The sequence below is a fragment of the Pongo pygmaeus genome, chromosome 9 (genome assembly GCF_028885625.2).
Source record: "Pongo pygmaeus isolate AG05252 chromosome 9, NHGRI_mPonPyg2-v2.0_pri, whole genome shotgun sequence".
NCBI classification, from domain to species: Eukaryota; Metazoa; Chordata; class Mammalia; order Primates; family Hominidae; genus Pongo; species Pongo pygmaeus.
In genome coordinates, this window is record NC_072382.2 from 15,747,112 (window position 1) to 15,819,200 (window position 72,089).

At 38.7% G+C, this 72,089-nt stretch overlaps 5 protein-coding genes across 5 annotated transcripts; 1 reads left to right on the forward strand and 4 right to left on the reverse strand.

Annotated features, from left to right (window-relative positions):
- Nucleotides 1-641: 641 nt before the first annotated feature.
- On the reverse strand, nucleotides 642-1,559 carry LOC129007798 (olfactory receptor 4D10). The gene has a single exon (XM_054439070.1). The coding sequence runs from the start codon at nucleotides 1,557-1,559 to the stop codon at nucleotides 642-644; it is 918 nt and encodes a 305-aa protein (XP_054295045.1).
- A 13,405-nt stretch (nucleotides 1,560-14,964) lies between these two features.
- LOC129007800 (olfactory receptor 4D10-like) lies at nucleotides 14,965-15,900 on the reverse strand. The gene has a single exon (XM_054439071.1). The coding sequence runs from the start codon at nucleotides 15,898-15,900 to the stop codon at nucleotides 14,965-14,967; it is 936 nt and encodes a 311-aa protein (XP_054295046.1).
- A 20,161-nt stretch (nucleotides 15,901-36,061) lies between these two features.
- LOC129007801 (olfactory receptor 4D6) lies at nucleotides 36,062-37,006 on the reverse strand. The gene has a single exon (XM_054439072.1). The coding sequence runs from the start codon at nucleotides 37,004-37,006 to the stop codon at nucleotides 36,062-36,064; it is 945 nt and encodes a 314-aa protein (XP_054295047.1).
- Nucleotides 37,007-49,894: 12,888 nt separating this feature from the next.
- LOC129007802 (olfactory receptor 5A1) lies at nucleotides 49,895-50,840 on the reverse strand. Its single transcript, XM_054439073.2, is given in 3 exon segments — nucleotides 49,895-50,532; nucleotides 50,535-50,702; nucleotides 50,705-50,840. Coding segments are annotated over 3 exon segments (942 nt in total).
- Nucleotides 50,841-70,938: 20,098 nt separating this feature from the next.
- Nucleotides 70,939-71,913, forward strand: LOC129007803 (olfactory receptor 5A2). The gene has a single exon (XM_054439075.2). It carries the CDS (start codon nucleotides 70,939-70,941, stop codon nucleotides 71,911-71,913), a length of 975 nt encoding a protein of 324 aa, XP_054295050.2.
- The last annotated feature ends 176 nt before the right edge of the window (nucleotides 71,914-72,089 follow it).

A 72,089-nucleotide genomic window follows, 5' to 3' on the forward strand; every position in this document is an offset into this window, starting at 1 on the left:
CTGGGGGGGGCCAGCAGACCTGGGGTTCAGAGGAAGATCAGGTTAGAACTGTGTTCAAGGTCACAGAGGTCACAATATGTGAGGTTATGTTCTAACTCAAGCTGTGCTGATCCAAGCACCTGCTCTCAGCTATCGGTAGGTGGGCCTTAGATTAAAAAATCGAACAGTGATATTTATTTGGTTCATATTATAGGATTGGAGGAGGAAATTAACCTGGATGTGGTTTCTTTAATTAAGATATGATGACTCCGTGAAAGATCTTATGGAATCCTAATGCCCAAGCTACATCATATTTCTAATATGTGTCTCAGCTCCCTTCCTGGCAGCAGTACAGGATTGTAGTGGAAATGTCTGAGTGTATTTTGATTTCATTTCCTTTAGTTTTTCCAAGGCTGTATTGCAAAAACAATATACACCTCTCCTGCTAACAATTTTATATCTGTACTTTCTCCTGTGACACAGAACCCATCTTTTTTACATTATTATGATCTGCTAATCAGAATGTTTGAAAGTCATGTGTTTTTTATTAGTAGACTAAAAAATAATTAGAAATCAATTAGTGAGTAGAATGTATTTGCTGGGCAAGCATTTTCAAAAGTGGTGATAAGGAGGGAAGTACTGGTCTATTTCCTATAAGAAGGTCAGAGTCTTCTCTTCAGTCTCCTCATGGCTGACTTCATCTCCTGGTTCCTCAGAGTGTAGATCAAGGGGTTGAGCAGAGGGGAGATGACAGTGAAGGTGACAGAGATGGCCTTATCTGTGGGGAGGGCAGTGAAGGGCCGGGCATAGACATAGATGCAGGGCACGAAATGCAGGGTCACCACAGTGATGTGGGAGGTGCAGGTGGAGATGGCTTTCCTCCTGCCCTCTCCTGCCTGAGACTTGAGTAATGATAATATGACTATGTAGGACACCAGGAGCAGGAAAAACCACAGTGTGGTGAGCAGTCCATTGTTGGAAATCATTAGTAGTTCAAGTATGAAAATGTCTGTATGGGCCAGTTTGAGCACCTGGGGGACATCACAGTAGAAAGTGTCAAGAACATTGGGTCCACAGAAAGGGAGTGGGAGCAACAGGGAAATCTGCACGATGGAGTGGACAAAGCCCCCCAACCAGGCTGCCACTGTGAGCCCAATGCAACGGTCTCTACTCATGATAGTCGCATAGTGCAGCGGCTTGGAGATGGCCACATATCGATCCAATGCCATCACTGACAGAGAAAATACATCCACCCCTCCAATAAGGTGGAAGAGAAACATCTGAGTGAAGCAATGATTGAAGGAGATGGTCTTTCTCTCAGACAGAAGGTCCACCAGAACCTTGGGCGCTGTGATGGAGGAGAAGCAGATATCGGCAATAGATAAATTACGGAGCAAAAAATACATGGGCGTGTGAAGGCGAGATTCACAGGTGACAGTGACCATGATGAGGAGGTTTCCCAGCAGAGTTGTCACATACACCAAGAGTAGGAAAAGAAATAGGATCAAGCTTGCATCCCCATTCTGGGTCAGGCCAAGGAAAATAAATTCTTTTACCCTGGTACAGTTTTTCATCTCCATTGAATCATCCTCTTTATTCTCTTTTGTTTCAAGCTATGTCATACAACAGCACAGGGATGTTTATTTGATTGTCCTCCCAAGCACACTAGAATGCAATTCAGAAACTTCCCTCGTGATTGCAGTGTTCACTATTTGCTGCATTGTCCACATTTTTAAGGCAGCAATCAGTTTGGTGATCAAATTATCACATGCAGAGTCATTCAATAATTATTTTCCTATGAAATTATTTTGGGAAAGAATAGACATATCATGTTTAATAGTGACATTTACATAGTATATTTAATAAATTGATTATTTTTATTATATTTATTATTTATTTTTATATCCATGCAAACTTATTGGTTGCCAGGAACTGTGAAGTGTTATATACAAAGATAAGTTAGACGTAGTTCCAGCCATTAGGAAACTTATAGTCTACACACTTAATAGTCATATTAGCTAATATTCTGTTGACTTCAAGAGAGTCTTATCTTGCTGTTCTATTTCTTATTGCAATGTTGCATGTCACGGATCAATTTCCTAGCTCTTGGTTGTATTCTGTCAGATTTCTTAAAATTGCAGCCTATGATTTCATTTAGTCAACTTGTCCTTGTCACTACTTTACACTAACCAGATTTTTTGCTTAATATTTATTTGAAAGCATGTTAAATTTGCTATTAGGAAACAGATTTGAAACAACGTGTAAAAACAAATCTCAAGGAATATAATTAATGTTTTTGATTATGGTAAAAACAGTTAACACGAAATCTATTCTTTTAACAAATTTTTAAGTGTACCAGTAGAGGACTATTTACTATAGGTACAATGTTGTACAGCAATTCCCTAGGACTTACACATCTTGTATATGTATAACTGAAACTTTGTGCCCATTGACCAACAACTCCTCTCTTCCCTCTCCCATCAGCCCCTGGCAATTACTATTCTACTTTCAGTTTCAATGAATTTGACTATTTTAGAAGTGGAACCATGCAGTATTTGTCCTTTTGAGAGTGAATAGCATTAAAATATGCTATTGTAATAATTTTGTTTTCTGTTTGTTTTAAGCAAATATTTTCATCTCATCTTGTTACTTATGCTGCTATGGAGGTCAAAAGGTTCTGATTTTTCTAGATGTAAGAAGTGAAAGGACCATCAGCCGGTTCTTATTTTTGTTTTAGCTGCTGCTGTATTATTAATACTATTATTATTATCAGTTTTCTACACTGTGCAGGAACACATTTTGATAAGAACCTTCAGTGATTTTGGAAATCTGAAAGGTGATTAGTTTTTTCCCAAAAGGAAGAATTTTCCTGCTGAGAGAGGCAGTGAGATGTAGTGAAGAGAGCTCCGGATTGGGGAGATTGGAGCATTGGTTCCATCTAGTCCTTATTCTGCCGTCAACTAGCTGAATGACTGGGGCTCTGACTCCTCATCTCTGGACTGTATCAAATGGATTCAGTGTGGACATTATCAGTTTGAACCAGCAGGGAGGAGGAGGGATACGAGCTAAGGAGGAGATTCATTTAAGAGGTTACAAGGCTGACTCTGGGGTCTTATTGTTGATCCCCAATTTCAGGCTGTGTCGAAAGGCGGGAACCAACTGGTAATCTACTTTTTTCTCCTGTCCCGTTCTTCCTCCTTTCCTGTCTCCACCATCAGTAGGTGCATTTGAAGGTGGTTGGGAGAAAACCAGTTGGAGAGTCATGATCCCCCTCTAATCTTCGTACCCCAAGAGTTAAAATGTCCTGTGAAAGGTTGTCTTATTTATTCTTATGAAGAAGAGTTTTTTATTTCTTCCCTACAGATAAAGAAATGATGCTCAGAAAGGTGAGTTCATTTTCCCAAACTCACAACAGTAGTAAGTGATGGAACTGAACTTCCAATGTGATTCTTTTAGCTCCAAAGCCAACATTCCATCTGCTACAACATACAATCTTTGTTTAAGCATTCAGTTGACCAGAATTATGTCTTTGCATTAGGGTAAAGGTGGCAGAAAAACTGTCCCAGATGAGATATTTATAAAAAAAAATAAAATTCCAAGATAAGTTTGAGGTTAGCACGAGTTTAACCCAGCCAATCTCTCACCCCTTCTGTAACAATCTCAGTAAGATTGTGCAGCAAGAATTGATGCCATTAAAATGGAACCTGATTCCCTAAAGTTGGACTCGATTACATTCTTGAGCCTGCATTTATCAGGGCAAGTGAGAAGGCATTTATTTAGCCAATGAGCCCTTTAATCCTTCAACACACATTTTGTGATCTTCATGGGGTGATTGGAATACTACCTATACATGTGAGCACAGCAAGGTTCTTACTCAGGGGAATTTTTCACTCTAACGGAAAATACAAAAATATAAGTTTATAATCACACATGAGAGATGATGCTGGTACCGATATAGTGCTGTGGGAGCACAGCAGAGCTCTAGCTGGGAATAGTGCAGGAAGGTTTTCTAGAGGAGGTGAGGTTTTCCCCTCAGTCATGATCAGTTTCCAAGAAATGGAAGCAGGATACATCATGCAAAGGAAACAGCCTATAAAAAGCCAGTCAGTCGTGAAGATGACATACTTATACAGAAGAATATTGGAAAATGCAGTGTGGTTGGCACATAGTGGGAGAGTGTGGAATGAAAGGAGGTTTTTATTAGTACCAAGGATTTCTTACTCTACTAATAAAGAGCTTATTATTATTATTATTATTTGAGATGGAGTTTGCTGTGTTGCCCAGGCTGGAATGCGGTGGCATGATCTTGGCTCACTGCAACCTCTGCCTCCTGGGTTCAAGCTAATTCTCCCATTTCAGCCTCCCCAGTAGCTGGGATTACAGATGCGTGCCACCACGCCCGGCTAATTTTTGTATTTTTAGTAGTGACGGAGTTTCACTATGTTGGCCAGGCTGATCTTGAATTCCTGACCTCATGACCCGTGGCAGCCTCCCAAAGTGCTGGGGTTATAGGCGTGAGCCACTGCGCCCCGCCAAGAGCTTATCATTACATTCAGTGTTTGTTAGGTATTGGTTGGTTAGTGAATGATTGAACTGTCTACTGACCTCCTTGTTCTCATATTCAGGATAGTAAAGTCTAAAATGTTCTTCCATGGTGGGTCGGGGCAATGTCCTTCGACTTCTTTACTCTCAACTTTGATCCATGAATTTCTAGTATCATGCGGAGGAGGGTGTTCTGGAAAGTGGTGATGGAAGGCTGTGGTTCTTGCTCCAGTGTGGAAGAGGGAAAAAGACAGTGACCCCTTCTGAGAGGCAGCCTACACTGTCTCATTAGACTTTCTTCTGCTCTTTCTCTTTTTGGATCAAAGTAAGAGGGTGTTGGGACAACACAGCAGTGAGAGACATTGCCATCTTTAGAATAATGCCAATGTTTATAAGCAGTAATTGATCATTTGAAGGAAAAATTTTAAATTATTATTACTTGCTCCACCTTAAACATAGCCAGTGAATATTTATTGCAATCTTCAAATGCATATGGATAAATTGGACCACATTGTCTGTGTTTAACAAGTGTGTATAGCCTAATAAATGTGGATGATTTGTGTAAATTGATGAAGCATCATGCATTATAGAATGTGAGGTATGTCATGTGAGAAGCAGAGATAGATTTGGGTGAGATTGGAAGTTGATAGAAGATATGATAATTTCCAGTAGAAATACAAGCTTTTACTTTCTTGAGTGTTTCCTATGTGTGAAGCAGCATAAAACTTGATTAATTTAATTCTCACCACCATCTATTGGGTAAGCATTGATGCTATTCCTGTACTTCATATGAAGTATTTCCAGAATCTATGTTTGGCTGAAGGAACAGGTGTATAAAATAAAAAGATGGAAATAGGATAAAAGAAATAGTGCCTTTCCCCCAATATTCTATATGGGCTCTAAATTTTTCTAGAAAGATTGTTTGAAAAAAGTTGTGAAGATAAACATTTGACAGAAAGAGACCTTACCAATAAGCAACTCAAAGGGTCACAGCAAATGCATGATGCTTTCTCTCACACCGAATAGACTACATTTCTGTATCTCTCTCTTTTTTTTTGAGATGGAGTCTCGCTCTGTCATCCAGGCTGGAGTGCAATGGTGTGATCTCAGCTCACTGCAACCTCCACCTCCAGGGTTCAAGCGATTCTCCTGCCTCAGCCTCCCGAGTAGCTGGGATTACAGGCACCGGCCATCATGCCCAGCTAATTTCTGTATTTTTGTAGAGACAGGGTTTCACCATGTTGGCCAGGCTAGTGAACTCCTGACCTCAGGTAATCTGCCTGCTTCAGCATCCCAAAGGGCTGGGATTACAGGCGTGAGCCACCACACCTGGCCTCTGTATCACTCTTAACACCAGTCTCCCCAATATTTAACACCCACCTTTGTTGTTTCTGTCAGTGAGATGATCACCTTGACTCTGAAGCATTTAATATACCTGAAAAGATAATATACCTGAAAAAAGTCAAATTATTTATATGTAATTAGTAACAACATTTCAATTTCAGTATACATAACCTTAACCTTAGCTAGCAGGTTGATGGCTTTAGTTTCTTCCTCTGATCCTGAAACTCCAAAAAAAAAAAAAATTGGATGCTGTTAGATACAGTGCATGACAGAAGATTGTTGACATTAATTCTTGAAGATTTTGTCTAAACGTAGAGCCCTTTGGAATACCAGATATCTTGCTGTCTGCTCCACTTTCAGGAGACAAAGGGCAGACTCAAGGTATCATATCTTTAAAATTCTTCCATTGTGTCCCTATCTTATGCCCAAATCCCTGAGGCTCATGCTTAATTTAAGAATCGCAAAGAGAATGTTATTGGACAAGGGAGTGGAAATTAAGTGGCTGATTTTGCCGTTGGTAATGGAGTTTCAATGGGAGTTATTAAAATGTTACCAAAGCATGCACATGTACACACAGACACATACAGGCACATTTTGGTTGGTGTCCAAGTTCTTTGGAGGCAATAGAAGAAATCCATCCCCTTGACCACAGTTCACTAAAAGCTTTGTTAAAACATGCCGAGTGCTATGCCAGCAAGACTTTGAGTCCAATTTTCACAGCTTGCAGTGCTCAGAGGACACCATCTACCTGGGTTTCAACTAGATTGCCAAAAACCTAGGAGAACTGGACCTCAAATAATTTGCTACCAGTCCGGTTTCTAATTATACACAGAATGATCGTAGCTCAATGACGTCGCTATAAGCATCCACATAGAGTCACAACTTAGACAATGTTTGGTGGATGCACATTTTCTCTTATGGGATATTTCAATTTGGAGATAGCTAAATCAGTATAAGTTAGTAAAACTATTCAACAATTAACAGTGTTAATTTAGAATAACTTGTTTATTGATTGGTTTGATATATAGAACTCAAATTCACTATTTCCACAGTGATGATGAGTTTGGATTTTCCTGCTTTTCAACTTTTTTTTTTTTGAAAGCAAGTTTATCTACAAACATAACATGAAACAGGTCATGTATGTTGAAACTGGTAATTTTTGGCCAGGCGTGGTGGCTCAGGCCTGTAATCCCCCTACTTTGTGGTGCCGAAGTGGGTGGATCACTTGAGGCCGGGAGATCAAGACCAGCCTGGGCAGCATCGTGAAACTCCATCTCTACTAAAAATACAAAAACTAGCCATGTGTGGTGGCGTTTGCCTGTGATCCCAGATGCTTAGACAGGAGAATCGTTTGAACCCAGGAGGCAGAGGTTGCAGTGAGCCAAGATCGTGTCACAGTACTCCAGTCTGGGTGACACAGCAAGCCTCCGTCTCAAGAAAAAAAAAAAAAAAAAAAGAGGTAATTTTTGTTTGTTTCATGTTCAGGAGCCAAGTAATTTGGTCCCAGAGAACCACACTGAATGGAACTTTGCCTCCATCCTCTTCTGTCTGAGTCATCAAATTTTAAATTTAATTGGAAACAAGAATTGATATGTGAATAGGATGCAGTAATCACATTCATGTGAGACAGGGACTTGTGATTATATAAGTTCTCTGGCATCTGTGATTTATATCAAATACACAGAAAGAGTGTAAAAACCTGTTCAGTTTTTTCTCAAGAGTCTATTTTATACCCAAGACATTGAAAGTACAGCAGTGAATAAAACAGACCCAAATCCTGTCCTCATAGAGTGTTCTAGTTGGATGACCCAGATAATAAATAACGTAAATAAAATGTATGGAGTACGTTGGTGATAAACAGAACAAAAACCATTAGGCAGGGCAGTGAGATAGGCAGCAAGGGATAATAACTGCAAATTATAAAAGGGTATTAAGGTGAGGGGGGTATGTTTTTGGAACATCAGCAAGGCTGGTGTTTAACAGATGATGTGAAAAGGTAATGGGTGGGTAAGATTTTGGTGAACTATTAGGCCATTGTGAGAATTTGACTTCTATTCCGAGTGAAATTGGAGGTTTTAAGAGGAAAACTCTTGGATCTGTAATTTTTCATACTTAAGAGCAGCAACGGAGGCTGGGTGCGGTGGCTCACGCCTGTAATCCCAGCACTTTGGGAGGCCAAGGTGGGCAGATTTCTTGACTCCTGGAATTTGAGACAAGCCTGGATAACATGGCAAAATCCTGTCTTTCCCCAAGGTACAAAAATTAGCCAGGTATGGTGGTGCATACCTGTAGTCCCAGTTACTTGGGAGGCTGAGGCAGGAGGATCATTTGGTCCCGGGAGTTGAAGGTTGCAGTGAGCCAAGGTTGTGCCACTGCGCTCCAGCCTGGGTGACAGACAAGACCCTGCTTCAGAAAAAAAAAAGAGAAAACCTATATACCCACAGCCAAGTATATAAATATGTTAATATTTTGGCAAGCAAATTTCAGTTCCACTAAAAACTTTCTGGAGTTATAATATGGAGGGACTCTTTTGTGTTTGACTTTTTTCTTATGCTTTTGAGATTTATCCATTTTGTTGCAAGTTATCAGTTGTGTCATGTTTAACTTTTTAAGTAATTGCTAGACTATTTTATAAAGCAATTGCACTATTTGACAGCCCCACCAGCAGTGTTCCAGTGGCTGCCATACTCTTCCTGACTCTTGATATTGTTAGCAGCATGGATTTTAATGATCCTCATGGGCATGTGGTGGTATCTTATTATGGTGTTAATGTGCATTTCCCTGATGACCAGTGATGTTGATCATCTTTTCAAGTACTTATTGACTAATCATATAATTTATTTTGTGGTGTGCCTATTCAAATTTGTAACTATTAAAAAATCTTTTTTTTTCCTGAATTTGAGTTTTAGGGATTTTAAATATATTTTGGATACCAGTTAATCGTAAGAAATATGTATTGCAAAGAGTTTAACCTAGTCTACAGCTTGTTCTTAGTTTTCTTAATAATGTTTTGGAAGAACAGAAATTTAAAAATTTGAAGTTCTAGTATGTTTTTCTATTTTTTTAATCATGTCTAAGAAATATTTACTTACCTTAACATTGCAAATATCTTGTCCAATTTTCTTCAGAGGTTTTGTAGTTTGAACTTTTATGTTTATATCTTTGATATACTCCAAGTTAATTTTTTGCATAATGTGACTTTCAGGTGAAGGTTTTTTGTTTTCCACATGGATAACCAGTTGTTTTTGCTCAATTTATTAAAAAGATGATTATTCTCTGCTCCTCTCTTGATTTACTTTGGCACATTTATTTAAATTTAATTGATCATATACGTGTGCCTGTATTTACAGACTTCTTTTCAAATGATCCATGCTAGCTTCATGCCCATTTTATATGGTATTGATGATTGTAGCTGTCCAATAAATCTTGAATTCAGATAGTATAAGTTCTCCAACTTTGTTTTCTTTTACAAATTTGTTTTATGTATTCTAGATTCCTTTCATTTCCATAGAAAATTTACAATCAGGCATGGAGTCCTGGTTCATGCCTGCAATTCCAGCACTTTGGGAGGCCAACGCAGGTGGATCGCTTGAGCCCAGGAGTTTGAGACCAGCTTGGCAAATATGGCGAAACCCTGTCTCTACAAAATATATATATATAAAAGCTGGGCATGATGTCATGTGCCTGTATGTAGTCCCAGCTAATTGGGAGGCCTAAGCTGGAGGATCACTTGAGCCTGAGAGGTTGAAGCTTCAGTGAGCTGAGATCGCACCACAGCACCCCAGCCTGGGTGACAGAGAGAGACCCTGTGAAAAAAAAAATTACAATCAGTTTAACAAACAAGAAGGCCTGCTAAAATTTTGATTTGGGTTACATTGAATGTATAGATTAATTTGGGCAGAACTGAAATCTTAACAATACTGAGGCTTTCAATTTGTGAATATAATCTATGTATGTCTTGATTTATTTATGACATTTATTTTCTGTATTTCTGACTTTATTTTCTGTTAATTTTTTGTTCTTGTTTTTATTTTTTGGCATTTTTCTATGTTCATGAGGTATTTTGGTCTATATGTACTTTCATTTTTTTTTTTTTTTTTTTTTTTTTTGTGACAGAGTCTCTCTGTCACCCAGGCTGGCATGGTTTCAGCTCACTGCAACCTCTGCCTCCTCGGTTCAAGAGATTCTCATGCCTCAGCCTCCCAAGTAGTTGAGATTACAGGTACCCACCATGATGCCTGGCTAATTTTTGTATTTTTAGTAGAGATGGGGTTTCACCATGTCCAGGCTTCAGCATCCTGGACAAGGCTGGTCTCAAACTCCTGACCTCAGAAGATCCGCCCACCTCGGCCTCCCAAACTGCTGGGATTATAGGCATGAGCCACCGTGTCCAGCCAAGAAACCAGTTTTTAATATCAAGAAAAACAACTAAGAATTGTTTTTTTTTAAAAGATAAAATTGACAAAACTTTAGATTAAGAAAAAAAGATAGAATACTTTATTAAATAAAATTAGAAACCAAAGAAGAGACATTATAACTGATGCCACGAAAATACAAAGGATTGTAAGAGAATACCATAAACTTTTTATATGCTAAAAATTTGGATAACCTAGAAGAAATGGACAAATTCCTAGAAACACACATCTATCAAGACTGAATCATGAATAAATAGAAAATATGAAATGGCTAATAACACATAAGGAGATTAAATCAGTAATCAAAAACCTTCCAACAAGGAAGAGTCCAGGACCTGATAACTTCCCTAGTAAATTTTACCAAACATTTTCTATTTTATTATTTTTAAAAATTAAGAAAACCTTATTGATATATAATTGTTATACATATTTTGGGGGTACATGTGATATTTTGATACCTGCATACAATGTGTAATAATCAAAATTAGGGTAATTGGGATATCCATCTCTTCAAACATTTGTCTTTTCTTTGTGCTGGGAATATTACACATCTTCTCTTCTAGCTATTGTGAAATATAAAATAAATAAAATAAATTATTTGTAACTATAATATTTATATTATAAATATACTTTACTATTGAATACTAGAACTTATTTCCTCTACAGAATGGTGTTTTAATACCGCTTCACCAAGTTCGTTCTTTCACCTCCATTCCCCTTCCAGACTCTGGTAACCACCATTCTACTCTCTACCTCCACAAAATGCACTTTTTTAAAAAAGTTTTTCTTATTTATTTATTTTATTTCAATAGGACTGGGGGGAACAGGTGGTGTTTGGTTACATGGATAAGTTCTTTTTTTTTTTAAATTTTTTTGAGACAGGGTCTTCTTCTGTCGCACAGGCTGTAGTACAGTGGCGCAATCTTGGCTCACTGCAAACTCCTCCTCTTGGATTCAAGTGATTCTCGTGCTTCAGCCTCCCAGTAGCTGGAATTACAGGCGGGTGCCACCACACCCGGCTCATTTGTGTATTTTTGGTAGAGACGGGGTTTCACAAGGTTGGCCAGGGTGGTCTGGAACTCCTGACCTCAGGTGATCCACCTGCCTCTTCCTCCCAAAGTGCTGGGATTACAAGTGTGAACGACAGTGCCTGGGCCACATGAGACTTTGGTGCACTCATCACTTGAGCAGTGTACACTGTACCCAATGTGTAGTCTTTTACTCCTCACTCCCCTTCCACCCTCCCCAGTAACATGTTGTCCAGGCTGGTCTTGAACTCCTGGGCCCAAGCAGTCTTTCTACCTTGGCCTCCCAAAGTGCTGGGATTACAGATGTGAGCCACCACACTTGGCCACTAAACATGCTTTCATACTGATGTCTCCAACACTAATCCATTATCACATGCTTCATATTTACCTTCCCACCTTGGTGGCTTGTAAGCTCCTATTCCGACATTGAGAAATCTTTAATGTAGTTTTGAATACAGTTGTGCTTACAGCTACCATTTTGATTTTTTTCTTTTTTCTTTTTTTTTTTTTTTGAGATGGAGTCTCACTTTTTCACTCAGGCTGGAGTGCAGTGGTACAATCTCAGCTCACTGCTACCTCCGCCTCCCAGGTTCAAACGATTCTCCTGCCTCAGCCTCGAAAGTAGCTGGGATTACAGGTGCACGCCACCATGCCCAGCTAATTTTTGTATTTTCAGTAGAGACGGGGTTTTACTATGTTGGCCAGGGGTAGTCTCAAACTCTGGAGCTTCAGTGATCCACTCGCCTCAGCCTCTCAAAGTGTTGGGATTACAGGAGTGAGCCACTGTGTGTGGCTCATTTTGCTTTTATTTGAAATTTTTTTCCCATTTATTTTTTGCTTCCTTTTATTATTTTTCTGCCTTCTTTGGGATAATTCAATATTTTTAGTTTTTTATTTTATTTCATTTATTGTCTTATTATCTGTATCTTGCAGTTTTATTCTTTAGCGATTACTCTAGGGCTTACAATATGCATCTTTAACTCATATCAGATGGACTTCATATGATATCACTTCATGTTGAATATAAATCTCACAACAGTATATTTATTTTCCCACTCTTTTTTTGCCATACATTTTACTTTTATATTTAAATTTTTTTTTGTGATAAAAAATCTTTTGATAAATAACTGATGTGGCTTCTGTTGTCTTGACTTGACCCTGATTGGTAAAGTATTTGGTAACAGAAGTGATAGCAAAAAGCAGACTCTCAAAGATGAGATTCTGAGATGACTTGAAATGTCCTTGGTCATGAACATCATGCTGAATTCCTTATCCACGGTAAATCAGATTCTGGCAATCCATGGCATACAAAGGCATTATAACTAACCAAATTGTCACATGTTATTGACTGTGACAATTTTCTTAGTGAAGCAAGTGCCTTGAATCATGAGGTGACTCCTGCACTTGACTTTGTCAGCACTACAGGGACTGTGGAGGAGGGGTGGCTACTCCTAACTACATTAAATAAATTACACTAAAGAAATGACAAGTGGTTTATATGCTCAGCTCAAGGTGAAGTCTGGGAACCAGAGAGCTTTTTCTTTTTTTCTTTTTAGGACTCTCACTTTGTCATCCAGGCTGGAGTCTGGTGGCACGATCTCAGCTCACTGCAGCTTCTGCTTCCCAGGCTGAAGTGGTTCTTGTGCCTCATCCTCCTGAGTAGCTGGGATTACAGGCATGTGCCACCACGACCTGGCAAATTTTTGTGTTTTTAGTAGAAACAAGGTTTCACCATGTTGTCCAGGCTGGTCTCAAACTCTTGACCTCAAATGATCCACCTGCCTCGGCCTCCCAAAATGCTGTGATTATTGGTGTGAGCCACCATGCCTGGCCCCAGAGAGCTTTTATGCAAGTCTTCAGCTACTTATTTATTTCTTATTGCCATAGGGCTGACCTCATAGAAGTCAGATACATAATTTAATTGTGAATGCCCTGAATTACATCAGGAACTGAGTTCAAAGTTTTTCTGTGTCTCTGTTGTGAAAAGTAGAGTATTGATTGGAGTGGGAATATAAGGTAGCACTTAAATGGATTGCTTCCATTTTACCGTAACATATAATTTGTGTTATAATATTTATATTGACTTTTTATTAGGTTAAGAAAGAATGCTTCTTTTCTTTATTTATTTATGAGTTTTGGCCATAAATTGGTGTTGAACATTATCAAATGCTTTTCTATATTTACTGAGGTAATCACATTTTTCTTTAATCTCTAAGAAATATGTTAGCAGATTCTTTTTGCTTGTGAACATGAAAGGCAGAGACAATTGTACTTAGTTCATGAACACTGCCACTATTGGTTCAGGAAAGAATTTACCTTTGTATAATGATGTATTACCTTTTATCCCGATTTCCCGCTCTCTTTCCCTGGAACTCAGAAACCATTAAGGGAACTTCGTAATGAAAAATTAAATTTCCAGCCACCACAACTGAATGGAAGCTTGAAATAGAAATCAAGTTATTTAAAATTTTAAAATGTTATATTTCTTGCATATCTAGGTTGTGGGACAAGATTAGTATCAGATACAGAAAGAATTCCAGTTTCAATAAGAAGAACTCCAGATCCTTATAAAAAGTATTAAGTGAACAGCTAAAAACATAATTGCAGAAACATGTAAAATAATAATTTTTCACTTTTTTCCAAGCTTTATGTATGTATATGCATAGCTTAAAGTAGCTTAATGTGTTTTTGTCATTTGTAGAAACTCACAGGCTACAGAGTGTGTCAAGTATGTGACAACATTCAATCTTCGAGCTATTTATTCAGCAACATATTGTTGAAGTCTTAGTATGTTTTAGCTGCTGTGACAGTAAATAAAACATAATCCCTGCTCCTGGGGAAGTCACTGCCGAGTAAGAGAAAGAGACAAGAAAATAGGAAGTTTCAAAATAGAGTCCTGAGTGCAATGCTAACCCTAAGCACAGAGTACCAAGGAAATGCGGTAGGGTGGCCAGTGAGCTTGGGGTTCAAGAAGGGGCAAGGTAATGACCTTGCCCATCATAAGGATCATTTAGGATACATTTACCTTATGAAAATTATACAGAAAGTCAATCCCAAACTCCATTGTGTTTCAGATACACCCCACAACTTCCTTTACTGTAACAGGAGCAGAAAGGTAATGATAATGTCTGCGTGCACTTGGCTTAATTTTTCTTTAAAATTGGACTGCAAAATCATATACACATTTGCTAACAATTTTCCCTCTCTTTTCTGAATCATAAAGGCTCTGTTTAAATTATTAATATTTATGTCAACTAAATGCAGATAAGAAGCTTTACTATATATAATATGCATTTGCTAGGTATATGTATAATTTTATGTATTACTTATGAAAATAAAACAAATACTTAGCAATCACTAAATAAATATATTCAATTCAGCAGGCAACATTTTCAGAACTTGGAGTCCATGGAAGAAAAATCATGATACAAAATCGTGGTGGTGAAGAGGAGGGAGCTCTGGTTTATTTTCAATTAGAAGGTGTGAATCTCTCCCTGACCAGAAGCTTATCAGTTACTTACTAACATAAATAGAAAAATTAATTATTACTAAGTATAGTTGGTTTGACAATATATTTGAATATATGAATATGACTTCATGGGAAAAATAAGAAATATAAGATATCTTTGGTGATGAAGAGCTGAGGATTTTTTTTTCTATTTTCTATCAGAAGGCACAAGTCTTCTCTTCAGTCTCCTCATGGCTGACTTCATGTCCTGGTTCCTCAGGGTGTAGATCAAGGGGTTGAGCAGAGGGGAGATGACAGTGAAGGTGACAGAGATGGCCTTATCTGTGGGAAGGGCAGTGAAGGGCCGGGCATAGACATAGATGCAGGGCACGAAATGCAGGGTCACCACAGCGATGTGGCAGGTGCAGGTGGAGATGGCTTTCCTCCTGCCCTCTCCTGCCTGAGACTTGAGTAATGATAACATGACCATGTAGGACACCAGGAGCAGGAAAAACCACAGTGTGGTGAGCAGTCCATTGTTGGAAATCATTAGTAGTTCAAGTATGAAAATGTCTGTATGGGCCAGTTTGAGCACCTGGGGGACATCACAGTAGAAAGTGTCAAGAACATTGGGTCCACAGAAAGGGAGTGGGAGCAACAGGGAAATCTGCACGATGGAGTGGACAAAGCCCCCCAACCAGGCTGCCACTGTGAGCCCAATGCAACGGTCTCTACTCATGATAGTCGCATAGTGCAGCGGCTTGGAGATGGCCACATATCGATCCAATGCCATCACTGACAGAGAAAATACATCCACCCCTCCAATAAGGTGGAAGAGAAACATCTGAGTGAAGCAATGATTGAAGGAGATGGTCTTTCTTTCAGACAGAAGATCCGCCAGAACCTTGGGCGCTGTGATGAAAGAGAAGCAGATATCTGCAATAGATAAATTACGGAGCAAAAAATACATGGGCGTGTGAAGGCGAGATTCACAGGTGACAGTGACCATGATGAGGAGGTTTCCCAGCAGAGTTGTGACATACACCAAGAGTAGGAAAAGAAATAAGACTAAGCTCGCTTCCCAATTCTGGGTCAGGCCAAGGAAAATAAATTCTTTTACCCTGGTGCAGTTTTTCATCTCCATTGAATCATCCTCTTTATTCTCTTTGGTTTTAAACCATGTCATGTGAAAGCACTGGGATATTTATTTTGTTGTCTTTCTAAACACCTAGAATGCGGTGCAGAAACTTCCCACGTGGTTGTAGTTTTTGCAATTTGTTGCATTGTTCACGTTTTTCAGATTACAGTTAGTTTGGTGATAAAATCAAATTATCATATGCAAAGTCATTCAATAATTCTTCTCCTATAGAACTATTTTGGGAATGAAAATATGTTAAGTAGTGACATAGTGTATTTTAAAAAATCAATTACCCATGTTTAATTTGATGTTTTTGGTACAAAACTCCCAATGTAATAAATCTTTCCTCTCTTTATTCTGCTTTAAGGAAATCTTTTCATCTCTTCTTGTCACTTATACTGCTTTGGAGGTCAAACGTTCTGGCTTTCTCAAAAGACAGAAGTGAAAGTACCAGGTTTTTCTTTTTTTTATGTTGTGGCTGCTCCTGGTTTATGGTCAATATTATTATTATCAGTTATTTTTTTTGCCCTGTACAGGAATAAATTTTGATAGGAACCAAAAGTTTTGAAAATCTGAAAGGTGATTTATTTTTTTTTCTCCAAAGGAAGAATTTCGCTGCTGAGAGAGGCACTGGGATGTAGTGAAGAGAGCTCTGGATTGGGGAGATTGGAGCATTAGTTCTATGTGGTCCTTATTCTGCCATCAACTAGCTGAATGACATGGGCTCTGACCCCTGCACTCTGCCCTGTGTCAGATGGATTCTGCGTGGGTAATACCAGTTTGAGTCAGCAGAGAGGAGTAGGCATCTGAGTCGAGGGAAAGATTCAGTTGAGAGAATACAAGATTGAGTGAGGCAACATAGGGAGACTCTATCACTACAAAAAATAAAAAAATTAGCCATGCGTGGTGGCACACACCTGTGGTCCCAGCTACTTAGGAAGCTGAAGTGGGAGGATCACTTGAGCCCCAGAAGTCCAGCCTGCAGTGAGCCATGATTGCACCCTGCACTCCAGCCTGGGTGACAGAGTGAGACCCTGTCTCAGAAAAGAGAAAAGTAGACTGAGTGAGGGTACAGACCCTGGGGTCTGACTGTTGATGCCCAATTTCAGGCTTTGTCGAGAGGTCTAACCTCCTGTCCTGTTTTTCCTTCGCCTTTTCTGTCTTCACCAACAGTAGATCCTGTCTTCACCTACCGCATGTGGCTGGGAGAAAATCAGCTGGAGAGCCTTGACGTCCCTGCAATCTCCATACCCCAAGAGTAAATGTGTCTTGTGAATTATTCTCTTATGTATTCCTATAAAGAAGATTTCTTAAAAAAATTTCTCCCCACAGATAAAGAAACGATCTTCAGAAAGGTAGACTCATTTTCTCAAACTCACAGCAGTAGTAACTCTGGAACTGAACTTCAGATGTGATTCTGTTTACCTCCAAAGCTTACAACATTACATGTGTTACAACATATGATCATTGTTTAAGCATTCACTTGATCAGTTGTTTCTTCCCATTTACTTTAGGGTAAAGGCAGCAGAAAAACAGTCTCAGATGCACTGTTTAAAAAATTATAAAATTTTAAGGTAAGTTTGGATCAGCATAGGTTCAGCCCAATATTCCACACCTCTGCAGCACCTCCGATAAGACTGTGCTGCAGAAATTGATGTCATTAAAATGGAACATGACTCCTTAATGCTGGATTTGATTACATTCCTGACCTTCCTTTTATTAGGCCAGTGAGAAGGCTTTTGTTTAGCCAATGAATCCTTCAGTCCTTCGGCACACATTTTGTAATCCCTGTAGTGTGGCTGGGATTCTGCTAGTAATAGCAATATTCACATGACCACAGCAAAGTTCTTACTCTGGAGCAATTTTCGCTCTGATGGAAAATATAAACATGTAAGTGCATAATCACACATGGGAGATGATGCTGGTACCAATATAGTGCTGTGGAAGCACAGCAGTGCTCTAGCTGAGACTAGTGCGGGAAGCCTTCCTAGAGGAGAGAAAGTTTTCCCTCAATTTGGATGAATTTCCAGGAAACAGAAATAGGATATATCATGCAAAGGAAACAGCCTGTAAAACGTCAGTCAGTGGTGAAGATGACATGCTTATACAGAGAACATTGGAAAATGCAGTGTGGTTAGTACAGAGGGAGGAAGTGTGGAATGGAAGGAGATTTTTATTAGTAACAGAAACCTCATTGACAAAAGATTTATTATTACATTCAATGGTGCCTAGGTATTGTTTGGTTGGTGAATGAATGGTTTAAGCCTGCTGAGCTTCTTGTTCTCCTAATCAGGATAGGAAAGCCTGAAATGTTCGTCCATGGTAGGTGGGGACAATGTCCTTTGATTTCTTTTTTTTTTTTTTTTGAGACGGAGTCTCACTCTGTCACCCAGGCTGGAGTGCAGTGGCGCTATCTCGGCTCACTGCAAACTCCACCTCCCGGGTTCACGCCATTCTCCTGCCTCAGCCTCCCTAGTAGCTGGGACTACAGGTGAACGCCACCACACCCGGCTAATTTTTTTTTGTATTTTTAGTAGAGATGGGGTTTCACTGCATTAGCCAGGATGGTCTCGATCTCCTGACCTCGTGATCCGCCCGCCTCGGCCTCCCAAAGTGCTGAGATTACTGGCGTGAGCCACCGCGCCCGGCCCCTTGGACTTCTTTACTCTCAACTCTGATCCATGAACTTCTAGTATTACATGGAGTGGGGTGTTCTGGAAAGTGGTGATGAAAGGTTATGGATCTTGCTTGAGTGTTGGGGTGAGAAAAAGACAGTGACCTCCCCTTCTGGGAGGCAGCGGATACTGTATCATCACACTTTCTTCTGCTCTATCCCTCTTTGGATCAAAGCTTAGAAGGTGGAGGGATCACACAGCAATGAGAGACATTGTCATCTTTAGAATAACACCTATGTTTATAGGCCGTCATTGGTCATTTGGAATACATTTTATAATTATTATTACTCACGCCACCTTATACATAGCCGGTGGACATTTATTGCAATCTTCAAATGTATACAAATAAGTTAGGCCACATTTCTAAAGTATTTACAGACCAACAGAAATGGAAGATTTATGCAAATAAGTGAACATGACACACAATAAAAAGTGAGATGTGTTGTAAGAGAAGATTTAGGTGGCACAGCACCTATGGTAGGAAATATGATCACTTCTGTCAGTAACAAAATCCATTATTTGAGTCCTTTGTATATATGAAGTGGTATAAAAACTTGACTTATTTAATTGTCACCACCACCCATTAGGTAAGTCTGCACTAGTGTAAATCTTGTCTTTCATATGGAATATAGCATGAATCTTTGTTGGGTGAAGAAAGAATGTATGAAATGGAAGGTATGGAAACAGGATGGAAGACACAATATTTCATTTTTTCCCCAAGTTCAGTCATTATAGGTTGAAACTTTGTATCAGAAAAGCATTTGAAAAAGTCTTTCCGAAGGTAAGCATTTGGCAGAAAGCAGCTCTGGAAACCCTTTTGCATTGACCTTAGGCTGAGGTGGCCTCACACATAAGCAACTCAAAGGGTCACAGTGAATGCATGATGCCTCCTCTCACACCAAATGGATCACATTTCCAGCATCTCCCTTAACACAATATCAGTTTTTCCAATATTTAACACCCAACTTTGTTGTTTCTGTCATTGAGATGATTATTTTAACTCTGAAGCATTTGATATACCTGAAAAATATTCAAAGTAAAGTTAGTCATACATAATCAATAAAAACATCTCAATTTCACTATGCAAAACCTTAACCTTAGCTAGAAGTTTGTCTTTACCTAGTTCCTTTGATCCCAAAACTCCAACTACAAATTGGATGCTATTAGGTATAGTGCATAACAGAAGACTACTGACATTAATTCTTGAAAATCTTGTCTAAAGGTTAAGCCCTTTGCAATGCTAAATATCTCAGTGTCTTTGCTCTGCTTTTGGAGAGAAAAGTCAGACTCAATCACATCTTTAAAAGTTTTTCCATTGTGTCCTTGACTTATGTTCAAACCTCTGAGGCTCATGCTGAATTTATGAATTGGAAAGAGAATGTTATTGGACAACAGAGAAGTCAAGTGGCTGATTTTGCTGTTGGTAATGGAGTTTCAATGGGAGTTATTAAAATGTTACCAAAGCATGCCATGTATACACAGACACATATGGGTATATTTTGGTTGGTGTCCAAATTCTCTAGAGGCAATAGAGGAAACCTATCTCCTTAACCATAGTTCAATAAGAACTTTGTTAATACACGTCAAGTGCTATGCCAGAGAGACTTTGAGTCCAATTTTCACAGCTTGCAAGGCTCAGAGGACATCATCTACCTGTGGGTTGCAATTAGGTTGCCAAAAACCTAGGAGAACTGGACCTAAAGTAATTTGCTTCCAGTCCAGTTTCTAATTAAATTAAACAGAATGAATATAGCCCCATGATGCATTTTTTTGTTTTACACACACACACACACTTACTTACTGTCCATCTCATTTGAGTATGACCATGATGTTTTAATAAATGTCCATATAAACAGAAACAACTTAAGTGATATTTGGGGAATATACATTTTCCTGTTTCCAACCCTACTTATGTGGACTCTTTCAGTTGGGAGACAGATGGGTCAGTGTAAGATAATAAAACTGTTCACATAAACGCAATACTTATTTTTAGCCTAACTCAATTTATTGAAAGGTTTGGTTTTCTATAGAATCCACCTCCACTCTTTCCAGAATGACAATGAGTTTGAACTTATTTGTGTTTCATTACATTAAACTAGTCTACAAAGAACAGCATGAGACTGAACATGCATGTTGAGATGGATAATGCTTGGTGTGTGTGTTTTTTTTTTTTTTTTTTGCCTTTTTCTGGGCCTCACTAACCTGGTTCTGGAGTAGCAGACTGAATGGACCTTTGTTTCCATCCTCTTCTGTCTCAGTCATCAACGTCTGACTTGAGTGAGAAGCAGCAGATACAAGGAAAGGAAGAGAATCAATTAATAAAAAGAACAAGAATGTATTTTACCTACAAGCTTTATGATGAATTGTGTTACATGTGTGGAGACTCCTGATTCAGACGTATTAAATAGGCAATGAGTCTGAGGGGAGTTGATGCCTTTCAGTGAAGGTGAGAAGGATGAATTGGATCCAGACAGATCTGAATCTGTTTTGGAATTTTAGTACTGGGGAATAGAGCTTTAAGATTTTAAATTTAATTGGAAAAAAGAATTAATATGTGAATAGGATGCAGTAATGGCATTCATGTGACGCAGGGACTTAGTGATTATATAAGCTCTCTGGCATCTGTGATTTATATCAAATACACAGAAAAGTGTAAAAACCTGTTTAGACCACAATTACTTCTCGAGAGTCTATTTTATACCCATGGAACTGAAAGTACAGCAGTGAATAAAACAGACCAAAATCCTGTCCTCATGGAGCTACTATTCTAGTGGGATAGCCCAGGTAATAAATAAAGTAAATCAGTAAAATGTATAGAGTATGTTGGTGGTAAACAGAACAAAAACCACTAGGTAGGCAGTGAGATAGGTGCAATGGATAGGAACTGCGTTTTACCCAAGGGTATTAAGGTGAGAGGCAGCATGTTTTTGGAACATCAAAAAGACCAGTGCTTAGCAGATGATGTCAAGATTATATAGAATGAGTAGTCCATTATGAGAATTTCATTTTTATTCTGAGTGAAATTGGAGGGTTTAAATAGAGCAGTGACATAATCATACAGGATCATTCTTGCAGCTGTGTAAAAGACTGAAGTCGGGAGTTCAAGACCAGCCTGACTAACATGGAGAAACCTTGTCTCTACTAAAAATACAAATTAGCTGGGCGTGGTGGTGTATGCCTGTAATTCCCACTACTCGGGAGGCTGAGGCAGGAGAATCGCTTGAACCCAGGAGGTCGAGGTTGCAGTGAGCCGAGATCGTGCCATTGTGCTCAAGTCTGGGAAACAAGAGTGAAACTCCGTCTCAGAAAAAAAAAAAAAAGACTGAAGAGAAGCATTGGAAACATATACACCTCCCACCGATATATATATATATCGAGAGAGAGAGAGAGAGAGAGAGAGAGAGAACAGAATATACAACAAGTATATATAAGAATGGAAATAACTTTTAAATGTATAATAGTCGAGAAAATAAATATATATATTCAAGAAAATTTCATTTCTGTTCTAAAAAATCAATTTTATAGAAATAATATAGAGGAACTCTTTTGTATTTGGCTTTTTAAAAAAATATTTTTGAGATTCATCTGTTTTCTTGAGTGTATTACTTACCCCTAATTATTGTGAATGGTATTCCATTGAATAGATTTATCACAATTCGTTTGTCCAATTAACTGTTGATGGGCATTTGAGTTGTTTCTAGTTTCCGGCTATTATGAATAAATCTACTCTAAACATACTTGTTCAAGTCTTGGGAACATAGGTTTTTATTTCTCTTGGGTAAATACCTGGAGGTGTTAGGGCACTATATGGTAATGCATGTTTAACTTTATAAGAAACTGCCCAACTGTTTTAAAAAGTGATTGCAGCAATTGACAGATCTACCAGCAGTGTTGCAGTTGCTTCATGTTTTTCCCAACATTTGATATTGTTAGCATCATGAATTTTCATTATTCTCATGGGTATGTGGTAGTATCTCATTATGGTGTTTTTCTTTTTTTCTGACAGGGTCTCACTCTGTCGCTCAGGCTGGAGTGCAGTGGCATGATCTTGGCTCACTGCAACCTCTAACTCCCTGGCTCAAGTGATCCTCCCAACACAGCTTCCCAAGCAGCTGGGGCTACAGGCACATGCCACTACGCCCGGCTAATTTTTTTATTTTTTGTAGAGACAGGGTTTCGCCATATTGCCTAGGCTGGTCTCAAACTCCTGGACTCAAGTGATCTGCCCGCCTAGACCTCCCGAAGTGTTGGGATTACAGGCGTGAACCACTGCACCTGGCCATGGTGTTAATTTTTATTTTCCTGACCATCAGTGATGTTGTACATTTTTTATGTACTTATCATATAGTTTATTTTGATTTTGTGTCTATTCAAATTTGTTGCTATATTAATTTTTCTTAATTTGAGTTTTAGGATATATTTTGGATACAAGTCCTTTATTAGAAATATGTATTGCAAATAAATCTTCCTAGTCAACAGCTTGTTTTAATTTTCTTGATATATTTTGAAGTACACAAATTTTACTTATTGTTTTTCTGTCACTAAAACTCATATTTCTTTCTTTCTTTCTTTCTTTTTTTTTTTTTTTGAGACTGAGTTTTGCTCCTGTCGCCCAGGCTGGAGTGCAGTGGCTATATCTTGGCTCACTGCAACCTCCGCCTCCCGGGTTCAAGTGATTTTCCTGCCTCAGCTTCCCAAGTAGCAGGGATTACAGGGACACGCCACCACGACCGGCTAATTTTTTTTTTTTTTGTATTTTTAGTAGAGACAGGGTTTCACCATGCTGGCCAGGCTGGTCTCGAACTCCTGACCTCAGGTGATCCACCTGCCTTGGCGTCCTAAAGTGGTGGGATTACAGGCTTGGGCCACCACGTCTGGCCTCCCAAAAAAGGAGTTTAAACTTTATTTTTTAGGCAATAAGAAACCATTAAAAAACTAAAACTCATATTTCTTTATTCATCAGTTTTTTCACTAATCGGGTGCTTTTTATGTGTGCATTTTATGCTGCCCTCTCTGCTGGACTCTGGCTCTACCAATAAAGAGCCAATAAATACCTCTTTTTTTTTCCCCAGGAAGTGGACATATGTAGTTCGTAGCCTTCTATAACTTGCTGAAACTTAGAATTTTTGTTTTTTTTCATTAATGAATTCAACTTTACACTGACCATTTCCTATTAAGGGAGAACTTTTATCTCATTGCCATGTTTAGGTTAGAGGTTTCTGGGAATTACTGATTTCATTCATAGGATATGAATTTTTATTAAGCGTGTAGATTGTTTTCTTATTTTCTTGCTTTGTCCCTTTCTTAATTTTGCATTCCTCTTCAAGGTTCAGTAGCAGCAATTTAAATTTGGAAGTTCAATATTTTCTATTTTTTTAATCTTCTCTAAAAAATTTTCGTCTACCCCCAAATTGCAAACTTTTTGTCTTTCCTCTTAGAAGTCTAATAGTTGCTGCTACAAAGACACATGCACATGTATGTTTATTGCGGCACTATTCACAATAGCAAAGACTTGGAACCAACCTAAATGTCCAATAATGATAGACTGGATTAAGAAAATGTGGCACATATACACCATGGAATACTATGCAGCCATAAAAAATGACGAGTTCATGTCCTTTGTAGGGACATGGATGAAACTGGAAACCATCATTCTCAGTAAACTATTGCAAGGACAAAAAACCAAACACCGCATGTTCTCACTCATAGGTGGGAATTGAACAATGAGAACACATGGACACAGGAAGGGGAACATCACACACCAGGGACTGTTGTGGGGTGGGGGGAGGGGAGAGGGATAGCATTAGGAGATATACCTAATGCTAAATGACGAGTTAATGGGTGCAGTACACCAACATGGCACACGTATACATATGTAACAAACCTGCACGTTGTGCACATGTACCCTAAAACTTAAAGTAAAATAATAATAAAATAAAAAAAAAAGAAAGTGGGGACAGTTAAAAAAAAAGTCTAATAGTTTGAACTTTTATATTTAACTCTTTGATGTATTTCAAGGTAATTTTTTTCTGCAGTGAGAGGTAAGTGTGAAGGTTTATTTTTTCTCATATGGATATCAGTTGTTTCCACATAATTTGTTGAAAAGGTGATTATTCCTCCCCTTCTCCATTGATTTACCTAGATAGCTGTACTTAAATTCAATTAACCATATATGTACGTGTGTGTTTCTGGACTCTCTCTTCCTTTCCAAGGTTTATTCAAGTTCATTTATATGTTATTGATGATTGTAGTTTTCCAGTAGTTGTCCAATAAGTCTTGAGTTCAGGTAGTTTATGTCCTCCAACTTTGTTTTCTTTCACAAAATTGTTTTGGGTATTTAAAATCCTTCCCATGTCCATAGAAACTTACAATCAGCGTAATGAACAAGAAGTCTTGGTGGAGTTTTGACTTGGATTGTGTTTATCTATAGGTTAATTTGGGGGAGAATTGAAATCTTAAAAATATTGAGTCTTTCAATCTGTGAATATGATATATTTCTCTATTTAGGACTTCTTTAATTTTTTGTAGTAATGTCTTTTGTTGTTGTTACATTTCAGAGTACCTCTACATTCATGAGGGATTTTCGTCAGTACTTTTATATTTTTATAATGTCATTGTCTGGTTTTGGTATTATTGCCACACTATCCTCAAAAACCATACTAAATTGGGAAGTGTTCTCTTCTCTAGTTTTTGAAAGAGTTTTGTAATATTGGTATTATTTCTTCCTTAAATGTTTATTAGAATTCACCTGTGAAGCCATCTGGGCTTAGCGATTTCTTGTGTGAAGGTTTTAACTAAAATCTAATTCTTAGGCCAGGCACAATGGCTCGCACCTGTAATCTCAGCATTTTGGGAGGCCGAGGAGGGTAGATCTCTTCAGCTCAAGAGTTTGAGACCAGTCTGAGCAACTTAGGGAAACTCTATCTCTTAAAAAAAATTTATCTATCTATCTATCTATCTATCTATCTATCTATCTATCTATCTATATCAATCATCCATCTATCTATGTGTATCTGTCTATCTATGTATCTATCTATCTCCAGCACAGTGGCATGCGCCTATTGTCCCAGCTACTTGGGAAGCTGAGGTGAGATTATGGCTTGAGCCTGGGAGATCAATGTGGCAGGCAGTGAGCCAAGCTTGTTCCATTGCACTCCAGCTTGTCTCAGCAAACAAACAAACAAGGCCGGGCGCAGTGGCTCACGCCTGTAATCCCAGCACTTTGGGAGGCCGAGACGGGCGGATCACGAGGTCAGTTGATCGAGACCATCCTGGCTAACACGGTGAAACCCCATCTCTACTAAAAATACAAAAAATTAGCCAGGCGTGGTGGCGGGCGCCTGTAGTCCCAGCTACTCGAGGGGCTGAGGCCGGAGAATGGCGTGAACTCGGGAGGCGGAGCTTGCCGTGAGCCGAGATTGCGCCACTGCACTCCAGCCTGGGCGACAGAGCCAGACTCCGTCTCAAAAACAAACAAACAAAATTCAATTCTTTGTTGGGAGAAAATATTTGCAAACTATCTATTGACAAGGGACTCAGAATCAGAATATAAACGGTGCTCAAACACATCAATAGCCAAAAATCAAATAATACGACTAAAAAAATGACCAAAACATCTGAATAAATATTTCTGAAAAGAAGACATACAAATGGCCAACAGGTATATGAAAACATGTTCAATATCATTAATCATCAGATAAATTCAAATCAAAACTACAATGAGATATAATCTCATCCCATTTAGAATGGTTTTAATAAAAAGACAGGGAATAATGGATGCTGGAGAGAATGACAGCACTATTAGTGGGAATGTAAATTAGTTGAGCCATTGTGGAAAACTGTATGAAGGTTTTCCAAAAACTAAAAATAGAACAACCTTATGACCCAGCAATTCCACAATTGGGTATATAACCAAAAGAGAGGAAATCAATATATTGAAGAGATAACTGTAGTCTCATGTTTATTGCAGCACTATTCATGATAGTCAAAATATGGAATTAACGTAATTGTCTATTAATGGATGAATGGATAAAGAAAATATGGTAAATATACACAATAAAATATTATTTAGTCATAGAAAGAATAAAATCCTGTAATTTGCAGCAACATAGAAAGAACTGGACATCATTATGTTATATGAAATAAGACAAGCACAGAAAGACAAATATCACATATTCTCACTCATATGTGGGAGCTAAAAATGTGTATCTCATGAAGATAGAGAGTAGATTAATGGTTATCAGAGGCAGGGAAGGATGGGGGAAGAAAGTTTGATTAATGAGGACAGATATGCAGTTTGACAGAAGAAATAAGACATAGTATTAGATCAGTAGAGTGACTATACTTTACAGTAATCTATTGTATATTTCAAAATAGCTGAAAGAGAAAGATGCAAATGGTTCCAGCAAAAAGACAAATATTTAAGATGATGGATATTCCAAGTATACTGATTTGATCTCTATAAATTATATGAATGTATTAAATTATCACATATACTCTGAAACTATGTTCATATATTATATATAAATTAAAAATTAAGATAAAAATCAATTTTTTGAACAGATATAGAGCTGTTTAGACAAAATAATCTTCTTATGTCAATTTTGGTAATCTGTGTCTTATGAAGAATTTGTCCAATTTATCTATATTTTTCTTTATTTTATTTTTCCATAAGTTATTGGGGTATAGGTGGTACTTGGTTACATGAGTGAGCTCTATAGTGGTGATTTGTGAGATTTTGGTGCACCCATCACTCGAGCAGTATACACTGCACCATATTTGTAGTCTTTTATACCTCGCCCCTCCCACTCTTCCCCCCAAGTCCCCAAAATCCATTGTGTGATTCTTATGCCTTTGCATCCTCATAGCTTAGCTCCCATATATCAGTGAGAACATACGATGTTTGGTTTTTCATTCCTGAGTTACTTCACTTAGAGCAATATTCCCCAATCTCATCCAGGTCACTGCAAATGCTGTTAATTCATTCCTTTTTATGGCTGCATAGTATTCCATTATATATATGGTGAACTATACACACACACACACACACACACAAATATATATATATATATTATATATATATATATATCTCACAGTTTCTTTACTCACTAGTTGATTGATGGGCATTTGGGTTGGTTCCACGATTTTGCAATTGTGAATTGAGCTGCTATAAACATGCTTGTGCTCATGTCTTTTTTGAATAATGACTTATTTTCCTCTGGGTAGATATCCAGTAGTGGGATTGCTGGATCAAATGGTAGTTCTACTTTTAGTTCTTTAAGGAATATCCACACTGCTTTGCACAGTGGCTGTGAAAGTTTACATTCCTACCAGCAGTCTAGAAGTGTTCCCTGTTCACCGTATCCATGCCAACAACTACGGTTTTTTTATTTTTTGATATGGCCATTCTTGCAGGAGTAAGGTGATATTGAATTGTGGTTTTGATTTGCATTTCCCTGATCGTTAGTGATGTTGAGCATTTTTTCATATGGTTATTGGCCATTTGTATCTTCTTTTGAGAATTGTCTATTAATGTCCTTAGCCCACTTTTTGATGGGATTTTTTTTTTTTTTTCTTACTGATTTGTTTGAGTTTGTTACAGATTCTGGATATTAGGCCTTTGTCAGATGTATAGATTGTGAAGATTTTCTCCCACTCTGTGGGTTGTCTGTTTACTCTGCCAGCTGTTCCTTTTTCCATGCAAAAGCTCTTTAGTTTAATTAGGTCCCAGTTATTTATCTTTGTTTTTATTGCATTTGCTTTCTGGTTCTTGGTCATGAAATCCTTGCCTAAGCCGATGTCTAGAAGGGTTTTTCTGACGTTATCTCCTAGAATTTTTATAGCTTCAGGTCTTAGGTTTAAGTCTTTAATCCATCTTGAGTTGACTTCTGTATAAAGTGAGAGATGAGGATCCAGTTTCATCCTCCTACATGGGACTAACCAATTATCCCAGCACCATTTGTTGAAAAGGGTGTCGTGTCCTCTCTCTACTTTAGATTTTTGTTTGCTTTGTCAAAGATCAGTTGGCTGTATTTGGGTTTATTTCTGGGTTCTCTACTCTGTTCCACTGGTCTATGTGCTTATTTTTATGCCAGTACCACGCTGTTTTGGTGACTATGGCCTTATAGTATAGTTTGAAATCAGGTAGTCTGATGCCTCCAGATTTTGTTCTTTTTGCTTAGTCTTGCTTTGGGTTTGTGGGCTCTTTTTTGATTCCATATGAATTTTAGATTTTTTTTTCTAATTTTATGAAGAATGATGGTGGTATTTTGATGGGGATTGCATTAATTTGTAGACTGCTTTGGGCAGTATGGTCATTTTCACTATACTGATTCTATCCATCCATGAGCATGGGATGTGTTTCCATTTGTTTGTGTCATCTGTAATTTATTTCAGCAGTGTTTTGTAGTTTTCCCTGTAGAGGACTTTCAACTCCTTGGTTAGGTATATTCCTAAGTATTTTATTTTTTTTGTAGCTATTGTAAAAGGGGTTGAGTTCTTGATTTGATTCTCTGCTTGGTCTTTGTTGTTGTATAGAAGAGCTACTGATTTGTGTACATTAATCTTGCATCCATAAACTTTGCTATTTCTTTTATCAGTTCTAGGAGCTTTCTGGAGGAGTCTTTAGGGTTTTCAAGGTAAAAGATCATATTGTCAGCAAACAGTGAAAGTTTGACTTCCTCTTTACTGATTTGGATGCCCTTTATTTCTTTCTCTTGTCTGATTGCTCTGGCTAGGACTTCCAGTACTATGTTGAAGAGGAGTGGTGAGAGTGGGCATCCTTGTCTTGTTCCAGTTCTCAGAGGGAATGCTTTCATCTTTTCCCCATTCAGTATTATGTTGGCTGTGGATTGGTCATAGATGGCTATTATTACATTAAGGCATGTCCCTCGTATGCTGACTTTGCTCAGAGTTTTAATCATAAAGGGATGCTGGATTTTGCAGAATTTTTTTTCTGTATCTGTTGAGATGATCATGTGGTTTTTGTTTTTAATTCTGTTTATGTGGCATATCACAATTATTGAACTGCATATGTTAAACCATCCCTGCATCCCTGGTATGAAATCCACTTGATCATGGTGGATTACCTTTTTGATATGTTGTTGGATTTGGTTAGCTAGTATTTTGTTAAGGATTTTAGTATCTATATTCATCAAGGGTATCAGTCTGTAGTTTTCTTTTTTGGTTGTGTCCTTTCCTGGTTTTGGTATTAGGGTGATGCTGGCTTCATAGAATGAGTTAGGGAGGGTTCCTTCTTTCTCTATCTTGTTGAATACTGTCAAAAGGATTGGTACCAATTCTTCTTTGAGTGGCTGGTAGAATTAAGTTGTGAATCCGTCTGGTCCTGGACTTTTTTTGTTGGTATTTTTTTAATAACCATTTCAATCTTGTTGCTTGTTATTGGTATTGGTCTGTTCAGGGTATCTAATTCTTCCTGATTTAAGCTAGGGGGTTGTATTTTTCCAGAAATTTACCCTTCTCTTCTAGGTTTTCTAGTTTATGTGTGTAAAGGTGTTCGCAGTAGCCTTGAATGATCTTTTGTATTTCAGTGGTGTCAGTTGTAATATCTCCTGTTTCGTTTCTTAGTGAGGTTATTTGGATTTTCTCTCTTCTTTTCTTGGTTAATCTTGCTAATGGTCTATCAATTTTATTTATCTTTTCAAAGAACCAGTAACCTTTTGTTGCTTTTGGATCAATTAAAGAAAAGTAAATTTCCTGTTAGGCTGAAGTGACATGTAGGAGACCACACAGCAATGTAGTGGTGAAGTCAGTGTTTGACTTTCAGCCCAATACATTTTCCATTCACAACACTTCAATATATATATATATTTTTTTCTGGAGCCTGACACCATAATTTCAATAACTTATAAAATTTATGATGGTGGCAGCATGACAAAAGTTAACTCAGAGGAAAATAGTCATACTCAGCCTAAGCATCTGCCTGAGTCATCTGGCACCATATTACAGATAGAAGGTCCCCAGTTCAGTGCACAGCTGGGAGGCATCGTGCTCGGGCTGCGGAAAAACAAGCTTTGGAAGGGCGATAACCTTAAAAAATCGTGTGGATAAACAAACCCAAAACACACATTGCCTCTCATCTGCTCCAGAGAATGTGACCCTTTGTTTCCTGAGTCTGTTTATTCCACATGGGCACAGTGAACTCCACAGCATGTACTGATGGGGGCAGCATTTTATCCCAGTGACATATACTGAGCTACCCACTTGGACATTGTGCAAAATTAACTCTCCTAGGATTCCACTTTCTTTACTTCTCTTGTTCTCTCTTCTCCATCCTCAGTTAAAGCCTGTCATCTATTCTTAGATTATTACAGGAATTCCTTAACTGGTCTCCTGTTCTTTGGTCTGCATTCCTCTTACCTCATTCTCTTTGTTATTTCCAGAAATGTCTTTATATTCTAAATGAGACCATGTTATTTCTTTGTTTATTTTTTTAAATGGTACCCTATTGCCTGAAAAATAAAGTTTGAACTCCTTTTTTTTGGGTCAGGCGCAGTGGCATAGGCAGGCGGGTCACTTGAAGTCAGGAATTTGAGACCAGCCTGGCCAACACAGTGAAACCACATCTCTATTTAAAATACAAAAATTAGCTGGGCACGGTGGTGCGCATCTATAATCCCAGCTACTCAGGAGGCTGAGGCAGGAGAATTGCTTGAACCCGGGAGGTGGAGGTTGCAATGAGCCGAGATCGCACCACTGCACTCCAGCCTGGGTGACAGAGCGAGACTCTGTCTCAAAAAACAACCAAAAAAGCCCCCAAACTCCTTTTTTTTTTTTTCATCCAAGACTTTTCTTCATCTTGGATATTATCTGGTGCCTTGTTTCCTTTGATTCTGGTTTCAGTGGCTCAAATATTATGCAAATTATTGTTTGCCTATGCTTTTGGGTCTACGTTCCTGTTGCTGCCTCTGCCTACCATGTCCTTCCCATTCTCAGAATATCCCAACTATCTGCCTTGACAAATCCCGGGCTTTCAACACTCAGGTTCAGGGTATACTCCTTTGACCACATGTTCCTAACACCCCTCACCTAGGTCCCTCGTTTGTGTCTCCGCCATTCTCTACCCTGACACCTATCGTGGTTTATAGCATCTAATTTCTTGTATGTCTGTCTCTCCTTAATTCAGTATAATTTTCCTATTAAGCCTCAAGTTCATCCTGTCTGCTCAATGTTTTATTCATCCTAATGTTTTTAAAGCCTCACCTAGTCTGGGGCACATGTTAGGTGCTTATTAATGTTTTTTACATTAATGAATACATCTAGCTGATAAAGGCACATCGTGACTTGTATGTATTGGTCTTTGAGTCTGAGTGAGTGAGAAGGATCTTGACGAACACAGGCTAAGAAACAATATTGCTCATATATATATGTATACATATATATATATTTTTTTTGAGATGGAGTTTCACTCTTGTCACTCAGGCTGGAGTGCAATGGTGTGATCTCGGCCCACTGCAACGTCCGCCTCCCGGGTTCAAGCAATTCTCCTGCCTCATCTTCCCGAGTACCTGAGGTTACAGGTGCATACCACCATGCCCAGCTAATTTTTGTATTTTTAGTAGAGGTGGGGTTTTATCATGTTGGCCAGGCTGGTCTTGAACTCCTGACTTTAGGTGATCCTCCCACCTTGGCCTCCCAAAGTGCTGGGATTACAGGCGTGAGCCACTGTGCCCAGCCTATGTTGCTCATATCTTTGACTTGGTTTCAGATGCTAGGTAAAGATTCATGTTCTGATCCAGGCCATGAAAATGTTCTGTGACTTTGAGAGAGCCGCTTTGCCTCTTTGTGCCTCAGATCCTCAATGGTGAAATGCCGCGGCAGTCTATGATAATGCAGTGTGGGATAATGTTAAGAGCTTTGGAGTAGGGCACACCGGGGCTGGAATTCTGTCTCTTCCTACTTTGTTACCTTGGCAAGTCTTTTATTTTTCTTTAGTTCACTCCTCTGGAAACTGGGAAGCATAACACTTTGTTAGGTAGCATAAGGATTAAATGAGGTAGTGTTTGTAAGTACCCGTCATTCAGTAGTAGGCATTCAGTTAACTTGGTTCCTTTCCGTTTCTCCTAAAACCAAATCTTTCCTGCCTATCATGAAGGGTTATTTATGAAGACATTTGCAAAATGTAAAATGCTATTCTGTGAAAGGACAGCTTCTCTTTGAATCAGCTTGCTTATTTTTGTTTCAGTGAACATGTGTGAATTGACCGAGTGGAACCGAGGCTTCAGCACTGGGTGAATGGGTTTGGGACTAAAGCTGTTTCCAAATCAAAGAGAAATGACACCCAGTGAGCCATGGGCAAAGTATGCATATGGAGCTGACTTTGAAACCTTCACAGTTGTTAAGGGAATTTGAGGTTAAAGTCATGTTTTTTTTAAGGAAGCACCTATTTGGTAGAAAGAGCTTCATGATCCTCATGGGCAAACCCTAAACTGAAACAAAATCTGCTCCTTTCTTTTTCTTATTTTATTTTATTTCACTTTAATTTATTTTTGGAGACAGAGTCTCATTCTGCTGCCCAGGCTGGAGTGCAGTGGTGTGATCTCTGCTCATTGCAACCTCTGCCTCCCGGGTTCAAGCAATTCTCGTGCCTCAGCCTCCTGAGTAGCTGGGACTGCAGGGGTGCACCACCATGCTTGGCTAATTTTTTGTGGTTTTAGTAGAGATGGGGTCTCACTATGTTGGCTCAACTGAGTTCAGGCAATCTGCTCATCTCAGCTTCTCAAAGGATCACAGATGTAAGCCACCGCCTGGTCTATTTTTCTATCAAATACAAACTGCCTTCTCTTTTATTATGCTGACCCCATTGCTGTGGTTCCTTTTTATGAAGATATTACTTATTTCCCAATGTTTAACATCCATTTTTTTTTGGTTTCCTGTTGCTAAAGTTTTCAACTATTTTTGCCATATCTTATACACTTGACACATTTTTCATGCTCATCATGTTCATGTATAATCCATAATATCTCACACTCTGACAGTTCAATATTCTTACCTAGGTCCTTCAGTGTCCAACATGAATTTACACCATCTGAGACTGGGTAGCTGGGCCTCAGCATATATAATGGTGGGGAAATATGGTGCTTGAAGGCAAAGTCCTTCTGAAAATAAATTATACCAGATTTCAATGTCTTCTCTTCAGCCTTCATGTTGGAAAGGGCTGACTAAGAGAGTTACATCATTGTTGGCTCTTCTCCTTGGCTCAAAATGTCCTTGCTACGTGCACTAATGTCTCAGGCTCAGGCCTAATATGAGAATTAGCAAAGGAAATTTTATTGGATGTGATTGTGGAAATAGAGTGGGCATTCTTCTGGTAGTGTCAGAGTTCCAGAGGGAGTTATTAAACAGTTTTCAAGTTATTACTGCAAGCAAGTCCACACATATGCACACACACACACACACACACAGATACGCACAAGGATGCCCACGTTTCTCTGCTTTCCAAATTCTTGCAAGGCCCCAGAACACATGGACATGAACCTACCTATTCTGTGATTCTCTGAGTTTTGGGGAAATATTGGTCTCTGGAAACATCTAATGTCATATAATCATTCACACTCAACGAGATCCTGACATGCCCAAAGAGACAATTCGTTTTCAGGGGAGCAACAAAACTTATATATTACAATGATGTATGACCCTTCAAAAGGCCTCAGTACACATAACTATATACAGTATATTTTTGGTATTGAATTTCCTCATAAGGGAGCAATTAGGAAAAATAGTTAATAAAGCTCCCTGAGGGGGCTAATAATTTTTTTTTGTGTGTGTGGAAACAAGGTCTTGCAGTGTTGTCCAAGCTGGTCTCCAACTCCTGGGTTCAAATGATCCTCCTGCCATGAGTAGCTGCGACTCTAGGCCCTTGGGGCTGCAGGGGAGCTGATGCAGAGTCCTGGCTCAATATCTCTGTCTTGTAGGACTCAGGGAGGATCACGGATGTATGTCAACTACTAGGATCTTCTTGGCCAAATATTAATGCGTTATAACAGTTTGGTACCTTGCAAAATTTTTTCAATGTGTTGCAATTTCTTGAGCTTCCTTACTTCTCTTGGATAATTTTTGAATGATTGTTGAAGGCTGAAGGGTGGATTTGAGGTGCGTATGGAGGAAGAAGGAGGATTCATTGTCTTTAGATATCTACTCTCTTGGAATCCTTCCCTTGAGAGAGAGGTGGATTCTAACACAGACCCAGTGGCTATTCCCAAATGACCCTGAATACAATGTGTTTCTTTTCTCTCCTGGAACAAAAAGTGGGCCATGAATGCATAAAGTGTATTTATTAGACAGGTTTTGTTTTCTTGAACCACCATGATTTGTCTTGAATTGTCTACCCATACATAAACAAAAACTACGGTTTTATTCCAGTCATAAAAGCCCCGAGGGTGAAATGTAAAGAGGGTATAAAGAAGAAAAGGAAGTTCAGGTTAACATAAAAAAAATTATCTCTGCGTGTGTATGTACCCAAACTATACAAGCATCTTTTTAATTTCAGTTGGTAAACCAGTAGACTAGACCTGAGAACAGGAAATACTTAGTCCATGTATAAATTTGTCCATGTACATATTTGACTTACAGTTTAAATATTCCTTCCATTTTCACTAATTGGTGAAATATACTTAAAATTCTGTACTTAAAATATAAAATCAAGGCCAGTCGCGGTGGCTCACGCCTGTAATCCCAGCACTTTGGGAGGCCGAGGCAGGTGGATCACGAGGTCAGGAGATTGAGATCATCCTGGCTAAAATGGTGAAACCCCATCTCTACTAAAAATACAAAAAATTAGCCGGGCGTCATGGCGGGCGCCTGTAGTCCCAGCTACTCAGAAGGCTGAGGCAGGAGTATGGCATGAACCCAGGAGGCGGAGCTTGCAGTGAGCCGAGATAGCGCCACTGCACTCCAGCCTGGGCAAGAGAGCAAGACTCCGTCTCAAAAAAAAAAAAATAATAAAGTGATTTCAATAATTGACTGGATATAGCAGAGTTACCAGAGGAAGCATATATGAAATAAATGAGGCCATATTCTGTGTATATGCACATTTAGAAAGAGAGGGATAGGTAGTAGGGAATGTTGATTGAATACCTGATTAATGCCAGGAGCAGTACTAACCTTCACAACTATCATCCTCACAGCATTGATCACATTTCATTCTTTTGACAAACTTGTGAGCAAGTAATGATATTTCCATATTACGGGTGCTAAAAGTGAGATAAGTGTTGGTATGAGTCACAGATAACACCAAAAAGCATTTAGGGTATTGATTTCAACCTTATACCCCCTTCTTCTCCTAAGTCCACAAGCTCAATAGCTCACATTGTTAATCTGATTTCTTCTTTTTGTTTGTATACGCCAGCTAATAGAATCGAGTGGCTATGAAGATATACAATGAAGTGGTGGAAGAAGAGCTAGCTACCTGTTACTCTTAGGCTAGCATTTTGAGAAAACTAAGTCAGACAGACTTCCACTCTCCATCTGACTGCTCACCCCCATTTTCTGCTCTCGGAAGGCCCAAGTCTCCTCTGCAGCCTCTGCATGGCTGACTTCATCTCTTGATTTCTTAGGGAATAGATGATGGGGTTCAGCATGGGGGTAATGACCGTGTTATTAATGGATATGGTTGTGTCCATGGGCAGCGTCGTGAAGGGCCGGCAGTAGACGTAAACGCAAGGCACGAAGTGAAGAGTCACCACCAGGATGTGGGACGTGCATGTGGAGAGGGCCTTGTTCCGCCCCTCCCCAGAGTGGGATCTCAGCACCACCAGAATGACAGTGTAGGAGCCCAGGAGCAGGAGGAACCAGAGCAAGGTCACCAGTCCGTTGTTAGAGATCATGAGAAGCTCCAAAGCAAAGGTGTCAGTGCAGGCCAGTTTTACCACCTGGGGCACATCACAGTAGAAGGCATCCAGTGTGTTGGGGCCACAAAAGGGGAGTGGAAGCATCAGAATTACCTGGATGATTGAATGCAAACCACCACCCACCCAAGAAGCCACCACCAAGGCCACCCACACCTCTTTCCTCATCATGGTCATGTAGTGCAGGGGCTTGGCGATTGCAAGGTATCTGTCATAGGCCATCACAGAGAGGAAAAAAATATCTGCCCCACCAGCAAAGTGGAAGAAAAAGATCTGTGCCATGCAGCCATTGTAGGAGATGGTTTTCCTGTCTGATAAAAGATCCACCAGGAACTTGGGGACGGTGACAGATGAAAAAACGACGTCCAGGACTGATTTGTTCCGCAGGAGAAAGTACATAGGAGTGTGCAGGCGGGACTCACAGGTGATAGTGACCACAATGAGTGCATTTCCCAGGACTGTTGCTGCATACACAGCAAAGAAGACCACAAACAAGAAAAACTCCAGCTCTCGGGAACGAGTAAGTTCCAGGAAGAAAAACTCCTTCACATTAGTGTGGTTGATCTGGTCCATGATGGGGATGACTCTCTTCCAGGTCCTACCTTGGGCAAAGATATGTTAGAACTTGGATTATGGCTACACGAGGTGGCAAAATCATTGATCACATACTGCTCTCAAGCATCCAGGTCATCATGACTACACAGAAAAACTGGGCCAATCTTCCCTTTGTGGTCTGGAAATTCTTCTTTCATATGGTTCTTCTTATTGTAAATACCTTGCGTTAACAGGAAAAAACCATCACATGTCTGTATCCTCACTCTGACCAGAGAGAGATGGATGGACTGTGGCCGTTTGCCTATGCTTTACCAAGGGCTTTCACCTGCAATAGCTCATCTTGATTTCGATTCTCATGAAGTTTCTGAAGAGTCTTTAGAATGGTTATCTCCATTTTATATATGGGAAAACTGAAGCTTTACAGCAGTTAATGACTTACTCACATCTGCATAGTCGCAAAATTAGTGAATTGTAAATCGAGGATTCAAATCCAAATCATTCTCCCGACTTGAGAAAGATTCCCTCCTTGACCAAATGTTGGTTAGGCCTTTCTGAGCCCCTTTCTCGACTATTACTCAACCTTGACCTTCTGTGTCTGTCTTTGCTGAGCCCAATTTTAACAGGAATCTTGCCAAGTCAGTTTAATGAGAATTCCTCACCCTTGAAATCTAATCAAATTCCTCACCCCTTACCCTTTTATATATTTATTATTTTTAACCTCATCCCTCACCCTCAATATCTAAGTCCTTGTGTCTAAGTCCTTGGCCAGTCTTTAGCTAGAATTCTTTTATGCCAGTTTAGCAAGAACCACCCTACCTTTGATATCGTTTCTTAGTAATTTTCAATCCACTGACCTTCCTTACTCTGCTCATTGCTTATAAATCTTCACTTGTCTTCGCTATATTTCGAGTTGAGTTCAATTTTTTTCTTCTATTGCAAGAGTTTTAAATGAAATCTATCTTCCTGTCTTTAATAATTGTCTGGTGAATAATTTTTCTTTAACATAGTCTCCAGAGGTTTTTCCACTGTACCACTCTGAGCAATCAGAGAGTCTGGGTCTTACTTTGGCTTACCAGAATACTAGTGTGTATATAAAGCTTAAACAGTTTATTAAGTAGCCTGACTACCTAATCCTCATCTCATCCCTTATAAAAAGAGAAGAGTCAGGCCTTCATAAGTACTCTTCTTTGGCACTCTGGGAAGCCTGGACCTTGCTATTGGCACACAGGGCTCTTGGTAGAGTATAGAGCTACAATCATTGTTCAGGGCATGTTTTAGTATCACAGAAAAACTGATCATTAGAGCATCACAGGACTTCAGAGATAAATTAGTCTAATGCTTCTTACTTTAGGAGTGACTAGAGAAGGACATTTATTTTTTTCAGAATCAGAGTTTGAATTGGTGAAAGACAGAGAACTGTGACCAGGTTTGTTGACTCAAATTCCAGGGATATTCTACTATTGCTATATAACAGCAATTTACTATATTAATACTTCTTTTTCCCAAATCAGAAATTCAGTCATGTGAGGACAAACTTCTTTCAGTAAGAATATCTGTATGAACCAGGTGCAGTGGCTAATGCCTGTAATCCCAGCACTTTGGGAGGTCAAGGCAGGCAGATTGCTTGAGTTCAGGAGTTTGAGACCAGCCGGGACAATAGTGAGACCCTGTCTTAACAACAACAACAAATTAAAAAAAAAATTAGCCAGGCATGGTGCTGTGCACCTGCAGTCCCAGCTACTCAGGAGGCTGAAGTAGGGGGATCACTTGAGCCTAGGAATTCGAGGCTGCAGTGAGCTATGATTGTGCCATTGTACTCCAGCCTGGGTGACAGAGCAAGTCCCTGTCTCTACAAAACAACAACCCCGCCCCCAAACCATTTGATACAGCAGGCATGTGAAACAAAAGAATATCTGTATGTCCCAAAGACTCATATTCTAGATGATTTTAAAAAATTTAAGGGGCCGGGTGCGGTGGCTCACGCCTGTAATCCCAGCACTTTGGGAGGACGAGGCAGGTGGATCACGAGGTCAGGAGATAGAGACCATCCTGACTAACACAGTGAAACCCCGTCTCTACTAAAAATACAAAAAATTAGCCAGGCGTGGTGGTGGGCGCCTGTAGTCCCAGCTACTAGGGAGGCTGAGGCAGGAGAATGGTGTGAACCCGGGAGGCAAAGTGTGCAGTGAGCCAAGATTGCGCCACTGCACTCCAGCCTGGGTGACTGAGTGAGACTCCGCCTCAAAAAAAAAAAAAAAATTTAAATAATTGAGATGACCAAAATCTAATTCAACAATAAAAAGTAGGCAACTGGCATTTGAAAAAAAAGTAATTATGTTTGAAAAAGATAGGAAAAGAAAGAAGACAGTATACCAGATGAAAAAAGGATAGAGCATTTTCCCTGAAATAAAAGCAAAAGAAAGTATTCCATAAGAAACATAGTTCTTAATTTTTCTTATTTCAGTTCTCTTACAGTTGAGTGTATTTTATAGTTTAGTTTGAGGGGTTAGAACATACAGAATTCCTCTTAAACAAAAATCCTGTGATCTTCTTAGATCCCTGATGTTTCCACCATTAGAATAATTTCATTCCTGTGGAAGTGAATTGCCTCTTTTATTTTTATTTATTTATTTTTAATTAAAAAACTTTTTACAGTCTTTTAAAAATTGCACATATTTACGGTATACAGCCCAAAAGAAATCTTACTTTACTATGCCAGCATCCAGTAACACAGTAACTGGTACAATGTATTTGGAATTATGTTATTGCCTTTTATTAGAGTGTCTACAAGGAAGAGCATCCATCTTTGGATTGTACTCAGGGCAAGATCTATTTAGTTCTTCCCAGGAGACTCCAAATAAGACATTTATCCTAGACCCCAGTGCAAGGCAGAGCTCCTGTGGGACATCAGTGTGCATTCTTTTCTGAGGCAATAAGAATTGTGTAAGAGACTGTGTATCTTTGTGGTTTTGTGTATGTGTGTGTTTTTTAAGACAGAGTCTTGCTCTGTTGCCCAGGCTGGAGTGCAGTGGTGCGATCTTGGCTGACTGCAATCTCCGCCTCCCAGTTCAAGCGATTCTCCTGCTTCATCCTCCCGAGTAGCTGGGATTGCAGGCACGCACCACCATGCCCAACTAATTTCTGTATTTTTAATAGAGACAGGGTTTTGCAATGTTGGCCGGGCTGGTCTGGAACTCCTGACCTCAGGTGATCTACCCACTTCAGCCTCCCAAAGTGCTGGGATTACAGGTGTGAGCCGCCGCGCCAGGCCCTGACTATGTATCTTCGCTTTGGCTTTCATACATTCAAAAACATATGTGTGACTTAATTTCCTACTCCATAATTTTTCACATGTAGCCTCTTAACAGTTCCTTACTTACATTCTATTGTTTTACTGTATGTAGTTTTTCATTGTTGCTGCAAGATCTCCCTGATCCCTTGTGGAATGTGATGGGAAATACATTGGTTACTAAGGTAGAGACAGGTTTTCATAGGTATGTGGGAATCCGGCAGGTGAAGAATAAGCGTCAGTCGTGATGGCTAAAATGGAACAAGACACCAGCCAGGAGAGCACAGTAGTTTGGGATTCAGGACTTAAGATAGAGAGTATGGAAACCAGGGTGAGTGAGTGGCATTGCGAGTCAGGCTTGTAGAATGTACAGGAAGTGAGGGGCTACAAAAGTCATACCTTGATCTCTTCAGTTGCCTAGTCGGTCCCTGATTAGTATTTTTGAATAATCCTGCACTCAACATTTTGTAAATGCACTTTCATGTGCATCTATGATTTCTTTTTCAGATACATTCCCAAAAGTGAACTTACTAGGTCAAATGGCACGTTAATTTTCTCATTTTAACTGATGATAAAGGTAGTGTAAAGAGCTGCCGCACAGCAAAAGAAATCATCAACAGAGTAAACAGACAACCTGCAGAATGGAAGAAAATTTTTTGCAAACTATGCATCCAACAAAGGTCTAATATCCAGCATCTATAAGGAACTTAAATAAATTTACAAGAAAAAACCAAACAACTCCATAAAAAAACAGGCAAAGAATGAACAGACACTTTTCAAAAGAGAACGTACATGCAGCCAACAATCATATGAAAAAAAGCTAAACATTATTGATCATTACAGAAATGCAAATCAAAACCACAATGAGATACCATCTAATACCAGTCAGAATGGCTACTATTAAAAAGCCAAAAAATAACAGATGTTGGCAAGGTTGTGGAGAAAAAGTATGCTTATAAACTGTTGGTGGGAATGTAAATTAGTTCAGCCATTGTGGAAGACAGTGTGGCAGTTTCTCAAAGATCTAAAGACAGAAATAACATTCCATCCAGCAATTCTATTACTAGGTATACACCCAAAGAAATATAAATCATCATATTGTAAACACATGCACGTGTATGTTCATTGCAACACTATTCACAATAGCAAAGACATGGAATCAACCTATATGCCCATCAATGATAGATTGAGTTAAGAAAATGTGGTACATATACACCATGGATTACTATGCAGCTATAAAAAAGAATGAGATCATGTCCTTTGCAGAGACATGGGTGGAACTGGAGGCCATTATCCTTAGCAAACTAACACAGGAACAGAAAAACAAATACTGCATGTTTTCACTTATAAGTGGGAGCTAAATGATGAGAATACAGGAACACAGAGAGGGGAACAACACATCCTGGGGCCTTTTGGAGAGTGGAGGGTGGGAGGAGAGAGACGATCAGGAAAAATAACTAATGGATACTAGGCTTAATACCTTGGTGATGAAATAATCTGTACAACAAATTTACCTATGTAACAAACCTGCACTTACACCCCTGAACTTAAAATAAAAGTGAAAAAAAAAAACAAAAACAAAAAAAGAAACAGACTGGGTGTGGTGGCTCACACCTTTAATCCCAGCAATTTGGGAGGTGGAGGTGGGCAGATCACTTGAGGCCAGGAGTTTGAGACCAGCCTGAAACCCTGTCTCCACAAAAAATATTAGCCAGGCCTGGTGGTGGTGTATGCTGTAGTCCCAGATATGCAGGAGGCTGACCTGGGCAGATCAATTCTGCCTGGGACATTGAAACTCTGCAGTGAAGTGTGATTGCACCACTGTACTCCAGTCTGGGTGATGGAGCAAGAACTTGTCTGCAAAAAAAAAAAAAAAAAAAAAAAAAAAAAAAAAGGACACTGCCCAATTCTAATTGTGCTTGAATGTTTAATTTCTTTTTATATATAGATACCATGAGATGAAATAAATTGCAACACTCTTTAACTTCTCACAGAAATGGAAGACAAGAAGATTTTATCACCTTAATAATATAAATACCAAAAAATAAAACAATTAAAATATTAGAATAAAACTTAGGTAAGTGTTTTCATAACTTTTGGAGTAGAGGAGCATTACACCAATAATTATTATATGACTAAGTAAAAACATAAAACTTTTACATTTTAAAAGCATTATAAATAAGCTTAAAACTATAAATGAAAAACTTGGGAAAATATCTAAAAAAATGTAAAACAAGCTTAACATCTTTGATATATAAAGAGCTCTTATAAATCTGTAAGACACAGACATTTTGATACTTTAAAACAAAAATGAGTCATGATTCACAGAAAAATACAGTTGGTTAGCCCACATGTGAAAAGACAGTCAATCAACTATTGATCAAAGAAATATATTGGGAGGCCAAGGCGGGAGGATCTCTTGAGCTCATGAGTTTGAGACCAGCCTGGGCAACATAGGAAGATCCTGTCTCTATTAAAAAAGGGAAAGAAAGAAAGAAAAAAGGAAATACAAATTAAATTGCAATTAGGTATCATTTCTCATCTAGAAGATTAACCAATGTTGAAAAGTCCACTGTTGGCATAGATGTGGGGAAAGTGACACTTTTATATGATTAACAGGAGTGCATACATGGGCAACATTTCTGGGGTCATTCTGGAAATATATGTCAAAATGTAAAATGTGCAAACCCCGTGACTCAAAATTTCTACTTTAGGAATTTATGCTAAAGAGTTAATAAACCAAATGTTTAATGTCCTAAATATAAACAAAGCTCATCACATTGCTGTTTCAAATAGTAGAAATTAGAATTTAAGTTAGCGTCTGATATAGAAAATTTGTTCAATAAATATGGCACAATAGTACAATTAAGTATTTGCAGACATTCAAAGTGATAACGTAGAATTGTACTTTTAAACATGGAATGATTTCTTTTTAGTGACAGATTAAAACACTGAATATGTCACATGATGTTATTTTTGGGAAAAATATCTACATGGCTAGAAGTCTGAAAAGATGTATTAATATATCACAACAGTAGTAGCCATTACCTGTTGGTAATTGGATTTTGGCATTTTTATTTTAAAAAGACATTCTGTTGTGTCTAATTAAAAAAATGATTTTAAATGGCTTCTGATTATGAAAATCAGAAAAAGTATTATACCTATTTACAATTTGAAGTAAAAAATTCTCCATTAATTTGAGCTCTGATATTATGTAACTTGTATTTTTCTTTTTTTTGTTTTTAAAATTGTTCTAAGAAGCTGACTTATTATGGAAAAGGGTATGTGGGAAAGACAGCTCTAATTTTTCTTTTGGTGTGTTATGGCTCCATGAGGCATTGGCTGGAGGTACCCAGAGGAGAACCTGGAATCAGCCAACTCAGGTCTCTGGGAACTGAGGTCAAATCTACTTATTGTTGACTTCTCTTTCAGATTAATATTATTCCACCTACTCTTCTGGCCAATCACCTTAGAAGGTTCTGGACTATCAGGCTCAATGTCAGGTCAGGATCAAATGACAGCCTTTCTATTTTGTAACCTCAGGGTTGCATGATTGAACGTAGAATTAGCTTGTTCAAAAGAGCACAGCCTTCGAAGCTAGGTTCCAGTATTTTAAACTGTGGCTCTTGTGACCCAGAGCAAGTTAACCTTTATGAACCCCAGGACCTTATTCCATGAAATGGGGAACATACACCGTACTTTGCATAGTGAGGTTTGCTTGTGATAATCTAGCACTTTTTACTCCTTGCCTTTATGGGTCTATGTGTGTCTGCCTTTTCCTCCAAATGTAAACTCCCTGAAGGCAAGGATTTCTTTTGTCACTATTGTATCCCCAGCTCTTACCTGGAACATAGCAGTTATTCAATAATTCTTTTTGAAGATGAATGAACAAATGGGTGTCCAGCTCCTGATGTGCAGTAGTTCCCCAACAAGTATTTGTTTTCCTTTATGCCATTTTCAGCCTCATCTTACATCCCTTATTCACTTATGTTGCTGTGTAAGTCAATTAAATGGTTTCATGCATATGAGAGAATACTGTAAACTTCAAAGTATTATACAAATGTAGGGTATTAATATTATCATAATACTAATATCATCATATGATTGTCTTTCTGCTGCCATCTAACTTTTAATCACCTTTTAAGAAAGAGATCATGCCAGTTATTTTTTTTTTTTTTACACATGGTAGGGGCTTAGTAATGTTTATGGAATGAGTTTTAATTTTTGAAAAATTACCTTATTTGAATGCGTCTTAAGAAGCCCAGTATTTTAGGTTAGAGGTAGGAGATCTTAATCAGCCTGAAGCTTTTAGTTCAAGATGACATATACTTCCAGAATTGCAAATGGACATTTTGCCTTTCAGAGACACTATCGAAATCATAAGGTTGTAGGTGTGCAAAATTTTCAGGACGCCCTCACCTACCTTTGCATTGGTAAAGTGAGCCTGACAAGTTCCCCATCATCACTGCTCTGCCCTTCTTCACCCAAACACATGAACAGTTTACACTGTTCCTAACTGATGCTGAATAAGAAGTCTACTATAATAATTAGCATAGGGAGTAATGTTGGATATTTGTAGGAAATATATTTTCAGTGGAGAAGCTGGCAGTTGCAGATGCAATGGGAGTTATTAAAAAGTTACTAAGCAACATGTGTGCATATTTTTTCTCTCCTTTTCACACACACACACACACACACACACACCCATTATGATAGCACATCTAATAAGGAGGTGATGAAACTGTGTACAGGGAAGTCTGAGGAATCTCCAAAGGCCCCTTCTCTAAATTATATCAACATCGAATTTGATGCAAAGTCCTTGTATGATAACGATTACAGCAATTTCATCAACAATATTATAGTTCAAGAGTCAATTTCATGTGACAATGGTTACAATTTGGGTCACATAATTGATTTTTTTCAAACAGATCAATTGTAATAATTGAACAAAAATGCATATTTATTGTGTTTTGTATATCAGGCACAGTTCTAGATGCTGAGAATATATTTCTGAAGAGACAGATGTGACCCCCACCCTCAAGCATGAACTTACAACTGTGATGATTCACACCAAAGGGCAAGAATGGGGCGAGATTGGCCCAGGGATTTAGTGAGGTCCAGGGAGTCTGGGAATGCTTCCTTGGGGGAAGCAGCATTTGATAATAACAAGAATCCCTGGTATTTATATAATGTTTTAATTTTTTTCTAAGAGATTTCTAAAAATCAATTTTCATTTTTTTGGGCTCATAATAATCCTGTAAGATCCAAGCATTGGATGAGACCAACGTCATCATAAAGAGGCCTTGACAGAGACCTGGAGATACTGGCAAATTGGATTCCACTAGATGAGACCTCCTGGTCTAGTGGCCCCTCATAGTCGTGGATGGAACTTCAGTTTAGGGCTTCTTAGAGGATCAGGGTGAAGTAACTTTAAAGATCTTAGTATGTGTATGGGGAGTTCCTTCCCTTTTCCTCCTGTTTTCCTGGAGAGGGACTTACACTGAAATGGCATGCAGGTTTTGTGCCTCCTCCTTCACTCAGTCCTTTCTAGGAAGGTAGGAGTGATGTAAAGCAAGCTTGCGCAACCCACAGCCCATGGGCTTCATGCAGCCCAGGACGGCTTTGAATGTGGCCCGATACAAATTTGTAAACTTCCTTAAAACATTAAGTTTTTTTTGTGATTTTTTTTTAAAGCTCATCAACTATCATTAGTGTGTTTTTTTTTGTGTGGCCCAAGACAAATTCTTTCAATGTTGCCCAGGGAAGCCAAAAGATTGAACACCCCTGATTTAAAGGAGTGGTGAATCCGGGAAAAAATTAGGCAGGAGAACTTGGCCTTCTGATCTTCCTTCTCTTTCTTTGGGATCTTTCTCCCTGCAGGGAGCACGTAGACTGATTTTCTCTCATCTACGCAATTAGTGCAACAGGGCAAGCCTGCTTCTCCTGGGTTAGCCTGTCTAATTCTAGTGTACATTGTGGGGCAGCCATAGGACCAGATCAAAGCCATGTCCTCCAACAGAACATTATCTGTCGGTTTAACATTATTAAACTGATATGCTGATTTTTGTCTCCCTGCCTCCTGCTGTTCTCTACTACCCAATAATGCCTGAAGAAGCTAATGATGTAACTGCAACCAAATAGGGATGAGGATCAGACAATCTCTCCTTCTCATATTCTTTCTTGAATTTCCCTTGTAATGGTAAAATGCCTGTAAATTTTTGATTCATTTGCTGATATTTCTGTAAAGCAAGTATCCCTTAATATACAGATGTACTGTCAGCTTTTCATTCCTGAAATTTTACTGACTTAATTGTTGCAGTTTCATACACCAGCCTGACCCCAATGGCAATCGTTCTGTAGTTCTAGGCATGGCTGTGGCCTCTGCTTCTGGGCCTACATTTTGGAAGATGTGCAATAGAAAAATGGAGGCATGGGATACTTCCAGTAGACAGAAGAGGGAGGCATATGTTGAGTTTCTCTAGTATTTTCCCTGGGTGGTATATTTGGCTGCCACTATAAAACCTCCCCACTTCAACCTAATCAGGGGCCCACTTGGGGGAAATGTCACAAAGTGTTGATGAGTTTAGTCTCTGGAGCCATGCTGAGTCAGTTTCCAGTCAATGGCTGCGTATGGGGATTCAATGGCTTAACATGTATGACATGTTCAGAATAGAACTTGAAACTTAGTAAGCACTCAGCAAATTTCAACTCTCTGTCTCTGAGTACCTGTATATATGATTTGTAGGAGTCATTCTACATTTTATTGGCCGTGGATGGGAATGAATTTAGAGGATGAAGAACCTGGGAAACCTGAGAAGGGATCTCCGCTTTCCTATGCATTGTTTATGTTCTTCTAGATATGGAGGAAATAATTAATTCTCTTATATGAACAATCAAATCAAATATCTACTTATCCAATTGACCTACATCAATGGAAAAGTGAATGTGTTACAAATGGCCAGAGAGAGAGATTTACCAACAGAAATAGTTGTGTGGGACAATTCCACTGTGAGTGCCTGAAATGAAAGGGTAATTATCTGGAGGTGGGAACCTGGGATATACCTCCCTGAGATGATGGCAAATAAATTATACCCAATGTGGGCTGCAAGGTTTAATTTATTCAAGAGGAGAAACAGGAATTTTATAGGAGCAATGGGTTCAGATAGAAGATAGCAAGGGGAATTCAGGGTGTGGTAATCAAAAAGGACACCAAACTGTGAAATGGAGGCAGGTCCTGAACTGGTAAAAGAATGGCATGGTTAAAATCAAGGAGATAGTATAGCCAAGACAATCTTAAGCAAAAAGAACAAAGCTGGAGGCATTACACGTCCTGACTTCAAACTATACTACAAGTCTATGGTAACCAAAGCAACATGGTACTTGTACAAAAACAGACATGTAGACCAATAGAACACAATAGAGATCTCAGAAATAAGACTGCACATCTACAACCATTGAATCTTTGACAAACCTGATAAAGACAAGCAATGGGGAAAGGATTCCCTATTTAATAAATGGTGCTGGGAAAACTGGCTAGCCATATACAGAAAATTGAAAATGGACCAGTTCCTTACACTTTATACAAAAATTAACTCAAGATGGATTAAAGATTTAAATGTAAAGCCCCAAACTATAAAAATCCTAGAAGAAAATCTAGGCAATGCCATTTAGGACATAGGCACCGGCAAAGATTTCATGACGAAAACGTCAAAAGCAATTGCAACAAAAGCAAAAATTGGCAAATGGGATCTAATTAAACTAAAGAGATTCTGAAAAAGAAGCTATCATTAAAATGAACAGACAACCTACAGAATTGGAGAAAATTTTTGCAATCTATCTATCTGACAAAGGTAACTTAAACAAATTTACAAGAAAAAAACAAACAACCCTATCTAAAAGTGGGCAAATGACATGAACAGACACTTCTTAAAAGAAGACATTTGTATGGCCAACAAACATATGAAAAAAAGCTCAACATCACTAATTATTAGAGAAATGCAAATAAAAAATCACAATGAGATACCATCTCATGCTAGTCAGAATGGCAATTATTAAAAAGTCAAGAAACAACAGATGCTGGCGAGGCTGTGGAGAAATAGGAATGCTTTTATACTGTTGGTGGGAATGTAAATTAGTTCAACCATTGTGGAAGACAGTGTGGCGAGTCCTCAAAGACCTAGAAATGGAAATATCATTTGACCCAGCAATCTTATTACTGGGTATATATCCAAAGGAATATAAATAATTCTATTATAAATATACATGCATGTGTATGTTCATTGCAGCACTATTCACAATAGCAAAGACATGGAATCAACCCAAATTCCCATCAATGAGAGACTGGATAAAGAAAATATGGTACATATATACCATGGAATACTATGCAGCCATAAAAGGAAGGAATTAGTGTTCTTTGCAGGGACATGGATAGAGCTGGAAGCCATTATCCTCAGCAAACTAACACACGAACAGATAACCAAATATCCAATGTTCTCACTTGTAAGTAAGAGCTAAACAATGGGAACACGTGGACACAGAGAGGGGAACAACACACATTGGGGCCTGTCAGGAGGCAGGGAGGAGGGAGAGCATCAGGATAAATAGCTAATGGATGTGGGGCTTAATACCTAGGTGATGGGTGGATAGGTGCAGCAAATCACCATGACACATGTTTACCTATGTAACAAACCTGCACATCCTACATATGTATCCTGGAACTTAAAATAAAATAAAATACCATAAAATTAAAAGAAAAAAATACAACATTTAGTGAAATACTAAAGAAAAATCAAGGAGGTACTGACTGATAGGAAGTTTAGGGGACTGAGACTGAGAAAAGAAGAGTATTGGTGTGACACCACTGGACTCAAGTTTCCCCAGCCCTTACATAGCTGAGATAGAAATGGCAGCCAAGGGGAATGTCCTTCAGCATTTGCTTAGCAAATTACTCAGTAGCCATAATGGGAATTCAACAGGGAGATCCTAGAGAGGGCATTTGATGAGGTAGGCATCTTGTTCTTGTAATTTACCTTAACTACACATAGTGTATCTTTTCAGATTCTGCCATATGCCAGTAACAAGAGTTATATGCTTGTACTACTTTTGGGCTATTTTTTTTGTTGAATGTGGAGTGCAGCGTTTGGGCAGACTGTGGGCTCTGGAGTCAGGAAGACCTTGGTGTGAATCAGGGTTCTGCCTCTTCCTTGGTGATCCTAAGCAAGTTAATTTTCCTTGCTGACACACTGTTTCCTTATTTTGTAACATACAGATAGTTCATTGTGTATTTTAGTACTGCAATGAGTATTTAATTAAATAACTTTTGTGCCTGGTACATACTAAGGGCCCAATAAAGGCTAGTTATTGTGATTATTGTGAAAATAGGCTATCCTGGGGAGGTCCTTTTTTTTTTTTTTCTGAAGAAATTCCTTCTCCTTTTTGGCTATCTATGTCACAGTCAGTAGACAAGTGATCATGAGGAAGAGTGAGAGGAATCTGGAGGGAAGAGTCTCCACAAATAAGAGCACAAAATGTCTCCCTTGCCTGAGGCAGAGGTGGAGTTGAAGGCTTGGATCTTTTAATTCTCCAGCAGTTTGGATAAATAAGTTTCTATGCATGACCTAAGAAAACACTTTCTTCCTTTCCAACACCTTCCACAGGGCATCCTTGATCTCTTCGTTCTTCAAACTGTAAATAAGAGGGTTCAACATGGGGATCACCAGTGAATAGAACACAGACACCACCTTGTCCCTGCCTAGCGAGTAGTTGGAGCTGGGTCGCAAGTACATGAAAAGGGCTGTCCCAAACAGCAGAGTCACCAGCATCAGATGTGAGGCACAAGTGTTGCAGGCTTTCCATCAGCCCTCTGCTGAAGGGATCTTCAGGACAGCAGACACTATGTAACCATAGGAGATAAGGAGTTGGAGGAACGATGTTCCTCCAGCAGTGACCACCACGAGGAAATTCACCACTTGACTGAGGAAGGTGTCAGAGCAAGATAGAGCCAGGACTGGTGGGAGGTCACAGAAGAAGTGGTTGATGATGTTGGGTCCGCAAAAGTGAAGCCTAAATATGGAGCTGGCCTGGATCAGGGAGCTCAGGAAGCCACCAACATATGCCCCAACCACTATGCGTGTACAGAGGCCCTGGGTCATGATAGTGGGGTAGAGAAGGGGGTTGGAGATGGCTGCATATTGGTCTTATGCCATAGCAGTCAGAAGGAGGCACTCAGACAGACCCGTGCCAACAAAGAAAAAACCTGAGCAGCACAGCCCACAAATGATATGGTCTTCTGCTCCCAGAAGAAGTCAGTGAGCATCTTGGGAGCCACAGCAGAAGAGTAGCAGATGTCAATGAAAGACAAGTTGCTTAGGAAGAAGTACATGGGTATGTGCAGATGGGTGTCACCTCTGATCAGAAAAATAAGGCCAGGTTTCAGGCCAGGGTCATAAGATAGATGCCCAGGAAGGTCACAAAGAGGAGGGCCTGGAGTTCTGGATGGTCTGTGAATCCCAGGAGGATGAACATGGTCACTGATGAGCTGTTCCAGGCTTTGGTTATGGACATGCTTCCCGTGGACCACAAGGACAAGATGCAGACCTGGGATAGTAATGACAGTCCACATTACAGGTGGTATTAGCAAATAACTACAAAATGCTTGAGAGGGAGGGCAGAGGATTACAGGTTACAGCTTTATGCAAAGACTCTCTTTCTTGGTCTCAATCTCAGTCTCTCTCTCTCAAAGAAGGCAGTTGCAGTCATCATCTTAAATATTTAGGTAGTATAGTGTAGTTGATAATGAATCTAAATTTTGAACCCAAAATCCCTAGGATCAACTCCTACCTCCACCATTTTGGGTGAGATAGCTAACATCTCTGGCTTCAGTTTATTTATCCTTAAAACTAGATGATAGCAATTACTTCACAGATTTGTTTTAAGTGCCTGGCATGTAACAAGTGACCAATGAGTAATTATTAGGACAGTTCTGTGTGCCTCAGGTAAGTCAAGTCATGCCTTGGAATAACTATTCATCTACTTTACCTAAGTTTCAATATTAGGAAGGAAAGATCAATGGAACTAGGTTCAGCTATGTAGTTGTGAGATGATTAATCAGATAGAATGTTTTTAATGCAAAGGATGCATGTTTTTAATGCACATGTATATAAAAACACTCTTAATCATCAAGTATTGGGTCCAAATATACCAATGTAGGTTGAATTTCAAATTTATCTCAGTCTGAGCTTTCTGAGTTATTATTTTATTTATTTATTTATTTTTTAATTTTTATTTTTTTTGAGACGGAATTTCGCTCTTGTTGCCCAGGCTGGAGTGCAATGGCAAGATCTCGGCTCACCACAACCTCCGCCTCCTGGGTTCAAGTGATTCTCCTGCTTCAGCCTCCTGAGTAGCTGAGATTACAGGCATGCGCCACCACACCTGGCTAATTTTGTATTTTAAGTAGAGACGGGGTTTCTCCATGTTGGTCAGGCTGGTCTCGAAAGACCTCGGGCGATCCGCCCGCCTCAGCCTCCCAAACTGCTGGGATTACAGGTGTGAGACACTGCCCCTGGCCTGAGTTGTTTAGTTGTTGAGTGTGGGCTCTGGATCTAGACTGCCTGGATTTAATTCTCAGCTTCACTTAGTAGATGTGTGATGTTGACCAGGTCACTTGAACTGTATCTCTCTGTAAAATTAGAGATAACAATAGTATTTACTTTGTTATAGGATCTGTCTAATTATCATCTATCTATCATCTATCTATCTATCCATCCATCTATCTGTCTGTCTATCATCTATCTACCATCTATCATCATCATCATGTATCATCTAATCTTCTTAGAACATGCCTGGCCCATAGTAACTGTTCTATAAGTATTTATTGTTGTTGCTGTTGTTATTTTAAACCTAAGTTACAAAGTATCCTCAATCAAATTGTTTGAATTTTCAGTGCATGCAGCATCTTTCAAGATCAGGGACTTGATTTTATTAAATCCACACCAGTAAGGACTCCCATTGCCCCCTCACACATCCACATTGAGTCTCAATGCACATTAATCAGAAGAGAACTGCAGTCATCAGGTCTCTGAAACTGGGTCCCTAATCCTACAGAAAGTACCAGGAAAAATGTGGTCAGAGGGCCATGTGGCTCATGGTGAATGACCCTTAAAGGTTTGGAATATATCTTGATCCTTCTTCAGTTCTTAACCCAAATAATTTGGAAATCAATGAAATTATTTTAGCTGGCTTTTAAATTAAAGAACTGTGAAATATTTTGATTAATATGATCAATATACAAATGTGAACTATTGAAACCAAAAATCATGTTCCTGATTAATGAAAAAAAAGGAAACTGAACATTATGATCTATCTCCTGAAATAATAACTCTTAACATTTTGGCGTATAGTTTTTATGTACAAGTATATGTTTATGTGCATAGGTGTTTGTATCATAGTACACAAACTTTTGTAACTTGTATACATTATAGAAATCATTGCAAGTCAATAACTTCACAATTTGGGAAGTAATACTCTATTTGTGCCAAATTTTTCTTGCTTAGTTTAAGAGAGCCACTTTATTTTGACATCCTCAATTTTCACAAATCAATCCACATCTACTCATTGCCAGTTAAGGTCTCATTGACATTCTTAATATTTTTTCCTGGAACTTGCACACACAGATGCCCTTGAAGTTGGGGCCAATTTCTCCCCTCTCAATAGTTCCTTCTACTTATTTTTCAGTGCTAAACCCCTCAAATTTGGATAATGGGAGAATGTGAAGCTCCTTTTAGCTATCATCATGCTGTCATTTGTGCAGAGTTTTAGATATTCATCACATTAGTCACAATATTGTCAGTATGACTTTAAGCTTCATCCTATATTCTAAGGTTTTGCTCCTGTTTGTGAAAGATTTGTGAACTTTCTAGAGTCAAGAGAGGATTCTTTATCCTTCGAGGAAATAAAAGAGGAACGTGCAACAAACTTTGGCATAGTCGAGAGCAGATGTAGAGCCACATGGAGAAATTGGGAGCTAAAACAAAAAGAGCTCTGCGGGAGCCCTCACACATTCCGTAGAGGTACAGCCATTTGGCAAGGTAGAAACCTGAGGTCTGTGTTATGATTCAGGGTCATCTGGCGGCACCCATTCAGGTTAGAAGAAAGGGGAGTGGGAGAAGGTAGTGGTTTGATCCTGGGTAGGCTTTAGAAAAAGACTGGTTCTAATTCTGACTCTGCCACTTGCCAGGTGTGGGATGATGGGCAACTCATTTAGCCTTTCTGAGTTTCAATTTCCTCATTTGTAAAATGGGAATAACAGTGGCTACTGGCCAGGTGTGGTGGCTTATGCCCATAATCCTAGCACTTTGGGAAGCAGAGGCTGGAGGATTGCTTGAGGCCAGGAGCTCGAGACCAGCCTGAGAAACATGGTGAGACCTCATCTCTACAAATAAAAATAAAAGTGAAAAATTAGTAGGGCATGGTGGCATACACCTGTGGTCCCAGCTACCAGGAGGCTGAGGTGGGAGGATTGCTTGAGCCCACGAGGTTGAGGCTGCATTTAGTTGTGATCATGCCACTGCACTCCCGTCTAGGTGACAAAGGGAGACCTTGACTCAAAACAACAACAGAACAAACAGTAACTACTTAACAGAGCTTGAAAATTGCTTAAGATAATGTATAAAGGGATCATGATGGGTCTTGAGATAGAATGTTTGCTTAATAAACTGGGACTGTGATTGTTATCAGCAGCAACTATTCCTTAAAGTATTATTGATAGAACCGACCATTAATTTTGAAACCCTTCCTCCTTATGTAATAGGTTGAAGTATGCTTATGTTAGAGAAATAAGAAGTTCACTAATGGACCATGCAGGTTTGTAAGAAGTGTTTATGAGTGAGGTTGAGGAACTTAATGATTGGAGGTCTGATGGGTTAATTGAAAGTCTGTTTTGAATATTGTCATCAGGAGGGAGAAATTTTGTATTTAAGGATGAGATTTCCCAGCCCCAGAAACAGAAAGTGGAGCTGGACAAATTGAAACAAAAGAAAAAGCATATGTAGAGTTTTATTCCCACATATGGACGCCCTGGAGCTTATTTTAGAACATTAGAGAGAAGGTATCTTAAGGGTCGTATGGAGTGCTTTATGGCATGGAACCCTGTCACGAAGAAGTGCTTCTTCCCTTGAGAGGGAAAGGAGGTTTTATTCACTCTTGCAGCAAACTTGGGGAGCCTGGACTCCCTACAATTCTATGATACAGGTATAATCAACACCAGGTCTATTTTACAGAGCTGAAGAGGAAGAGTCTGAGAGGCTCAGTGACCTCATTAGACTCATAGATGCAGTTCCAGCATCTTCGTGAACTACACTATCCTTGACGGACATGGGAAGATAATAATACAGTAAAACCAAGCACCTAGCACAGACCTTTGCACATAGAAGATATTGGATAATTGATGGGGACTCATAGAGTTGATTTATGATTCTGTTCATTTTCCATCAAATATATCTGGAAGAAGTATTAAACTTTGTAACCAAATTTGCCTCATTTGAGCTTCACAGACACAGTTGGTGATGGAGGAAAACATGGAATGATAAGGACCTCAGCCAAATTGTGGAGTTGGAGGTGTTCTGTGATTTCCCCATCAATCCTGATCTGGGTGTCCTTCACTTCATGATGCCATTTTCCTCTCATCCCTGCCAGTGCCTGGTGCCCTCAAGATAATGCTCTTCCAGGTCTTTCTTTTATCTGAATGTACAAATGATTGATGAAATGAGGAGTTCCTCTCAATGTAAGTGACAATGCTAAAGGGGTCAAGACTTTAATTCAAGAATTAAGATTCAGATGGCATCATTCATCGCATTAGTGAGAAAAGAGAAGGAGGGTTTTGGAGTTTAGAGGCCTCTGCAGTGTTTGGAAAATCTGCTATGTAAAGTGTGTCTGGATTACAGGCCTGTAAATTACTTTTTGGGTTATTTACTAATAATTGAGGCTGTGTTTAAGGGCATAGAGGTTCCTTCAGAAATGTCATTCCCTTTTAATCATCTTGGTAGTTGCAAGGGCTCAAATGTACTTCAGGAAGCTCATCACGGGAGCGGTAGAGAAGAACCAAGATTGGGCTGTGATTTCAGAATCAGGCTCTTAAATGCCTCACTCAGATTATCACGGTGAGCAAATTTCCATTCTTAGAGTAACCTTGGTTTTTGAAAAGATTGGTTTCATATTTGTTTTACCTTAGCATCTAATAGTATGCTGGGTTTACTGTTCACAAAATTTGTAATGAACAATTAATGCATTTATAAAGCTAATAATTCATCATGATTTTCTGAAGACTTAAAAAAAAGCTACTGAACATTTAATAGTCAACTGATTACCAGTTGAAGAGACCATGTGTCTCTTTTAGCTCTCTTTTAGTAATATGTCCCATTTAAGACAATATAGAATAGTGTATTAGGCCATTTTTCAGGACTACCTGAGGCTGGATAATTTATAAAGAAAAGAGGTTTAATTGGCTCACAGTTCGGCAGACAGTACAAGAAGTGTGGTGCTGGCATCTGCTTCTGGTGAGGGCTGCAGGAAGCTTATAATCATGGCGGAAGGTGAAGGGGGAGTAGACATCTCATATGGTGAGAGCAGACGCAAGAGAGAGAGAGCAACAGAAAGGGGCCAGGCTCTTTAAACAACCAGCTATTGCCTGAATTCACTCATCACAAAGGGGATAGCACTACCCCATTCATGAAGGATCCACCCCATGGGCCAATTACCTCCTACCAGGCCCCGCCTCCAACAATGGGGATTACATTTCAACATGAGATTTGGAGGGAAAAAACACTCAAACTATATCAAACAGGGTCCAGCTTATCGTATACAACAATTAATAAAACACTGCACTGGGAAAACTATTCAACTGATAAATCAAGAGCATAGAATTATCTGAGACAGACAACAAACTTCAAAGTAAATCCTAAATTTCTGCATATTATCTGGAATTTCAGTTTTGAATTGGAGAAAGCTCAAATACAAAAAGAATAATGTACATTTAAAAAACTTTGGCAAAAAAATCTGTACATTCAAAGTTTCCATATTCTACTTAAGTACTTAAATGACAGCAGAGAATGCTTGAAAACAAAAAAGTAGACAGCAGACATCTTGAAAAGTATAGTACCTAAAAGAAATGAGCTATCAAGCCATGAAAAGACATGGAGGAACCTTACGTGCATATTACTAAGTGAAAGAAATCAACCTGAAAAGGCTACATAGTGTATGATTCCACCTATAAGACATTTTGGAAAAAGCAAAACTATGGAGACAGTAAAAAGATCAGTAGTTGCTAGGGGTCAGGGAGAGGGAAGGGTGAACAGGCAGAGCACAGAGGGTTTTTAGGACAGTGAAGCTACTATGAATGATCCTATAACAGTGGATACATGTCATTATACATTTGTCCAAACCCACGGAATGCACAACACCAAGAATGAACCCAAATGTCAACTATGGATTTTGGGTGATAATAATGTGCCAATGCAGGTTCATTGATTGTAACAATGTACCACCGTGGTGGGGGAGGTTGATCATGGAGGAGGCTATGCATGTGTGGGAGTAAAAGGATAAATAGGAAATCTCTGGTCAATATTGCCGTGACTCTACAATTGCTCTAAAAAGTAAGGTCTATTTTTTAAAAAGTACAAAAAAAGATTTGGCTGAATTTGAGGAAAGACAAATAGCATTGAGAGGTGCAGGGAGAAAAACTAAAAGTCAAAGAACTTATTGGTTACCTATATGGGCTTGTGGATATAGGGAATTCTATCATGTGAGATTAATATGGGCATGAAGACAAAGAGCAAACTGCACTTACCCTGTTGCTCCTGCTCTGTCTGCCCTTTAGTTGATATCTGTTTTGAGTTGTTCTGCTTTGGAAGGAGTTTAATCGGGTTTCAGTGGCTGCTTCCAATTCCCAAAGTGCTAATGAGTTTGGAGAGAGCTTGAGGCTGGTTTTTTCCTCAAGGATCAAAATATCCTCTTGGTGCATAGAAGGTGTGTTTTGGGGCAGAGTAAAGGAGGAAAAAGATATATAAAGGATGGAGGTTGTAATCTTTAAGAAGCTCTTCTGGCATCAGCTAATATCTGCATTTAGGGTCATTTTGAGAAAATGTTCAAAGCTGGGCTTGGGGGTAAATTGGGGAGAGGTTTTTTTTTTCTTCTCTCCTTGGAGATGTTTCATTATATTTGCCCCTGAGGGTCTTTTTGAAAGGGAGGAATGTATCACCCGAACTTCACAGCTTTATGGTTAATTGGTCTCTGGGGTTGTCTAGAACGCAAACTCTAAAAGCTCCAAAACTGTTGCTTATTAAACTCCATCCTAGTGGCTAGGGCCTCCAATCCCCCAAGGCCAATCAAGATATTTTCTGGTAGTACATGATGAAAAAACTCAGGATAGCAGTGGAACATAAGGATAGGTTAAACACCACTCTACAAAATAAAGCAACATTGCCTATCTATAAATACATATTTATTGACTCTTTTCCATTACTTAGTAGAACCTATTTGGCCAGAAGTATGTTAAAAGGATGGGACCTTAACCTTCCTGAGCTCCTGCTATGTGCTAAGCGCTATACTATGTGCCTTATGTGTGTTAACTCACTAAGTTCTCCCAAATTCCCCCTGCAGAGGAGGAAACTGAAATTCAGAGAAGCTAAATAAATTGATCGAAATTTTATGCTAGTAAGGGATTGATCTGATATTTGAACCTTGTGTAATACCAAACACTGCATATAAATGTATGACACATGCATTTATTTTGAAACTCACATAAATGTGTTGATATGGTCAATCATAAATCCATTTTCTTTCCACAGAAACCTACTATCTTATTCCAGGAAAGAGACATTAGAAATAGGGCATTTTTTTTCTAAAAACATTTTAAATAACTTATTCTGCTATGGAATATAAAGGTGTAATATAAAGGTGTAGAACTTTTTTTCTGTGGAGAGCTACATACAAATAAAAAGTAATATTGGGCCACACATTTAACAAAAAGCAAGCCATTAGTACATGTGCTTTCAGGTGGAGGGGAAAAAGTAAAATATTTGATTCTCTTGTTTCTTAAGCTGAGAACATGGAACTTCGGTCTTTTCAAAGTAGCTACAATAACAGTGGATGACTGATCTCAATTCCATGGCTAATTAAAGGAGAGAAAGCTATCCAACCAGGCAGAGAAAAAAATGGTTGGAGAGTAGAATTCAAAGGAAAAACATGGATAAGGGAGAAATTATTCATTCGTGCATTCCTTAAGTACGTACATATTTATTTATTGAGAGTTAGGTCTCTTCATTTATTTATTTATTTAAATTGACAAATGCCAAATTGTATATATTTATGTTATATAACATAATGTTTTGATATATGTAGACATAGAAGAATTATTAAATCAAGCAAATTAACATATCCATCAGCTCACCTAATTATGATTTTTCTGATGAGAACATTTTACAATCTACTTTTTCAGTGATTTTCAAGTATACTACACACATTATCATTAATTATAGTCACCATGCTGTACAACAAATCTCCAAAATTTATTTCTCCTGTCTAACTGAAGCTTTGTACCTTTTAAGTGACATCTCCCTGCTCCCCCCACCCATGCCCCGATAGCCACCATTCTACTCTCTGCTTCTATGAGTTCAATTTTTTTTAGATTTTACATAATTGAGGGCATACAGTATTTGTCTTTCTGTGCCAGGTTTATTTCACTTGCCGTAATGCCCTCCAGGTTTATTCACGTTGTAGCAAACGACACAATTTTCTTCTCTTTGAAGGCAGAATAGTGTATATACACTATATATTCTTTAGCCATTCATCCATTAATGGACATTCAGCTTGATTTCATATCATGTCTATGGTGAATAGTGCTGCAATAAACATGAGAGTGCAGTTATCTCTTTGACGTATTGATTTCACTATCTTTGGATATATACCCAGTAGTGGGATTGCTGGGTCATATAGCAGTTCTAAGTTTAGTTTTTTGAGGCATATCTATACTGTTTTCCAGAATGGCTACACTTACTGTATGCTACTTGTTTTTTATTTTTATTTTTTGCCATTCTAATAGATACAAGTGGGGTTTAGTTTTGATTTTAATTTCTATTTTGTTAATGAATAGTGGTGTTGAGTATCATATGTCCATCCATGTATCTATTTTGCTGAATTATATGTTCACATATATTTTGCCCATTTAAAAAATTTCTAAAATGTAATACTTAGTTTTGAAAGTTCTTTGTATATGCTACATACAATTCCTTTATCAAATATATAATTTGAAAATTTTTTTTCCAATCTGTAACTTGTCTTTTCATTCCGTTAATAATATTTTTTGAGAGCAGAATCCTCAATTTTTGCAATGTCTGATTTATCATTTTTCCTTTTATTAATTGTGTTTTTGGTGTAACACCTAGGAAATCTTTGCATAACGCAAAGTCATAATGATTTTTTTCTACGTTTTCCTCTAGAAATTTTATAATTTATATTTTACGTTTAGTTGTATGATTTAATTACTTGTGTATGGTGTGAAGTAAGAACTGTTTCATATTTTGGCACAATGGTATCCAATTGTCCTAGCACTATTCGTGGAAAAGTATATTCTTTCTCATTTGAGCTGTTTTTTGCATATTGATGAAAGTCGTTTGATTGTAAGTATGTGGGTCTATTTCTGTTCTTCAGAACAGAACTGTCTATTCTGTTTCATTGATTTATGTATTCTTTTCTTTCTCCAATACCATACTTTCTTAATTATTGTAGCTGTATGTGTATCTTTTCAAAGCAAGTAATGTGTGTCCCTCAACTTTGTTCTTCTATTTCAAAACTATTTTGGCTCTTCTAGTTGCTTTATCTTTCCATAAATATTTTATTTTATTATTTTTATTTTTTCAAAATGATCAGCATCAACATAAAAATTTTTAGAATCAATTTGAAAATATCTACAGAAAATCCTGTTGATATTTGATTTAAAATGTGTTGAATATAGGATCTATTTTGGGGGAATTGATATTTATTATGGCACCACATTGAGTCTTCTAATCCATACACATGGTATATATCTCCACATATTTAGATAATTGGTTTCTTTCATCAGTGTTTTATAGTTTGCTGCACACGGATCTTGTACTTATTTCATTAGGTTTATACCTAAGTATTTCATGTTTTTAAAAATGCTATTGTATTGTAAATGATACATTTGAAAATTTCAATTACCAATTATTTACTAATAGTGTTCAATTACTAATTGTTAATTACTAGCTCAATTACCAATTGTTCACTACAGTTAATTTTTATAATTTGACTGTTTATTGGGGCACTGCTTAACTTACTTATTAGTTCTTGAACCTATGCTATAGATTCTTTGGGATTTTCTACAATCATATTATTTGTGGATGATATGGTTAGGCTTTGTGTCCCCACCCAAATCTCATCTTGAATTGTAATCCCCAAGTGTTGAGGGAAAGACCTGGGGGTAGGTAACTGAATCATTGCGGTAGTTTCCCCCATTCTGTTCTCATGATAGCGAGTGAGCTTTCATGAGATCTGATGGTTTTATAAGGGGCTCTTCCCGCTTGGCTGTCTCACTCTCTCTCTCCTGCTGCCATGTGAAGGAGGTCCTTGCTTCCCCTTCACCTTCCACCATGATTTTAAGTTTCCTGAGGCCTCCCCAGCCATGTAGTACTGAGTCAATTAACCTTTTTCCTTTATATATTACCCAGTCTTGGGAAGTTCTTTATAGCTATGTGAAACAGACTAATACATTGCATAAAGGAAGTTTTATATTTTTCTTTGCAATCTATGTAACTTTTACTTATTTTTCCTGCTTTATTGATAAGAACTCCAGTACAATGTATAAAATGAATGGTGAGAGCAGACATCATTGCCTTTTTCCTGATCTTAGGAGAAAAACATTTAGTTTTTTACTAGTAAGTGTCATAATAGCTGTAGGGTATTTTTGTTATTAACCTGTGAACTATATCAGGTTGCAGACGTTCTTTCTAATCCTAGTTTGCCAAGAGTCTTTATCATAAATTGATGCTGGATTTTGTAAAAGACATATATTGAATTGATTGATTTTATATTTTCTCCTTGATTTTCACTTTATTGATAAAGAGAGATTCATTGACTGATTTTAAAATGTCGAACCAGATTTACATATTTTTGAGGATAAATCCAACTTGGATATATGTATATAATATATATCCCTAACCAGGTAGTTGGATTTGAGAGAAGGTAATTCCCAAAGAACCTAATTCTAAGAGAGAGAAGCGAACAAGAGCCACGCAGTCGATCTTCAGGAGTGGAATCCTAAAGCAGAAGCAGATGCAATTTTCAATTCTAAAACCCAAGGTAGCCATGGGAGGCAGTTCAATAAAGACATAGCCAGGAGTTACTCTGGTACCAAGGAGGAGTCACCAGCTGCATTTGTTTATTGTTTTCTTGCCTTCAGCCCTCACAATTGTAGGTGAAAATATGTTATGTGTGTGTGTGTGTGTGTGTGTGTGTGTTGGGGTAACAGAATGGACATGAGAGATAGTAGGCTTATTGTAATCGTCAAAGATTCTTGCTCCCTCTATACCCTTACATGTGGGAATAATCCTCAAAGTCTTGTCTGTGGTCTGTTTTTCATCTTCTACACATTTTACCTAGGCTATTTCCTTTTATCTCAGAGTTTAAATTAATAATGCTATGTATAACCACTGTTCTTGCCCACATCAGCTGGAGGACTGAAACATGATCACAATAATAGTTATCAAACAAAGTTTCCAGGGTGTCTTACTACCCCAGATTGCTTTGAATTCCTTCTATACCCACATAGTCCTCAAAATTCCTCCTAGTTGTGGAAGCCATCAGGGAGTGGCTCACATACTCTTTGTATAATAATCTACTAGTGTGTTATCTATTGTTTTCCTTCCTTCCTGTTATGGATCAGGATGATATTTCCTGCAGATAGACACCATGTCACTAGCTCTGATGCACAACAGTGTCTCATGGCTGAGATGCTGGCACTGAAGACACAGATATCTGCATTGAGAGCATCATACCCTGATGCTACCCAAACTGCTGGCATTAGTACTACTTGCACGTCAATACTCTTTTCAGTTTCTTTTTTCCAGCATTCTTTTCCCAGTCCCTTTGGGCCAGGACTCAGGAATGTGTCTTTGGGCTGGGCTGAAGGATAATTTAAGTGATAGAAAACTGGTTCTTTCCAGAACCTCCTTTCTCTTCTGAGCTCAGGTCATTGTTCTGAAACTAGATGAGTACCTTCTGATTCTTTTCTTTTGAGATGCTCCCTTTAAGAGTTCCTGAGGGAAATTCATTTCAATGGATGTTTAGTCAGAGCAATGTTCAAAGCCTTCTTGGAAAATTTATACTCATGATGTTGTCAATTCATTTGAGTCCTCAAATACCCTGATAAGTAGAGAAAATTGTGCTTTATTTTTTGCATTAACATTATTTAAAATATTCACTGCAACTTTCACTATATCAATAATTAAGCATATTTTCATTTGATTTGGAATTAACACTTAAAATTTCCTAATGATTCATTTTTTAGTTTAAGTTTTACCTGGCAATTTCATGAGAGTTCAATATTTTCAGGAGCATAAAATTTACATTATTTACAAATAATTAGGGCTATGATAATACTAAGTACATGAATAATAAAAATGACCCTGATATCTAAGGTAATTGTTTATTAAAAAATACTGTGCCAAGATTGGTTAAAAATGAAAGTTTTTAAAAACCATATCCAAATTAGATGACATTCTAATGAACACATATAGCTAACTGGTATTTAATAAAAACATATAGTTAGCCAGGGACAACAATAATATAGATTATCATGCTATTTCTAATAAACTAATTATCAGAATATTACTGCTGGAGATGTTTCTTCTGAGACAAATGGGCAATTTAAAAATCAAAATGATAACCCCTCATGTTTGAATGGATTATATAATGGTTTTCATATAGATTGTATATTATATGCTCTTCACACAAACATACAATGTTGATATATTCGGTGCACTCTCAGAGATAAAGGAAAAGTTTATGTAAGATCAACTGAGGCATCCAAGACTACACACTGGCAATCGGATGGATTTCAGCCCATGATGTGTGGTCCCACTACCAATTATTTTTACTTCTGATGCCTACTCTTCTCATTTGCTCTCTTGTTATGTCATTGTATCTCTTTTTAAATATTTAAAAATCTGATTTAAAAAATTATACCATGAGTGTATACTTATGACTTACTGTTTTCAGTTACATCACCCTTATCTAAATATATTTGCTTATTATTGTTATTTACCATTTACATTATGCTCAGTATGTTGCCCCTCTCCCTGATGTAGTTTATTTCTCAGAATTGAACTTCATGATAATATTGAGTTCAGATGCTTGAGAAGCACATGGTACAGTGCTTGGATCACAGTGAGGAATGTGTTTGTCACTATTGCAACTGACCCTACAATTTAGGCATATTTCCACTAGGTGGCAGCAACATTTCATACGGATAAAAACCAATAGGTGCTTGGTTTTGACAGACAATGGTGTAGTAATAAAGTTATCTTAGCAGTAATCATGCTGTTTGAGTTTTCAGAGGTTTTCTATTCTAGCTCTTTGGTTTCAGAATAAAAAAAGTTGAGGTCCAGAGAGGGGTCAAGAGAGATCAACAGCCCAATCTGCCATAGTAGAATGGGAATTATAATTCAGGTCCTATGATGCCTTTGCAATTTCTCTCTTGTATAAATTGTTAAAGACCTCTAAAACTTTTCAGTATACCTTCACTTTGGGTTTTTTAGGGATGTCTTGTGAAAACACTTTTGATCCATATCAGGTTGAAATTTTTCCTAGTCGCTAGTGGAAGAAATGCACCCGGAGATAACTTTTCAAATTCCAATTTGAGAGTTAAGATGTTTTACTACTAAGGATATTTGGATTTTTCTCTGGGTTTTCTTTGAAACAATTCAAGTAAACTCATTAAAACAGCTATGCTAAAATGTTAAGCTAAAATGAAAGTAAATCATATTTCAGGAGATGCTCTCAGAGAACAAACTCTAAGATGCATAGGATCCTAGGGAGATAAATTTTGAGTTGAACCTCAAAGCATTTCCAATTCTAAACATTTATAATTCGATGTGGAGTTTATTTGCCTTTATGTGCTGTTTGCTTTCATACTTTTTTATTGTGGTAAAAAGCATATGACATTAAATTTACCATCTTTATTAGTTGGGGTTCTCTAGAGAGAGACAGAACCAGGAGGATGTATGACTAGATAGACAGATAGATGAATAGATGGACAGATATTAACAGATGGATAGGTGAGAGTGGGTTTATCAGGAGAACTGGCTCATGAGATTATGGAGGCTAAGAAGTCCCATAACGTAACATCTGCTAGCTGAAGAATCACAGAATCCTGACTTCCTGAGCATGGTTCAGTCTAAGTCCAAAGGCCCCTAAACCAAGAAAGCCAACGGTGTAACTCTCAACATGAGGCCAAACGCCTGATAACCCAAGGGGCTACTAATGCAAATCCCAGACTCCAAAGGAGACCCTGGAGATACAATGTCAAAGGACGAGAGAAAGGTATCTCAACTTCAGAGGAGAAAGGGGGAATTTACTTTTCCACTGCTTTTTTGTTCTTTCCAGGCCCTCAACTGATTGGAGGGTGCCCATCAACATTGAGTGAGGGCGGATCTTCCTTACTCAGTCCACTGGTTCAAAACATCCTCTGTCTTACAGACATACCCAGAAATAGTGCTTTAGTAGCTGTCTGGATATCTCTTAATCCAGTCCGATTGACACCTAAAATTAATCATCACGTCATCTTAATTTTTTTTTTTTTTTTTTTTTGAGATGGAGTCTCACTCTGTCGCCCTGGCTGGAGTGCAGTGGCGCGATCTCGGCTCACTGCAAACTCCACCTCCCGGGTTCACACCATTCTCCTGCCTCAGCCTCCCGAGTAGCTGGGACTACATGCGCCCGCCACCATGCCCAGCTTATTTTTTGTATTTTTTTTTAGTAGAGACGGGGTTTCATCGTGTTAGCCAGGAGGGCCTCGATCTCCTGACCTCGTGATCCGCCCGCTGCAGCCTCCCAAAGTGCTGGGATTACAGGCGTGAGCCACCTCAACCGGCATCTTAATTATTTTTTAAGTAAGTGTACACTTGAGTAATATTAAATGTATTCATATTGTTCTGTAACATATTTCCTTTGATACTTTCTGATGTTCACTGAAACTTCTGGTATTTTGATCAAATTTGATTTTTTAAAGTAAGGGCATGAAGAGTTTATGGTTTTATCCAGATGGATTTAATAGGATGACTTTCTTCCTCATTCTCAGATTTCTTAGAGACTAGGTTAATAAATACATTCTGAGTCCTCATTCTGCATTTTTCTGTCCAATACAGACATTGTTAATTTATAATTTGTTCTTTTTTTATTTCAATAGCTTTTGGGGTACAAGTGGGTTTTGATTACATGGATGAATTCTATTAGTGGTGCATTCTGAGATTTTAGTGTACCTGTCACTCAAACATTGCACAGTATACCCAATACGTAGTCTTTTATTCCTCATCCCACTTCCACCCTTCCCCCTGAGGCCCCAAAGTCCATATCACTCTATATGTCTCTGTGTTCTCACAGCTTTGCTCCTACTTATAAGTGAGAACATACAGTATTTGGTTTTCCATTCCTGAGTTACTTCATGTAGAATAATGGCCTCCAGCTCCATCCAAATTGGCGCAAAAGACATTATTGCTCTTTATTCTTAAGATTCTCAATCTTACTTTGTAGATAGTCATTATCACTATAATCAGAGTTGCCATGACAGATGAAACCTATCACTACCCTATCTTATCAGCCTTTTCTAATCCTAGAAAAATGTATCCATCATAACTGTGAGATTTACCTTTTAAATTCCCCAGATCTTAACTCAGTATCAAAACTCTTTCATAGTTAGTTGGGGTTTACTCCTTCAGCATCAGAATTTCCTAGGACAGTTTATCTTCAACCTTAGATAAGAATGTTTCTTTTGATGAAGGACTTCCTTGCCTTTTCATGTTCGCAGTTGATTCTTGAAGCCATTTACCTCCTTTTCTTTCAACAATCTTAGTTGCTATATTTCTTACCTAAATTAAGCCTATTACCTTGTAAGTCAAGAGTCGCAGTAATTATATCCCTTTATATAGAAGACATTTCTCTCATTTAATTTTTTTTCTTTTGAGACTGAGGATTGCTGACTTAGTCTCCATGAAATAGATTAATTTATTTTTTATAAACTTTATTCCTGAAGAAAACATTTAAAAAAACGGGAAATCAATGTTTTAAAACATCAGACTTTCAGGACTGGAGGAATTCTTGGAGAGTGAGCCCAATTCACTCAGGCTGGAGGGGTTAATTGATTTGCCCACAGTGACACATCCAGGTAGTGGCATTGCTGGTAGTAGCGCCCAAAATATTAAAAAGAGAAAAGAAGAGCCCCATCAAGCCCTTCATCCCATCCAGCCTCATTAAAAAAAATAAAGAGAAAAGAAATCTTTTCATCGTGATGCAAATGAGTCACAAGAAAAAGATAGAAAGGAAAGACACATTTTTGGCCATGACCCAAGAAACAGAGTTAATGACATCATTAGTTTACATTCATTGAGTGATTTCTGTTTGTTAGGCACTGTGCTAAGCCTTTCTTATTCATAGCTTATTTAATTGTCACAACTCTGTTGAGGTAGGTATTCTTGTTACGCCAGTTTTACAAATGAGGGAGTTGATAAGTTTAAGACATTAAACAACATTGAACATGTTTATATCGGTAAAAGGGCAGAGCCAGAATTTAAACCCAATTCTCAGAGTTGGAAACATGCGTTTCTAACCAGTATATTTCAGCACAAGGCTTGGTGTGTTTATGTGTGGTTTACTTCTGATGAAGTTTCTTTTAAGCAAAAGGCATCTACTAACCCAGCAGGGAGTCTTCCTGGACTCAAATCAGGGAAAGCTCAGAGAAGAATAGGTAGGGGGATGGAAAGAGGCTCCCGTGATGAGTGGTTGGCTCTTTTCGCCACCACTCCAGGGAACAATTAGTGCTCAGAAATGTTTAGCTCTAATGATTGCTGGGCTTTTTATGTTGGACCCTGGAGTGAGTGGCAGAGGGCAGCCTCTTGGAGAAAGAATGTGGCTACCTCTGCCCATTAAAATAATGAACTCCCACAGCCCATTTATTTGGAAGACTTGTTAACAAAGGAGCGGAGATTCCAGAAACATGGTTTACTATCTACATGAGGCCAAAGCATAAGAAATTGATGGAATGAGAAACCAGCCGTGGAGCAGTGGGAAATGCAGATGACCTGGTTTGCAAAAGATGTTATGGCAACAAAGCAATCAATATTTCTTCTCTTGTAGCACAAGATTGCAGGACCCTTCTGCCCAGTGCAATCCCGTAAGTCCAGCTCATTCCCTCCTACCTCATCCATTCAGCAGCAAATCACAACTATACATTTACAACCTATTCTACCTTTTATTTGTAAAACGGGGTGAGTAATGCTGCCACTTCTTGAGTCTATTAGGAGAATTAAATGAGTTTACAGAAATCAAGTCTTTCAAACAGTACCTGGCACACAATAAGTACTAAATAAGTATTTGATTATATTATTATATTATGATTGTTATATGATTAGTGTTTGTGATTAATTATATATTACATGTTTTGTTATTATAATAATAACAGACCAAATATACTAAGTCATAGGCCAAACCCTTCTGCCAAACTCTGAGGATAAGCGGTGGGAAAAAAATCTATTTATTCAACAAAATTATTTACTGGGCACCTATGTCCCAGGCCCTATTCTTTGTACTTATGATAAAACTGCCTTTGCAAAATTATAACTGAGGAAATTATGACAGTCAAAGAAATCATACCTACCTGACTCCATCTTGCTTCTAACCATTAAGCTGTCTTTGTCCATTCTTGGGCATAGGCTGAAGTAACTTTGGGAAGGAGTTCAGTTCATGGTTTGACTCTGAAACAAAATTAATAGCAGCTCTTTCCTGAAGAGACCCCCTTTTTGCCTAGGAACCAGTCTGTCTTTGCAGGACTAACAAATTAGCTGCAAGATCAGAAATTACAGTTTAGGGGTCATGCAGCCTCTGACTCCAAGAGTATGAACCTTCCCAAATTGGTCCTGGGGATAACATCACTATTATAAAACCTAAGATGAGTGCTTGAGATATTTTGCAGACCCTGCACTAGATGGATCAGCTGACACCACCCAGACCTGTTAACTGGCTCAACCAGTTCTGTCATCCCACCCAGGAACAGAAGACAGCAAGAAAAACTCACTTCGACCCATTTGATTCCATCTCCAACCTAACCAATCAGGATTCCCCACTTCCCAAGCCCCTACTCGCCAAATTATCTTTAAAAACTCTGATCCCTGATGCTCAGGGAGACTAATTTGAGTAATAATAAAACTCCAGTCCTCCTGCACAACCAGCTCTGCCTGAATTACTCTTTCTCCATTGCAATTCCCCTGTCTTGATAAATGAGCTCTGTCTAGGCAGTGGGCAAGGTGAACCCATTGGGTGGTTACAAGGATAGATCAGGAAACAGAATGGGCAACACTCCCTGCCTGTCTTTGAGTAACTTACATTCTGGTAGGGAAGATTTCACCAAGATAAGAGATACCAAATTCATCTTACTTCCTTTTTGATAGGATTAAATAGATTGATGTTTTAGTGAAGATCAATCTAGGCTCGTCTTGGTTTTGACTGCTTGACCAGTGACTTGAGGGGAGATTAGAAATTTGTAAAAAACGCAAAGCTAGGAGCAGTTTTTAATATGATGAATGACAGAGAACCACAGTTACCATTGGGTGCAAACATGCATGGGCAAACAAATTCCATACAAATAATAAAATACAGCAACCTTAATTTCACCAGAGTCTTTCTCAGGGCATTTCTGCCTCTTTATACCCATTTGTATTTCCTAATTTTTTTAAAAAAATTCCTTTTTTTTTGAGGCAGGGTCTCACTCTGTCTTCCAGGCTTGAGTGCAGTGGCGCAGTCATGGCTCACTGCAGCCTAGACCTCCTGGGCTCAAGCGATCCCCCTCACCTCAGCCTTCCAAGTAGCTGGAACTACAGGCGTGTGCCACCACACCCCGCTGTTATGTATTATTATTATTGTTATTTTTTGAGACGGAGTCTCGCTTGGTCACCAGGTTGGAGTGCAGTGGCATGCGATCTCAGCTCACTGCAACCTCTGCCTCGTGGGTTCAAACGATTCTCCTGCCTCAGCCTCCCCAGTAACTGGAACTACAGGCATGTGCCACCATGCCCAGCTAATTTTTGTATTTTTAGTAGAGACAGGGTTTTGCCATGTTTTCCAGGCTGGTCTCAAATTCTTGAGCTCAAGAAATTGGGCTGCTTCCACCTCCCAAAGTGCTGGGATTACAGGAGTGAGCCACTGTTCCTGGCCTGTTTCCTCATTTTGATCTTACATCAGTGCCAGTCTGTCTTTCTTAACTGCCAGATATGTATGGGCTTATCTCTTGTCTTCATAGTGATCATCTGTTCTGGCTTGATGACATCAAAGTTGTTCCTTGCTTATCACTGTCTTTAAATATTGAATGAACCCTCTTCTCCGTGCTGCTTTTCTTGCCCAGAAAAAAATATTGATTGCTATTTGTTCTTGACCACAATGGCTCAGCCCATCTCAGTCAGCTTAGGTACTGCTCCCCTTTCCCCTTTATGGAAACCTGTTCATATCCCTTCTTTCCTATAATTGTGCTGACTGTGCTAGTCCAAATTTTCATCATTCTATGAATTTTGTGCAATGACTTTTATTAAGAGCATTATATAATTAGAATAAATGTTCTGGTCTTAAGCATGCTAAGTGTGTGTGTGCATATATATGCATAAACATACACATATATACAATTATCCCTGCACACATACATATAACATATATATATACACAAATATACATATACACACAAATATGTATACACACACACACACACACATTTTTTTCCCACTTAGTTTTACTACCTAGAAGAATAGATTGTTAGGCCGTTGCCTGGATTTCCTCCCCCAAAATGGAATATGTCAAAAATTGTAGCCCACTGAATTCAGTTCCCTTCTTTTGAGTTCTCATACTAAAGATCTATAATGCATAAAAATGCCTAACTTTATTATACTTTATTTATTTACACTTTATTTTCAAGTCAGAAAGTCTAAAAAACCCATAGGGAACCCAAGTCCAAAGGGACACTTCAAACTCATCTGATTCAACCCTCTCATTTCCCATTTGGGAAAATGAGAATCTGGAGAAATGACTTTTTCAAAGTCTCCAGCAAGTTATGAATGGAGCTGAAGACAAAACTCAGGCTTCTGACTCCCAATCAGTTTCTACTTTATTATTAGATTGATTCTCTTTTGGTCAACAAGCTTAGAGCATACTGATTATCCTAGGCTGACTTCCTCTGAAAAGTCTTTGCCTAGCAGGTGGCTGGGCTTTAACTGGGTGTTGTTTAACTTGGTGCTGACTGTTTGTATGATCTTCTAGGAAATACCCACTCTTACAATAACAAACAAAATCTAACTGACCACAGGATTCTTCTTTCCTTTATGCAGGAAGCAGGCCTATGGCTGTAGGAAGGAACAACACAATTGTGACAAAATTCATTCTCCTGGGACTTTCAGACCATCCTCAAATGAAGATTTTTCTTTTTGTGTTATTTCTGGGGCTCTACCTCCTGACATTGGCCTGGAACTTAAGCCTCATTGCCCTCATTAAGATGGACTCTCACCTGCACACGCCCATGTACTTCTTCCTCAGTAACCTGTCCTTCCTGGACATCTGCTACGTGTCCTCCAGTGCCCCCAAGATGCTGTCTGACATCATCACAGAGCAGAAAACCATTTCCTTTGTTGGCTGTGCCACTCAGTACTTTGTCTTCTGTGGGATGGGGCTGACTGAATGCTTTCTCCTGGCAGCTATGGCCTATGACCGGTATGCTGCAATCTGCAACCCCTTGCTTTACACAGTCCTTATATCCCACACACTTTGTTTAAAGATGGTGGTTGGCGCCTATGTGGGTGGATTCCTTAGTTCTTTCATTGAAACATACTCTGTGTATCAGCATGATTTCTGTGGGCCCAATATGATCAACCACTTTTTCTGTGACCTCCCTCCAGTCCTGGCTCTGTCCTGCTCTGATACCTTCACCAGCGAGGTGGTGACCTTCATAGTCAGTGTTGTCGTTGGAATAGTGTCTGTGCTGGTGGTCCTCATCTCTTATGGTTACATTGTTGCCGCTGTTGTGAAGATCAGCTCAGCTACAGGTAGGACAAAGACCTTCAGCACTTGTACCTCTCACCTGACTGCTGTGACCCTCTTCTATGGTTCTGGATTCTTCATGTACATGCGACCCAGTTCCAGCTACTCCCTAAACAGGGACAAGGTGGTGTCCATATTCTATGCCTTGGTGATCCCCACAGTCAATCCCATCATCTACAGTTTTAGGAATAAGGAGATTAAAAATGCCATGAGGAAAGCCATGGGAAGAGACCCCAGGATTTCTCACGGTGGACCATTCATTTTTATGACCTTGGGCTAATGTTTATAATGAAGCTGTGAGCTGGGTCAATTGTGCAGACATTTACGTAATTTTAAACTAGTTGATCTATAGAATGAATTGTGTGAATCAGGTTTTTTTCTCTAATTCTTAAGATTTCACTAATAGTTTGCCTGTTGGTTATTAGAAAACATTTTGGCCATTGTTGCTTTGTAAAA

What these genes read in the sequence shown, in the direction of transcription:
- LOC129007798 (XM_054439070.1), bottom strand. Translation starts at nt 1,559, where the DNA reads ATGGAGATGAAAAACTGTACCAGGGTAAAAGAATTTATTTTCCTTGGC.
- LOC129007803 (XM_054439075.2), top strand. Translation starts at nt 70,939, where the DNA reads ATGGCTGTAGGAAGGAACAACACAATTGTGACAAAATTCATTCTCCTG.
- LOC129007800 (XM_054439071.1), bottom strand. Translation starts at nt 15,900, where the DNA reads ATGGAGATGAAAAACTGCACCAGGGTAAAAGAATTTATTTTCCTTGGC.
- LOC129007801 (XM_054439072.1), bottom strand. Translation starts at nt 37,006, where the DNA reads ATGGACCAGATCAACCACACTAATGTGAAGGAGTTTTTCTTCCTGGAA.